The following is a 69,451-nucleotide window of genomic DNA, read 5'->3' as shown; positions in this document are numbered from 1 at the left end:
GGCGTTCCCATCCTCACTAAAGGTCACTTCCCCCAGCCCCGGCGCTCAAAGTATGTCACCAAATATCCCTTTTTGGCACATTTCTGATGGTTTGGAGGAAGGCGGGATGCTCACTGCCCTGCAAAGCGCAGCTGCGGGCTGCACAAGGGGTTTCATTTCCCATCCTAGTGAACCGTGTCCACAGTCCCTCTCCTCGGGGCGTGATGGCCACGGTGGGGTTCGTACAGCTGCAGAGCTGAAGATGGCACGTCCCAGTTCCTTCCTTCGCTGTGCGGAGGGCGTCTCGCTGGCCGGTGCCCGGCGCCCACGAAGCTTTTCATTTTCATTCTTTATTTTAAATTCTCATTCCCTTTGCTTGTTCATTTCTTTTCCCTCTACAAAGCTCGGCTGCTGTCTGAGACAAGGGCCAGGGCTCAGCAGCATGGCCTTGGTGGCTTGCGGGGGGAGACGGTGCAGGGCAGGGGACCAGATCCACTCCTGTGTTCATCATCACTCAGCACAGGCAGCCAATCTCCTAGGAAACTATGGGAAGGGCTCAGTGCAGTTACAAACCCCCAGTTTTCCCACCCTCCAGACCAGGGAATCAGCCTTAAAAAGAAATCGCCCTGTAAAAACCCAGCTTTGGTGAATGGGTTGGAGGGGACCAGTTCCTGGCACTGTGATATTGCGTGAGTCCTGCTTGGTAGGAGAAAGAAAAGGTGAAGTAGGTGTGAAGGAAAGAGGCAACACCCCAGTGCTGCTGGTTCAGCCCCTACCCTTCCCGTGGTGAACGGTGCATCTCTATGGAGAGCTGGAATCGCACGTTCTGCCCGGCAGAAACCACACATTTTTCCATTTTTGGTCTGTGGAGGGAAATTTTGCCCATAGTGAGAGGGCTGAAGTAACCACCTCGAGCATCAGCCCAGCCCCAGGTATGTGCAGGGCTTCCAGCCTGCTCAGCACTGCCTTGGAGCCTCTGGTTGTATTTGCTTTCCCTGTCTCCTGAACGCCAGTAAAAACGCCACAAAGGCAGGATTTTTTCCAGGAGGTGTTTTGTATCAGGGAAAAACCCATTGGAGTGTCGGAGCGGGTGTCACGGTGTTCCCCCTTCAATGGATATTAATGTACTTTCCGACCTTTGAAAGGGATTGAAATACAGCTTTAACAAAATTAATAATTGCCCAGTATAGGTCTGCATTCATAAACAGAGGCTCCTAAGTGTGCTGCTGCTGGCTGGGGAAAGGATGCCAGGGAGTTTGGAAATGTCCTGGAATTCTTGCTCAAATCCAGCCGGCAATCACTCCAGAAATTCCCTAGGTGGGGCATTGCATTTAGGAAACCCCATTCCCAGCTTAATTATAGACAGAGCCATGGAAGGAAAGGCAATCTCATCACACAGGCTTTATAGCTGCCACTGTAAATGTTGCCTGACACTGGGAATCCTATTCCTCGTAGCCATCTGTAGTGGGAGAAGAGCTGGAAAATAGGGCAACTGCCCTGTGCCTCCATCGCCTCCCAACAGCCTTGTCTGTATGGACCATTCCTCTGTGTATCCCCTAGCCATAACCTCTGCCTTCCTCGGAATCCTGTGCTGGTCAGGAATGTCCAGGCTGTCTGCATCCATGGCACCAGCTGGGCTCTGCAGAGCCAGGACTGCTGTGACTCTGTGCAAATCCACTTCATCCCCTGCATCCCAGTGGGAGTTATGGCATGGCTGCTGCTTCCCTGACACCTTCAGTGGCTGCGTTTATGCTCTGAGAAGCCAAATCCTGGTGGTAACCACACTCCTTACACCACCTCAAGGTGCACAGGGCAGCGTGTACAGGATACACAGCCGAGGGTGCATCATTCCAGCAAGGGTGCAAATCCTGGAGCTCCATCTCTGACTGTTGCAGAGCTGAAGATTGATGTTTCAGTGCTTTTTGGATCCAGCCCTTGGGGAGCAGGATTGGCCTGCAGCTGCTGGAAGTCCTGGCCTAGGGATTAAAAATAAACCCCTAAGCCTGGCTCTGAAAGGTCGCCCGGCGTGTAACATTTAGAAGAGCCTCAAAATGTTATTTCAAGGAGTTTTTTTATGTTTTTCTCCACAGGAAAAGCAAATATCTAAGCTGCCATGACAAAAAAGCCCATTCCTGACTCTCCCCTGTGCATGGGGATTCATGAACTGTGGGGATGCAGTGGGAGGAAGCATGGGAGCAGAATGGCAAATGGCAATGGCACTGTCGCCTTTCATTCATTAATGTCCCAGAGCCAGGGAGGATGCTGGAGCCACACGCGGGACAGCTGCACATAATCCTGGGATGCTTTATGAAGGTGAGAGCTGTTGACAGAAGAGATTCACACCTCCTTGTGCGGCATTACCCTCTCCATTTAGGATGGTTAACCCTGAATTCTCTCTCCTTAGACTCGCGGCTCCTCTCTCGGGAGCAACCCAAGGGGCACAGAGTGTGCAGCTGCAGGTGAGCTCAAGGGGTCGCAGTAGGATTCCCAAAATAGTGTTAAATGCATGTGCCAAGGGCTGGCTCCTGCATCCGTCACCACTCGTAACTCCCTTCTGAGTTAAGAGGTGCTTGACCTGAGTGACGATGGAAGAGTCGACTGGAAGCCCTGTACATTTTCCTCCATCCTTCAAGCCATAATAGCCACTGACAATACTTAAACCCGTTGTTAGCCTGTGCTCGGGCTCCATTAGCATGCGTTATCCATCACCAGAGCTGGAGCCTCTGAGCCAGTTACGAGCACGCAGGCTGCTCTCTGTCTTTCCAGCAAAGATAATTTATTCCCCAACTCTAAAGAGCAAAGTGGAGACAAAAGAAATGGGTAACTCCTGCTTCTTTGTTAATACTCCTGCTGCCCTTCTCTCACATCTCCTTCTTGACAGGCTGGAGAAACAGGCTGACAAGAACTACAAGGTTCAACAAGAGTAAGTGCAAGGAGCTGTACCTGGGAATGAAAACCTCCATGAACCAGGAAATGCTGGATAATAACTGTTTGGCAAGCAGCTTTGCAGAATAGAGTGTGAGGGTCCTGGTAGACACAAAACTGAAAGGAAGATGGCAATATGCCCTTGCCACCGAGAAGTTAAATGGGTTGAATATACCAAACCCACTGCACTTGCAAGAGGAGACCAGTGGCTCTGAAGACTCCTCTGCACCTGCCAAGAAGCTGCCCCACCAGTAATGCTCCAGGGTGCCACCAGCACTGGCCAAAGGCTCCTTGTGGCCAGCGTAGACAGAACCGCTGTAGGCACCCAGACAGAACCGATGAGAGGGGAGGCTGCAGTGCAGAGCTCGGAGTGTAGAGAGTGCCTGCACTGGTCTGGTGAGGGGAAGGTGCACAATGGGCAGGGCTGCACTCGGTGCTCCCTGGTGGAGGTCCTCCTGCAGCAGGGGCTGAGCTGCGGGATGCTCTTAATAGGCTGCAAGATGTCAGGGGAGCTGAGAGGAAGCAGGGCTGCTTGCTCCAAAAAAGAAAAAGCAACAAAAAAAAAAAAAAGGAGGAAAAGGACAATTAAAAGCAAGGGGCTTCCTCCTAAACCTGTTGTCCCCACCCAGAACCGCTTTGCTGTTCTGCAGGGGGCTGATGAGGGAACACACTCGCGCCATGAACAGCCGGCTGATGCACAGGTAAAGATCTCTACTGGTGCTGCGAGGAAAAAGCGGTGGGTCATGGTAGTAGGGGACTCTACTTTGAAAGGCACAGAGGCGCTCATCTGTCGGCCTGACCCGGTCTCAAGGGAGGTGTGTTGCCTACCAGAGGCACGGATCAGGGATGTTGCAGAGAGGCTGCCTGCTCTAGTCCCACTGACTGTTACCCACTTCTAGTGATCCATGTGGGTGCTAGGGATATAGACAGCAGTAGCCTGGAGAACATAAAGAAGGACTACAGAGCCCTGGGAGAAGTGGTTAGGGGCTCTGGAGCTCAGATTGTCTTTTCGTCAATTCTCCAGGATAAAGCAGAGGACCCTAAAAAGCCTAGGAGGATTGGCCAGGTTAATAGACGGTTATAAGGATGGTGCCACAGTCAGGGGTTTGGGTATCTAGAACATGGGACTCAATTTGGGAGGCCAGGTCTACTCGGGGCTGGTGGAGCTGGTCTGACAAGGGGAAGAGTGGTTTTGGTAGGAGGCTTGCCAGGCTGGTCAAGGATGCTTTAAACTAGATGTCTTGGGGGAGGGGGGCATCATTCCATCCCAACACACCCAGTCAGTTGCCAACACCTAGAATAAATGCTTGGAGCAATGTAAAGATATTCCAGCCGCTGCAGCCAACGAGCCGGCTTCATTTGGAGCTCGGCTCAGATGCCTCTATACAAACGCCCGTAGCATGGGGAACCAACAAGAGGAATTAGAGATGTGTGCACGTCTCCGGGGGTATGATATAATAGGCATCGCAGAAACATGGTGGGATGGCTCCTGTGACTGGAGTGTTGGGATGGAAGGTTACAGGCTCCTTAGAAAAGACAGGCCCGGCAGGCGGGGAGGGGGAGTTGCCCTTTATGTTGGGGATAGGCTGGAGAGTATGGAACTTTGTCTGGGGGCAGGCGAGCAGTTTACAGGGAGTTTGTGGGTCAGGGTTAAAGGGAAAACAGCCGTGGGAGACATTACTGTGGGGATCTGTTACAGACCGCCTGACCAAGGAGAACCTGTGGATGAAGCACTCTATAGACAGGAAAAGCCTCACGCTCGCAGGCCCTTGTTCTCATGGGGGACTTCAGCAACCCTGATATCTGTTGGAGCGATGGAACAGCCTGGCACAAGCAAGCCAGGAGGTTCCTCGATTGTGTGGAAGACAACTTCCTTCTGCAACTAATAGAGGAGCCAACAAGGAGAGGTGCCATGCTTGACCTTGTGCTCACCAACAGGGAAGGGCTTGTTGAAAATGTGATGCTACAGGGCTGCCTTGGGTGCAGTGATCATGAAATGGTCGAATTCAAGATCCCCAGGACAATGAGAAGAGCGTGCAGCAAGCTCACTGCCCTGGACTTCAGAAGAGCAGACTTTGGCCTCTTCAGGAGCCTGCTTAGTAAGGTTCCATGGGATATAGCCCTGGAGGGCAGGGGGGCCCAAGACTCTTGGTTGATATTCAAGGATCACCTGCTACAAGCTCAGGAGTGCTGCATCCCAACAAGAAGGAAGTGCAGCAGGAGGGCCAGGAGACCTCCTTGGGTGGATAAGGAGCTGCTGAGGAAAATTCGAAGGAAAAAAGAGGCTTATAAAAGGTGGAAGCAAGGACAGGCGGCCTGGGTAGAGTACAGGGATGTTGTCCGGGAAGCTAGGGACCAGGTTAGGAAAGCTAAGGCCCAGTTAGAATTAAACTTGGCTAGGGATGTTCAAGGATAACAGGAAGGGATTCTATAGGTATGTAGCGAATAAAAGACAGCAGGGACAACATAGGCCCCCTCCGGATGCTCTCAGGAGAACTGGCTATGCAGGATTTGGAGAAGGCTAAGGTTCTGAATGACTTCTTTGCCTCAGTCTTCACTGGCAAAGGCTCTGCCCACACCACCCAAGACTTGGAAGGCAGACGCAGGGACTGTGAGAATGAAGACCTTGGGCCCACTGTAGGAGATGATCTGGTTTGAGACCATCTTAAAAATCTGAACGTGCACAAGCCCATGGGACCTGATGGAATCCATCCGCGGGTCCTGAAGGAGCTGGCGAATGAAGTTGCTGAGCCACTGGCCATCATATGTGAAAAATCATGGCAGTCAGGTGAAGTTCCCGACGACTGGAAAAAGGGAAATATAACCCCCCCTTTCAAGAAGGGGAAAATGGAAGACCCGGGGAATTACAGAGCAGTCAGTCTCACCTCTGTGTGTGGCAAAATCCTGGAGCACATTCTCCTGGAAGGCATGCTAAGGCACATGAAAAACAACAAGGTGCCTGGTGACAGCCAGCATGGCTTCACTAAGGGGAAATCCTGCCTGACCAATTTGGTGGCCTTCTATGATGGGGCTGCCGAACTGATGGACAAGGGTAGAGCAGTTGATGTCATCTACCTGGACTTGAGCAAAGCGTTTGACACTGTCCCACAAGACATCCTTGTCTCTAAACTGGAGAGATACCAATTTGATGGATGGACCACTCGGTGGATAAAGAACTGGCTGGACAGCCGCACACAAGGAGTTGTGGTCAATGGCTCGATGTCCAGCTGGAGACCGGTAACGAGTGGTGTCCCTCAGGGATCGGTGTTGGGACCGGTCTTGTTTAACATCTTCGTCGCTGACATGGACAGTGGGATTGAGTGCGCCCTCAGCAAGTTTGCCGATGACACCAAGCTGTGTGGTCCGGTTGCTATGCTGGAGGGAAGGGATGCCATCCAGAGGGACCTTGACACGCTTGGGAGGTGGGCTGATGCCAACCTCATGAAGTTCAACCACGACAAGTGCAAGGTCCTACACCTGGGTCGGAGCAATCCCGGGCACAGCTACAGACTGGGCAAAGAAGAGATTCAGAGCGGTCCTGCAGAGAAGGACCTGGGGGTGCTGGTCGATGAGAAAATGAACATGAGCTGGCTGCAGCGTGTGCCCGCAGCCCAGAAAGCCAACCGTATCCTGGGCTGCATCAAAAGGAGCGTGACCAGCAGGTCGAAGGAGGTGATCCTGCCCCTCTACTCTGCTCTTGTGAGACCTCACCTGGAGCATTGTGTGCAGTTCTGGTGTCCTCAACATAAAAAGGACATGGAACTGCTGGAACAAGTCCAGAGGAGGCCACGAGGATGATCAGGGGCTGGAGCACCTCCCATATGAAGACAGGCTGAGAAAGTTGGGGCTGTTCAGCCTGGAGAAGAGAAGGCTGCGTGGGGACCTCATAGCAGCCTTCCAGTACCTGAAGGGGGCCTATAGGGATGCTGGGGAGGGACTCTTCGTCAGGGACTGTAGTGACAGGACAAGGGGTAATGGGTTAAAACTGAAACAGGGGAAGTTTAGATTGGATGTAAGGAGGAAATTCTTTCCTGTTAGGGTGGTGAGGCACTGGAATCGGTTGCCCAGGGAGGTTGTGAGTGCTCCATCCCTGGCAGTGTTCAAGGCCAGGTTGGACAAAGCCTTGGGCAAGATGGTTTAGTGTGAGGTGCCCCTGCCCATGGCAGGGGGGTTGGAACTGGATGATCTTGAGGTCCTTTCCAACCCAAACTGTTCTATGATTCTATTCTATTCTATGATTCTACTGTTCTATAAATGAATCTATATAGAAATAAAGAAGCTAGAGCTCCTCCCCAAGATGTCTGCTGCCACTTCCTCACGCTTGCTGCTGTACCCGAGCTCTGCTTTGGGTCCATTTCCGCAGAAGCTGGGTTTGTTACCCTGAGCTGTCTCGTGTCTCCACCTTCAGCTGTGGAGCAGTGCCCGTTGCCATCAGTCAGCAGTGAGTGCAGTGGGAAAACTGGAAGTACCTGAAAAGTCAGAAGCTGGTGTTCACGTGGGGACAGTCACTGGGAGTGGGTTTTACCTGGGTCACAGGAAAACTGCTCAAGTGAAGAGCTGGGTGAGGTGCACTACATGGATAAGTCCTGCAGACAGGGGGTAAGGCGGTTACTTAGCTGGGTTGTACCATGAATTTTGGGAACAACCCTTCTTTTCCAGATCAGGACAACTCCCCACGGTGCTCCTGGTCTCTGCTGTATGGTGGGGAGGGGGGGGGTCTGCTATAACCAGTCATTTTACTGCTATAAACAGTCATTTTCCCATTAGAAACAGTCATTTAAGTAGCCCGCTGCAAGCGGGTGTTGCGAAAGAGTGATGTAAAGCAAAAAGAGTGTTGTGTAACTGGGGCTCTGGCGCCCACTGAGCCAAGCAGAAAGGGGATGGGAGCCTGGTTAAATGGGGCAGTGAGAGGGGTCAAGGGCAGCCTTGCTGGGCTGAATCCTTGCAAACCCACAAGTGCCTCCAGAATGAACCCGTTTGCTGGAATATGGATGCACTGCCATGGGGACGAGGAGCACTAAGTGCTGTGAAGCTCGATTCCCTGGGATGTCTGAGATGCACTCAGTGAGACTGAAGCTTGGGTTTTACGATGAGCCTTGGCTTCTTCTTGCATCTCCCTGTGGTGACATTTTACACTTGATGTTTCAAAAGCTTAAGGCAGCTCAGCAGAGCTGCCTCCCTCTAGATACGGTGCATCAATGGGGACAGTGTCGACAATGGTTTTCACATGTGTCAGGCAGTGATTGGTAACTCCAGGGCTCTCACTGCCATCAGACACTGCCCCTGGATGTGGGCCTGCAAGAAGGGTGGGAGGAGCAGGAACAGGGTATGGCCCAATTCCAGCTGGATGAGGGGTGATGGAGGGCACCCCCCTCCTCACACAGGACACAGCACACGGAACTGAACGACCCCTTCCCAAGTGTCCCACCACCCGAAGGAGCAGCCACCGCCTGGGGCAGGATTGCCCTGGCCGCCAGCATCACTGCCGAGGGGGCTGGGAATAACTAAGAAAACTAAGGGTGAGGGTGAGGGTGCTGAGGCGCTGGCACAGGGTGCCCAGCGAAGCTGTGGCCGCCCCATCCCTGGCAGTGCTCAAGGCCAGGTTGGACACAGGGGCTTGGAGCAAGCTGCTCCAGTGAAGGTGCCCCTGCCCGTGGCAGGGCTTGGAGCTGGATGGGCTTTGAGGTCCCTTCCAACACAAACCCGCCTGTGATGAACACACGATGGGCACCGACCAGCCCCTCCGCTCTGCGCTGCCGGGGCGGAGGTGCCGGACACGGGCTGTCCCCGCTCCCCCCGGCTCGGTGCGGTGCGGGGCTGCCCGCGGGAGGCGGCGCTGGGCGCGGGGCGGGGCGGAGGCGGGCCCGGTGCGGGCGGAGAGGTGCCGAGGCAGCTCCGTGCGAGCGGCGCCGCGTGTGCCCCCGCCGAGCAGCCGCCGGGCCCGGGGCATGGAGGCGGCGCACAGCCTCCCGGTGCTCGACGTCCTCCGCCGCTTCGGCGTGAGCGAGAGCTGCGGGCTCAGCCCGGAGCAGGTCCGCCGCAGCCGGGAGAAGTACGGCCCCAATGGTCAGTGCGGGTCGGCGGGATGGGGCAGCCCTAACGGGACAAGGCGGCGGCGGGGACCTTCCGTCGGGACCGGGAAGAGCCGGGGTGAAGCTCGGGGCCGGCGGTGCGGGGTATCCCTCCGCTCCGCGGAGGACCCGTGGGGATTTGCTGTGGGATACCTGTTGATGAGGGGAATGTTTGCCAGCTTAATTCAGTTACCGACTTACCGGGGTATGGGCGGCCGCCGGTGCTGGAAATTAGCGGGCTCTGGCGGAATGGCGGAGGGACACGGATACGGGGCCGGGAAGAAGAGGGAGAGGTGCCCCCGTTGCCTGTGGGTGAAAGAGGGAAGCCCCAAAATCGAGGCAAGGGGTGTTGCGATGGGGGGATCCCCCTCCCAGCTCGCCATAGCCCTGGCTGGGCCATGGGTGCTCTGCGGAAGAGGAAGGGGTGGCAGGGGGAGATAGGATGATGAGATGTGCAGCGGGCTCGCTGCCTGCTCCTCTGACCCGGGGAGCCCTCCTTGAGCAGCTGGACATCTCCTAGGCTGGATAAGGGCAGTTTTTAACCTCGTGGTTTGCAAGTGCTCAGTGTGCACAGGAGGGACTTACGGGGGTGCCTGAACCTACCCAGTCCGATTGCCGTTGGTCCGGCTGGGGCAGGACGTAGGTCATTGACTGCGCATGGAAATGGGAGGTTTTTAGGGTGAGTTTGCTCCAGTGCTTTGGGGTAGCAGGTCCTGTCTCAAAGTTGTGCAAGGAGATAAGTGTGTAAACTCTCTCCTGACTTGGAGCTTGTTGCATCTGCTTTTTGTTTGATCCTTAAGGATGAGGCTGAGGAAACCCCAAGCAGCTGCTAGCAGGATTGCACTCTGCATACTTAATTCATTGGGAGGGCTGTGCGGACTCCAAACGAGCCCTGTGAGCATCGGTCCTGTGTGCTGGGCTGTGCTTGGGGCCCCCCTTTCTGCCAGCACTCCCCATATCAGGTAGCTTATGCTTTGCTCCCTGGGTTGGTGTGGTCAGGACTGCACTTGGAAGCTCTTACCATGGAGCACTCTGCGCAAGGTGTAAGCAATGGAGCATCTGTCCTATCTGCCCTTGTCTGACCTGGTTTTGGAGGAAGGCAGCTGGGGACCTATCTCATTAGTAGGGAGGGGAGGGATCAATGCATCGTTAACAAACAGGTGAGCGGCCTGATTTCAAGGTATAATTGCTCCCCACATTTTTGTGCCGTCCCTTGGCCCCATGAGAATGTGATGTGTGCTCTTGTGCCATGCTGCAGCATGTCACCTATGGGCATCACCATTGTGGGGCTCATGGTGGCTTCATCCTTCCATTTGTCCAAGTAAATCATCGTTGCTGAGTCAGGCACGTTGGCTGCTCGGTGACACTGGGCTCTCCTTGAGGAAGGTGCCTCGAATGTCTGATGTAGGTGCAGAGCAAAGGGTTAACAGTAGCAGTTAACTTTGTCTCTTTATTTGTCTTCCTTCCTCCATGAAGGCGAGCTCCGTGCTTGGCTCTCTGCAGTTTTGCTTCTCGTAAAGTTCAGTGTTGGGTTTCTTGCAGGCTGTTGATTTGCAAGAGCTTTTGGCTTTGGGATGTCCTGTGGCTTTTGCCTTCGAAGCAGAGGGCTGCATCTTCTGCACAGTACAGCTCACAGTGATGTGCGTGGACATTGAGAGCAATAACACGGGCAGCGTAACCAGCAGTGAAAATGTGGTTGAAGATTTTCTTTCAGAATTCTGAATTGTTGCAGTTTTTGTGCTGTATTTATATTTTTCTCATGGCACCGATGAGATTCGGGCACGTTAGCACAGCTTAAAATCACCCAGAATGGGACCCTTTGTGATTTGCTTGGTTTAGAACCTTGACGTTAAGCAAATAGCCTTTTTTTCCAGCGTGGTGAGAACTTGCAGGTTGTGTTGCAGCAGCAGGAGCCAGCCTCCTTGGCTGTGCTGGGGTACCTTTGCACGCCCCATGCGGGAGGACTGCTCCAGGGAGCAGTGTGGGGTGGTGAGCTGGGCTGCAAAGTGACCTGTGTTAAATTGCATTTTAATTTAGGCTTAATTAAACTCCAGCAGCGGAAGTGTGGGGCCGTTTGGTGACACGCTTGAGCTTGTGCAGAAGGGGGAAGAAGATGCAAAGCTTAGGTGGCTTGAAGGGCAGAGCAGCCCTTCGCCTCCAGCTAGTTTCATTTTCACAGCCTCCTGTCTTGCATTCATTCATTTCACCTGAAATCAAGCTGCCAGTGTGGTCATGAATCACAATCTAAAATACATCATCCTCCTTAAAATCTGCCTCCTGACATACTTCAGAGCTGCTCTCTGCTGCTTCTTTATTCTAGTGATGCATTTTAAATGCTGGAGCAATGAGCTCCAGCATTAAGTGAGAAGCAGCGGCCGCTGGTGTGTTTTATATTAAATATATATATATTTTAGGGGGTGAGTGTTCTTTTGGAGCCTACGATTGCTTTTCAGCTCCAGTGCTCGTATTTACATTTGCAGGAGGAAACGGAGAGCAATACTGATTATTTAATATCTCCAGTTCGTGGCTTGGCAGCCAAGCAGTGAGATGTAGATTGCTGGCCTGGAAGGAGATATTTCTCCTTTTAAGAAGAGCTCGTGTTCCAGTTTCAGCTCTGTCATGGCCGTTTTGTTTGCCAAGGAAGCTGGAGAAGCCACAGAACATTTAGGTCTCACGATGGCAGTTCTTAAAAGGCTTCTGAATCTCCAAAGTCAGTTTTAACTAATAAATGCTTTGGATGCTCCACGTGTGCCAGGCGGGTGCTTCCCTGTGCTTCCTCCCATCTGCCAGCACTGAGCTCCACAGGTTGCTTTTACACTACACCGCTTCAAACCCACTGAAATACAGAAGCAATAAATGCACATGTCTCTTAACACCTTGAGGGTGGGGGAGCACGGGGGGGGCAAACATTTTTCTTTCTAAACGTAAAACCAGGGGTACAATTTACCCTGAAATGGTTCCAGTTTTGCTGAGGAATGACAGATGTAAACAGGAGTTGCCCCATGGATGGTGAAGTGATTTTTCTGTTTTAAATATAGCTCTGATTTCTCTTGTAAATGGATTTCCATGTGTAAATGAGCATGCATGTCAGGCAGGATATTGCTAGCGTTAATGCATGTGCATAATTTTGTTTGCTTTATCAGTAACCTAAATGGACTGTGAATGTCAGTAGAGTCAAGTGCTCAGCTGTTAGCAGCATAGGGGCCTTTATCTCTTCTTGCATTTCATCTCTCTTTGGACTCCCAAGCAGAAGCCCTGCTCCTGTCTGGGGTTGGGAATGCCACCGGGCAGGATCAGCTCTCCTCCAGGTCTTGCCCATCCTCTGCCTCACCCTCGCTGCTCCTGGGGCTGACCCCAGTGTGGTACCTGATGCTCTTCAAAACCTCCTTTGCCTCTCTGCAAGGTGCAGTGGTAACAGGGTTTACGTGGTGACGTTTTAAGTGTTACTCAAGCCGGCTTCAACACGGTGAGCTCAAACCCCATGAGTAAATTGGCTTTTCTTTTATAACACACCTCTCCACATCTCCATAAGCTTTATTTCAGGATCTCAGAGCTCTTGTGTGTGTGTTTGCACATGTATGTGCCCAAGCCCACATGGGTGGGAGGAAGAGATATCCCCAAGCCCAAATCCAGCCTGTGATGTGTTGCCACTCTCCCGAAACCCACCGAGGCTCATTCCTGAGTTGCTTCTTGCTCTTTGACATGAGCAGAGGTCCAAGCCCCTGTTTCGTTAGAAGCAGCAGCAAACCCCACTGATAAATTGTTTATTCCCATCCTTATCCCAGCCTGTACCAGGGGCTGTGTGTGCATATGTATGTGCATCCATCAGCACATGTATGCAGGTGCCCCTGTGTGTACTCTAAGTGGGGTTTGCTGCCGGCGCTTGCTACCCAGCCAAGGTTACGCTCCAGCTCCCTCCTGACAATAAAAAAAGAAAGAAATACAATTTCTCTTCCACGCTGGAATAGTTGCGATGCCGGCGAGGAGAGGAAAAGCAGCATTTTGTGACTCATCTAACTCTGTTCCTCTGCGCATCGCCCACCTTTTCCACCCCCGAAACACACGCTTCGCAGGCTGATTCATAAACATGCTATGGGTTTTTTTCCCCCTTCTCCTCCTCCCAGTCCTCTCCCTTAGGAGAAATGCTGAGGCATTAAAACCTTGCGAGCGTCAAATTTAGGGAGAGACTACACCAAATTTTCCTAATTGGACAAGAGGGAAGTCGGGATGTTCATCCCTGTGGTGTCCTGTGAGGTTACCCGCTTCCCTGCCTACCTCCACAAATTGTGAATGAGCAGCAGTGTTCACAAAAGCTGATGCCTGCACTTAAAATGCTGCAGGAACCAGGGAGGGGAAATTTCCAGGGTGAGGAGAGGCTGGGGCTGTCCTGGTGGGAAAGGTTTTCACATCCATGTCTTGTGTTTTCCCCCTCTGGCACACGTGTTATTGCATTGATGCTTTTATTTCATGGCTGGTTTTTAAGCTGGGGGGTGCTGGAGCTGGTGCTACAAAACACTGATAAAGGAGGATGCACTGTGGGTGCCCAGAAACAGCTTAGGATGTGCCATTTCCATAAAGGGGCTGGAGTGGGTCCTCCAAAACCACCATGAGCAGCAAAATCCCCCTTTTCCCCCAGGCTAATCTTCTTCCCCAGCGTTTCAGGTGCTGATTTGGCCCTCCCTGCTCCAGCCGAGTGTTTTTGGCCAGTCTAGTGCAGCCCTTGCCCTCGCTGTGTAGCTGCACATCTGCTCTCTGCCTTTGCAGTGGCGTTGGTCTTTCTGCCTTTTCTAATCACCGGATCTGATTTGAAGCTATTGAGTCATGTTTCCATGGTCATCTTGCCCCAGGGTAGATCTCTGAAAAATACTGTTGGTGTTTATGTTGCAAGTAAGGGTTTGGGTTTTTTCCTTTTTAAAGCTTCCCCTAAAAACCATTTTTCTTGCCTTAAAAGCAGCACCCAACGCCTGGTGTTGCTTTGGCTTCCTTCCTACCAAGGGGAATTTTAATTTTTGAGAAGCGTCCAAGTCGCTGCCTTTTCACTTTGCGTTTGATCTCCTCCTGCAAAAGGGATGGTGTGAAAGCAGGAGGCTCCTGGCTGCTGCTGAATCACCCCTGTCCTGTGGATCTGGTCTGTCCTGGCACATCCACAGCCCAGCGAACGCTTTGGCACAGACCCTTGCGGGACATCCCTGCTGGATGCCCAAAGCTGTGGATGTTGGCATGAAGCAGGGCTGAGCGCATGCAGCTTCAGGCAACGTAAAGCAGGCGGTGGTTGTTTTCTGGTGGTGAGAGCTGCCCTGTGCAGCACTCGAGCTGGGGTGAGCACAGCTGACCCACACGATCCCCAATGCTGATTATCAAAAGGCATCAGCAGTGTTGTGGGACTGGTGGGGCTGTGCGCAACCCTGAGGTGCTCTTATTGTCATGGCTCTGAAGAATGAGGTGGTTGGATGCTTTTTCATCTGTTCAAATCTCTGGAGGAGCCAGTTTTGATTTTTCTTCTACATGCACCTTTTGTAGAGTCAGTTGGGATGTCGGTGAGCCTCCAAAGGTTATTCTTTGTAAGCCATGAACCACATACAGGGTGTTTGCACCCTGTGCATCTCACCCAGTTGGTCCAGCTCTGCTCCCAGGGAAGCAGCTCCTTGCTGAGAGATAGCGCATGTGTCCGGAGCAGCCACAAAATCCTCTTGGTACATCGAGTTCTTTGGTGTGTCAGTGGATGCCCCATCCCCGTTAATGTTTTCAGGCTATTAGAAGGAGCACTAAGAAGTTACGAGCAACACCTAACCCATACTGCATGGGGAATTAGGGCCTTAAAAGCAGAATAGCAAACCTCTCTCAGCAGGTAACATCAGTTGCTGACATTGCACAAGGATGCTCTAAGCCTCCTGTTTACTTTTCTTCCCTGGGAAAAGCCCATTCGGGCAGCTCTGGCACACAGGGCAGCGCTCCCTGCCCAAGCTGCTGTCTCACTCTGCTAATCACAGCCAGTGATGGTGTGAAGATGCGGGCATTGTCTCCTGGGCTGGCTGGTTTGATGTGGGTTAGTTCAGTAACCGGCTGCAGAGCGGTCCAGAGGCGCGTGGGAGTGGGATGGGGACTGGAAGCCGAGCTGCTGGGCTTATGTTTTCCAGGAGCATTGCTGGTTCTTGTGGTCTCAATTACAGGGTGGAAATATTAAGGCAGGTTGTGATTATCAGAAGACAGATTCGGTTTGCTGCTTGCTTTTCATTTTACCTGTTCTTTCTTTTCCCTCCCCTTCCCCTGGTTCTCATGTAGCAATCGTGGGTGACCTCCCACTGCATCTCAGGTGGGGTGAAGGCAGCAAAGGCAGCTCCTCCTGGCCACTTGGTGCACTTCAGGCAGGAGAAACAGCTGATGCTGGGGAGACTGGGAGCACTGGGAAAAGTGGAAGGAATGGACGGAGGAGAGGGGCCTACAGCTGCTGTGGGTGCGCAGGCAGCAGCAGGACAGGGCTGACTGGGGCTTAGTCCAACCTGGTGCAATACTAATACCCAGAAAGCACCAACCCCCCAGCCCACCTCCATTTATTGCTGTGCATCTGGTTATTGTTGGTTTTCCTTGTATTGTGAATCACAATCTGGTTTTGTATCTCAGTGTTGGCACTATTGGAGGTAGAAAGTATAACGGTAACCTGTGTTAAAAGCAGATCCCCACCTGCTCGCTCGAGCTGCTGTCTGTGTACCAGTTACCTCTCTGGGAAACAGGTAGCAGAGGTCTGGGCTGGAAGTGCAGAAGTGTTGAAGAACCAGAGCCAAAAAAGCAAGAGAGAAAATTGTGGTTACTTGAGTATTTCCATGACGTGAGTGTGCACCAGAGGCTCCTCAGTGGGTGGTTAACCCCTCACAGGCAGCTGCCTGCTCCGTTGGCATCCAGCAGTGACTGCAGAGGTGGTGATGAGCAATGCTGGGACAGGAGACTCATTATTCCTGTTAGGATTAATGCAGTTAATGCTAGTGGGTCTTTTCCAAGCCCCACTTGATGGGTGACTCGCACCAGTTGACCCAGTCATGTCGTGAAAGGAGGGTCAGATTTGAGTGCAAAGTGTTTCTCTTTTGAAGAGGTATTGAATTAATCCTTGCCAGCAGTGAACCTCATGTCTATAACTAGTATTTGCTGGTTTTCTGTGTGAATCTCCCAGGTTTTGAGGTTTGGCTGCTTGTTGTCACTCAGTAGAAGCTATTTCTCACCGCAGAGGTGCTGGGTCTGTGGTTTGGTAGTGATCCCATCTACCTCCCAGGACATGGTCCGTGCCCATGTGCCGGCTGGTCCAGCACATCCCAAGGCATCAGGCTTCTTCAGGCCATGCGGTGGCATCTCTTTGTGACACCCGTGGTGGCTGTAATCTGAAATGTTGTACATCTTTTTGAAGCCTAAACCTATAGGACCTTTAAATGTAGGTGTCTCAGCTCTGGTCATCAAAATCCTCCTAAAATTTACATCTTCAGCAACCTGGATATGCTGATGTAGGTCCTGGCTTTGTCACCTGTGCTCCCACATGAACCCATTTGGGATTTTTATTTATTTATATGTGTGTATATATACACACAATACATATATATATATATACAATACATATATATGTCCCATTTGAGATTATATATATATATATATGTGCATTTGTGGTTGGAACTAGATGGTCTTTAAGGTCCCTTCCAACCCAAGCCATTCTGTGATTATATGTATGTATGCCCATTTGAGATTAAGTATCTCTCTCATTTGAGATTACATATATAACTGTATGGGTTTTTTAACCCACACTGACATTTGCAAGTCACCATGAGCCATGTTTGAATGAAAGACCCCCTTATGGAAGAGAAGCAAAACAGACAACAAAAAGCTGGGGGTTTCCCCTCTTGAGAGCTGTCAGTCCCATGCTGACGGGTGAAGGCACTCGAGGACGAGGGACACAGCACTGATGGCCCAGCCCAGCCCGCGGCGGGGTCAGCGTCACCATCAGAGGTGCGATGTTTTGGGGAGGAAATCCGCTTCTTGCTCTTGCACGTCCCCTGTGCCCCTGGGTTCCTGTCCGTGGTATTTTTGCCTCGGGTGTTTCCTGCTATTTAGCCACGGTGTGTATTTTAAACCAATGTGGGGGGAGGCGGGGAAGGGATGTGAGTTAATTCAGACCCAAGGGCAGGGTTGTGTCGGGTGGCTGTGGGAGCAGTAGGGCAGCCCCAGCGCCGAGGGGTTTTCTCCATCCTGATGAAACCACCTCCAGCACAGCCGTGTGGTCCCCAAAGCTGCCAGCTGTGGCCGTACTGCTCCTGGGAGCTGGGTACAAAGCTGACCCTTGTGCTGGGTCTGTGTCCTCCTGGGGATAGGTGGCCAAAATGCCCTATTTTCCTCCTCATTTTATTGGATGCTATCCATGGAGTCCTTGCAGAGTCACCCCCCCCATGCAAATGCAAGGGCTGCTTTTTATGTTAAATATTTGCTTTGTTACATGGGGGGTTGTTGGTTTGGGTTTTTTTCTCCTCTGGTTTGAAAACAGTTGTTCTTGCGTTTGTTGCTGATAAGAATCAGTTGGGTTTTGGGAGGGGTGTGTGGGTGGGGGAGACTCTCTTCTGCTTCCTTCACCGTGGGGAGTGAAAGCACAGAGATCCTCGAGCGGAACTCAATTAGCTGAGCAGTGACTCGACGGCCGAATCCCCAGGGATTTGCCCTGTAACACATCTGTCAGCTCAGCTGGAGTTTGCCGAGCGCCTGTCCCCAGGCGCCGGGCAGCCGAGGTCAGGACAACCCTCCCCTTACCTGCCTGTTTGCACTGTTCTGTTTCCATTCTGCAACTTCCAAGTCAACAGAAGGGCTAAAATAAGAAAAATGTGGGGAGTGAGTGGAAAACCAAAAATAAAGCAGGGCGGCCGAGCCGCGCGGGGTCGGAGACGGGAAGCGATGGAGCTGTGTCCATGGTCTTCTCGCTCCGGGCACTGCTGAGGTTCCCCTCCAGGCACTGTGTCCTTTGGGGTTTGGCAGGTTTACTGGGCTTTTGCGTGCTTCAGAGGTCAGGGACCTTCTGCTGCCAGCAGGTGAATGAGACCCATTGGAGGAGCAGTAGTGTTTTGATGTGTTCCTCTTTGGAGGATAGTCCTGCAGTGACCTGGGGCTGCTCTGCGCCATGGCTCAGGCCTCTTCTGGGGCTCCTTTTGGTTTGTAAAAGCCTAATTCAAATGATTCTTCCCTTTTTCACCCTTTTTTGACATAAATGTATGCAGGTATCTATGTATATATATACGCACATGTATATAAAAGGTTTGATTCTTAAACGCAATGTATATAGGTATTGTGTATGTATACACATATATACAATATTTCATCCTTAGACACACACACAGGTATCATACCTAGTTGGAAGGGGATAATGGAAAAAGCCTAGATGAGACTCAGGGATCTCCATGTATCTCGCTCCAGGAAAGGAGCTACTTCAGCTGCACAGACATGTGGGATCCCCAGGGAGCTCATCCATGAAAAGTATTAATTGTCCAGCTCGCCCCTTTTTCCTCCCGAAGAACAGATCTGTTCTATCCTACAGAAATTTTTCTCTTCTGATCTAATCTAAACCCAGGGCAGTGTCGCCTTCATTTTCCATGAAAACCCATCCAAGAGGCCTGCTGAAAATAGACTGTGCTCTGAGAACAGATACCAGAAAAAGCAAATGTGTGTGTGTGGGGGGAGCCAGGTCAGCCGGGGCATGGAGTTCTGCACAGAAATTAGTAGTATTAATCTCAGTCTGAGCTCATTGAGTGGAAAAGCAGCTCATTGGCCCCCATTGGAGGCTGCACTGCCCTATGGATATGCTGGCTGCGTTTTATCAGCCTGATTTTCTTTACCAGCAGATGGGAGATGGGTTGAGATCTCGTATTCAAACTTTAAATTTCACAAAGGCTTGCTGTGGTGGAGGCATCTCCTCCACAAAACAAACACACGGGGGAAGAAAGTGCAGCCCACCTCCTCTAGAGCTCTGGGCTTTTAGGATGGAGTTGGCTCCCTGCCGCCCTGAGCTTGGGGTAGGGTCTTCTTCCAACTCCGCATGCAAAGTTTGGGCTTTCCTGGTCTGTAAATACACAGCAGGTTGTATGCATAGCTTGGCTACAGGTGGCAGCAGGATCAATTAAAACGTCTCAGTTAAACATATTGATCAAAACATCAGCTTCTGGAGGGGTGAGAATGGCAGGGAAGGAGTGAAAATGTTGCTTGGATTTAAAGGCAATATGTTGTAGTTCTCTTTTTTCTCTTTTTACATTGATGTTACTGGTTTGGGGCTTTGCTTTTGAGGGGTTTCATCTGGCAAACCCCCATAGGCTGGCTCTTGCAAGTGTCTCAAGAGTTGGGTTCGCACCAGTTGCAGTTCAGTCCAAAACCTGCCAAATTGCAAGATGTTGAGCAAAAAGAGTAACAAAGCCAAAAGTTTGCTGGGCTATGCCAGGGGTGCTGCAGTGAGCCCTTGTTTGGGGAAAAGGAAGGAAGTTTTATGCAGTTTAAGACACTGGGGCTACAGCAGGGGGAAGGTAACCCCTTTCCTCCCTGCTTGTCTTCTCCTGGGGTGGTGGGTACTGGGTGTTCTAATGCTGAGAGCCCCTGGACCAGCTGGTCCCTGTGCGGTGATGGAAGAAGTGTCCTCTAGGCAGAGATAGTGCCAGCATCTGGGCTGCTGGATGCAGCAACTAGGAGCCTCCCGCACTTTCCATAGCACTTTGCTAGTGGAATAGAATCACAGAATGAACCAGGTTGGAAAAGACCTTCAAGATCATCAAGTCCAACCATTCCCCAGCACTGCCAAGGCCACCACTAAACCAGGCTTACAACCTTATCAAAGATGCTTGGCTCAGTGTAAACACTCACCAGATCCTCAGGGAAGCAGTTTTGGGGGGATGCTGTTTGCCACACTGAGCCATAACAGCCCTTTGCTGCATGCTGAGCATCATCTCTCCTCCATCCAGGTACAAATGTCTCTGATGTTGGAAGTGCATCGTGGTCTCATTTTCTTACCTGCCTTTTCAGTCCTAGTATTCCCAGTGTGCTGGGTTGGAAGAGTTTTGGCTCAGGGTGGTATCTGGGCATCTCACTTGGGATGGGGGAGCAGGCTGCCGCAGAGCCCAAAAGGGTGAAAAAGCATTGCTGGGCATCGCTTGCCACTGGGGCATCAATGGGAAATGAGCTGAAGAAAATAGTTTTAGAGCAATAAAGGAGGAAATAAAATGCTATTTGTGGGGTGAAGGAAGAAGATACACTGAAATTGCAGCGTGTGTCTTGGTCGGGGTTGTGGCAGTTCTGGCAGAAGGCTCACAAATAGAGCAGAGTCATCCTGTGCCTTTCCTTGGAGTTATGGAAAGGGTCTGCTCGAAGCAGCGATAAGGAGAAGCTAAACCAAAAACCTGAAATAACCCCAAACCTAAAAAAAACCCACCCCGGCTTAAGCTTTATTTTATTCAAGCTCCTGTAGTGGTTTTACTTTTTTTTTTTTTTTCCTTTTTTCCGAAACCTGTTACTATTTAAATGCAGATTTTTAGCTTTTCCACCCGGGAGCCGGAGCTGGAAATTCTTTCCACTGCGTTGGTGCAGGAGGGAACAAACCGCTGCTTTTAGCTTGCTCAAGTAATCCATCCCAGCCTGGAGCCATGGGTTTCCTCTGCCCGGCTCCCTCCCACTCCCAAAATGATCCTGGGGATCTGCTGGGTGCCCATGAGGACAGGGATAGGGGGGTGGGGAAAGACCACAATTCCATCGGGATTTCCCCCAAATTTTCCCAATACTTTATTCTTGCAAACACCACATAGGCACTGGAGCTGCTTGAGGGGTGGCTTCATCTAGGGGGGCAAAATGGGCAAAATCTCCCATTATTTTCATAGAATCATAGAATAGTTAGGGTTAGAAAGGACCTTAAGATCACCTAGTTCCAACCGCCCTGCCATGGGCAGGGGCGCGTCACACTAAACCATCTCACCCAAGGCTTCGTCCAACCTGGCCTTCCTAGCATTAAGAAAAGGAGGTGGGTTATTGCAGGGAACATGCTTTTCACGATGGCACGAGAGGAAGATGCTTCATGGCTCCATGCTAGGACCCCCTGCACCAGGGAACCTTGTGCTATCCAATGTTTTGGAGATGAACCATTTCCGAGAGTAAGGGAGGGGAAGTTCGGGTGGGGTGGGCAAGGTTATCCTTACTTACTTCATGCAGCTTCTTGGACCATCAGTCTGATGCCACATTCCCACCTCCATCCCTGTTTCTTTCTACCTGGAGACAGCGGGATGTGGTGGTGGTGGCTTATCCATCAGCATGGGGATGTGCAGATTTTCCAGAGAGAAACAGGTAGCACAGGGCTGGATTTGCTGGGGGGGCACATCCAGGATAACTGTGTTTCCTAGTCCCTGACCTGCTGAGGTAAGTTTTGCTGGCCAGAAAAGGTGCAAATGAGCTTTCCAGCTTCTCCCTTCTGACCATAGCTGTGGGTTGGGTGCTTGAATGTGCCTGTTCTCTCCTTGGGCCCTGTCACCATCCTGGAAGGACTGATGGTGCTAGGCTCTGCTCAGTACTGGTGGGTTTGGAAGAGCAGGGTGAGGGTAGGAGAGGCAGTCGGACTGGAGCCTTTTCTGCCACAGGAAGCTTTGAGACCCAAACCAGAAATGTTTGGGGCTGATTTTTTTGCCAGCCATTCGCAGCATCTGGGTGCCAGCCAGAAAACGAGTTGGATCATTTCACCCTAAAGCGTTGCCTGGAAAACAGCAAGGACATTCCTATCCCTTAAACCTCTGCCAAGCATCCTCCTGCGCTGCCCTGCGAGCCGTTGCCCACCCCAGGCTGCTGCCATCCCCAGCACTTCCTCCTGCCTCAAATCTGCTCATTCTGGGGGCTGTGGGTCCCCCAGCCAGGAGGGGGCACTGGGGTTTTGCAGTGCACAGGGCAGGGTTCATTCAGGGACAAGCGCTGGGGAGTTGGAAGAACAGCAAACTGCTGGTGTTTGCTATGGGAGGGGGGTTGTATCTCGTTCCTTTTCTCTTCCTGCTGCCTTCTGAAGCAGCTCTGAGCAGCCAGTGTGTAACCAGAGCTCGCCCGTGTGCAGGAAAAAGCAGCTGTGAGCAGTACGCAAATAGGGTGCTGGGGCTGGAGGTGCTTCCCCAGCTCACAGCACAGCCAGGGCCACCACTGCCTTCGCTCTGGAAGGAGAGACACTGGAGGGAGAGCACCCGTGGCTTTGGAACCAGCTCCTCGGGGTGATGGAGGACACAGGAAAGAGCCAGATCCTCCTGGCGTAGGTTGTGGTGCAAAGCAGAGCTTGTCCACGGCCACCTGGCGCAAGGATGTGCTCAGCTCCCCATCTCGGTGCAACAGCACATGGTGTCTGTGGGTCCAGCAAGGGTGGGCTCCAGGGTGTCGGGGTAGGCAGAGGGTAAGAACACCTCAGCCATGCAGAAGCTGAAGCAAGCTCTGAAAGTCCTTTAGCTGCATCCCAAAGGTCCCACTCTTCCTGAGTGGAGCAGAGTGCTGCGTGCTTGGAGCTTGGGTGAGATGCGAGGTGCAGGGCAGGCTCCAGGGATGTAGCGGTGTTTTGGAAGCTCAGGTGTGAAGCTCTTCACAGAAGCAGAGCCGTGTGGATTAATTTGAGTCATACACAGCTGAGGCACTTAGATAACTGTGGTTTGTCCTCTGTGACCATCAGGGAGCATTAGCACCATTAGGCTTTGAGTGTTTGTCATCCCAGATCACACTAAAACACCCAGGATTAGTTTGCAAACGCTGGTTCTTTACAGTTCTGCAGCTCAGTGGCAAGGTGATGAGCAGCTTCATGCCTCCATCCCCAGGCAGGATTTACACCCAGCAGGTGACGGGCTGAGCTTGTGTTAAAACAACCTGGAAAAGCCTTTCCCATTGTGCAATCTGGCCGTTGTGCGGGGCGCCGGTGATGTGGAGCGGTGCTGGCTGTCAGCGGGGATGAAGCAGAGCAGATATCCCTGCGGGATGGGATCCTTCCAGTGCAGCCGGCCCTGGGAAAGGCAGCCAGTTAAAATAACAGTTTATTCTGCCTGGTGTCGTGTAGGATGATGGAAGGATCGCAGAGCGGCCCTGCCGGGGTTCCTGCTTTATGTCATGGGAGGGGGGCTGCGCTCTCAGCTGGGGATGTTCTGGGTTTTTCTTACCCTTTTCACTACTTACTTGGGCCCTTTTCCCTTCCTGTCGCCAGAGTCCAGGAATTGGCTGTGTCCCTTGTTTTGCGTATCCATTTCCCTTTACCTGCATATGGAAAAAGAAATTAAAGGCAGGGGGAAAAAAGTAAAATTAGTTTACAACATAAGAAATATGGCTCGAAGGAAGTTATTTGGAGCAGAAAGCTGGGCCCAGGTGTGATGCTCATCATTCTACCCCGCAGTGGGCACCATGCCATTATCCTTCCCGCATCACTTGGTGGCAGAAGTGTCTCCCATAAGGGAAATCTGATTTTATCCTAGGGAAGCTCCTGAAATGCTGGGCAAAACAGCGTTTCAGTGTTCACCCTGCAAGATGTTTGCTGTTGTGGGTCACACACTGGCTCTGAGCAGGAGAGTGTCGCCTCGTGCCTCAGTTTCCCCAAAGCAGAGCGGAATGTGATACCTTACTGGAGACACACCGGCTGGCGTAGGGCTGTGCTGATCTGGGAATTTCTGACCCTGGTTCAGCTGGAGAAGCCCAAACGTTTCCTTAAAGTGACCCCAGTGCTACCCTGTTGCATGCGATGTGTTTGCTTTGGCCTCCAGCACACGGTCTCCTTGGGGACATGAAGGCTGCATGGAGCGCAGGGGCAGCAGCCTGCACCTCACTCCTGGGTGGCACCCGTGTTTATTTACCTTTTCATCACCTGATTCCCATGCCCTGCCATGCTGCAGGCGCCAGCGCACGGGCTGCCAGCCCTGTTTGAGTTGGCAGGAGCTGGAGATCAACCTCCAGCTAAAATAGCCCGACGCCAGCCCTGCGTCTCCCTGGGCTTGTTGCGTGCCCTTAGGGTATCTTGTGTCTGGTGGTTTGCAGCCCAGCTTGGGCCACAGTCACTGGGACGTGATGGCACAGTGGGGAAAGAGGTCATGATGTGACAAGCTCTGAACGAGTTGCAAATCCTCAGCGGTTCCAGGAGCCTGCTGTGTTTTGTGTCCCTGTGGATCAGCAGAGCCAGGGCTGTCTGCGCCTCTCCGCTCAGTAATCCAGAGGAGATCGCCCCTGGGATCACTCTGGTGGGAGTGGTCCTGTGACATCCAGACACCCATCACCCTGCTGTGGCACCTCTGCCCTCTTGGCTCTGCTCTCCGAAGCTGTGATGCAGAAGAGCAGGAGCAGAGGAACTGCAGATGTGTGCCCGCAAGCTGCAGGTCCCACAGTGGGGGTCTGCTCACTTGGGAAGCTGAAAACTTAAGGTGCAAGAGGGTGGCCCCTTCTGGGGATGCTCTGAGCAACCAGTGTCACTTTCTGCCCTTGGTGGTGTTACTGCCTCTGTCTTCTGGCCGTGCTGGGGAGCTTGGGCACGGAGCAGCATGTCTGTGCTGAGCTCTGAGCCATCAACCAAAGAAAGGGGCTATTCAGGTGCCAGCCAGGAGCTTGTATTTCAGCCTGACTGCTCACCGTGTTATCCCAAAGGAGCTGCAGATCGGGGATCGTGCTGATTCCCTGTTGCGATGGCACATGGCAGTGCTGCAGCTCGGCAGCACCACCTCTGCTGCCCTCCTCAGTGCCACGGGCCTGACTCGCATAAAACGTGGGTTTTGGTGGGTACTAAACCATTTCATTTCTAGTGAGATTTTGGAAGGGAGAGGGAGAGGTTTCAGCCCCAAACGCTCCTGTTTTCTGGTGAGTTTTGATTGATTCAGATCCAAAAATGTGGGCTTACTGTGACTTTCTGCCTTTTTTTTGCCTGGGTATTTGGTGCAGAATGGGCACTAAGCTGCCATGTGGAGGGCAGTGGAAGGAGCCACTGATGGCAGGGGAGGTGCCTGGTTCTCAGTATACTCAGAACTGGTGTTTTGGGAGGCGCCTGCAGCAGCATTGGTGATGGTTGAGGTTTGGTGACAGCGATGGCAGTGTCACTGCGCCACCGGTGGTATTTCATCTGGCTGCCCCGGTGCACGTGTTTCCTCCTGAGCTCACAGAAACCTGTTTTCCCTGCTCTGCAGACAGCATCTCTGTAGCTCTTCATGCAAACCCCATGGGGGAGAAGCACTAACAGGACCACGGCATTTCGGGTGGCTGTTGGGGTGGAAAGTCACCCCTGGGCACCCCAAGAGCCAAAGCCTGCAGGAGCCCCATCCACCTCCCTTGTGGGCCCCGTCTGCCTCCAGTCCTCTCACCTCACGTGTTCGCACCCTCAGAGCGGAGTCTGGATGGAAATAGCTGCAGCACATCTCTTCTGCTCTTAATTGTGGTGGCTCTCTGGGCTGGGGAGAGGAAGCTGGGGGTGGAGAGGAGCCGGCTGCAAAAGGGGGAAGAGCCACTTTCCTTCTGACACGCTCTGTGGGGTGATCTTAATGTTGAAGCTGCTCCAGGATTACACTCGCAGTTCTCTGCCGTAAGAATAATTATAGGTGTTACACACTGGACTGTTTCTCATGATGCAGGGCATCAGTATCCTTATCTAAGAGGTACCTGGGTTTAAAACCACTTGTAGTGAGCGTGTCTGAGCACTGAGAAGCTGGCGCAGTTTGCAGCATGAACACGTTCAGGCTTCTTGTTTTCACCGGTTTGTTCAGTGAAGGTGGGTTTGGGTTTGGGTTTGGTTGTTGGTTGGGGTTTTCTTATTGCTCTGAATGAAAATAGATGATGGAAAACAGCCGAGCAGGTTTCACTTCCTGCCCTTGCTCAGGGCTATGTGCTGGGGGTGCCTGGGGACAACCCCACATTTGGTCTACTGGTGGGGCATCAAGTGCGTCTGCCTTGGGCCAGTTCCTCTTGGACTTCAGCTGGCCCCTTATTCCCCCCCAGAAACTCAAGGATTTAGAAGAATATCTTGTTATATTATCACCCCATGGGGTGTAGAAGTAGGTGGCTGACAGCAGCGGCTTTGGGACAGCTCTTTGGGAAGGTCTGCTTGGAGTTTGCTCTGCTGGGAGGTTTGCTACCCAGACTCACTGGTGCTGGTACCTTGTCACCTCAGTGCTGGTACCCTGCTGTACCCTCTGTGTGCTCTGTGATGCCTTTGAGCCAGAAGCACAGCGCTCCGGAGGGTTTGCTGCTGCATGGCTATGGCTTGAGTTTCTCCAGCAAGCTCTGCTGTGCTCAGCAAATCCTGGATTTCCTTTTCTGTCTGCATTTCCCCACCTTGGGCAGTTGGCAGAGGGTTTGGTCTGACCGTGCTCTGTGGGCAGCCAAAGGATTCACCCTGAATGCAGGAGCAGTGAGTGGGAATGAAGATGAGCACCCATCAGCAGCCAAAACCAGGGGGGTCACTCCTGAGTCCTTCATAGGTGCAGGACTTTGCAGTCCTTGGCCAAACCTTGCCCATGGCAGAGCCAGCAGCTCTGTACTGTGTGGGTGAGGATGCAGGAGCGATGCCCTAGGTGGGTACTGGGGTTTGTTCATTGCTCGGTGGCCTTGGGACCCTTCAGTGCATGTGGCATATGAAGGTAGCGGTCATCCATGGGGATGTGGCAGGAAGAGACAGTGGTGGTGGTCTGGAGCTCTTGGGGGTTTTTCAGGTTGTGCAGGTGGTTGGGAGCAGTGTGGATGGAGGCTCTGCACCCACCAGGCTGGATTCAGGAGGATGGCTTGGACCAGCTAAGCATTAGCTTTGGATTTCTTTCCAGGAGCATTGCAGGCTGTAAAGTACAACTGATGAATGGGGAATGTGGTCTGAAAGTTACAGTCCCCAGGGGGTCCCTATTGGCTCTGTGGCAGGCCATTTTGCAGGATGGTTTGACCTCTGTGTCCTGGATTTGGAGAGGGCAGCTCCTGAGGAGTATGTTTTAGGCAGGCTGAGTGCCGCAGTAAATGCTACAGGAGCTGCTTGCAGCAGGGAAATGATGTGTGGGTGGTGTCGGGAGCGTCCAGTGCTGCTTGCTTGGTGTCAGACAGAGAAGTTTGAAGACGAGCCGTTTTGATGCGGGAATATGCGTGGAACAAACTGCATTTTGGGGTCCTGAATGGACTGCTGGGGCGTGAGGGTTGCTGGTCTGGGCCCAAATCACTAATTTATCTTTTTATCATTTTCTACTTTGTTTTGCTCGCTGGGCTGTCAATGAAAATGCACAGAGCTCCCTGCAGAAGAAGGTAAGTTGTGGGCTAGAGGTGAAGGTGGGTACATGCTTCGAGTCTGGGTGGAAGGACAACGAGGAGGGGGTCTCTGGGGTCTTTTGATGTTGGTTTTAATCCCAGAGTAAGCTGGGCTGACAGAGCAGTAGCTTTCTGTGGTGACAAAGCTGCCAGCTGTGTGTGGAAGCACAGAGGATTTAGTTTCTGTAGTTAAAACTAGACCCAGTTTACATTGCCAGGGCAGTGCCAGAAATGAAGGTGTTCAACAGGAGAGAGAAAAGCTCCCCACTGCAGCACTCAACATCCTTACTAGTGCCCGCGGCCAGTGGGCACTGGAGAAGCTCTGCTGCAACCAAGGGATGGGCTCCTGTTGGTCTGAGTGGCCTTAGTGGCATAAACCCGTGTGGCCTTGGGTTATTTTGAGCACTGACTGTGCTTGGCTTCATGTTTTCCCACCAGGAAAGTCCCTCTGGGAGTTGGTGTTGGAGCAATTTGAAGATCTCCTCGTCCGCATCCTTTTGATGGCAGCTTTTCTGTCCTTCGTAAGTACCCTGGGCTCGGGGTGGGCACCTTCCAGGGCACATATGGACCCAGGTGGCAGCCAAAGAGCAAAGGAGCTGGTGGATGAAGGAGATGTAGCAGCAGTGGTGCAGAGTGTTTCAGTGTTGGTGCTTGTTTCAGTCACATTGTGGTCCTTCTCTTCTCGTGCCCACCAGATCCTGGCCTGGTTTGAAGAAGGAGAAGAGACCACGACAGCATTTGTGGAGCCTGTTGTCATTATTATGATCCTGATCGCCAATGCTGTGGTGGGTGTGTGGCAGGTAAGTTGTAGCTCCCCTCACCTGCCCTGCTGGTCTCTGCTGCACATGGCTGAGACACTTCATTTGAAGGTCTGGTTGCTTCTTGCCATTAGAAACTCATTTCTTAAAGGTTCAGTTCAGCCAGTGATGCTCCTCTTCTTGTACCTATTCAACTTAAGGACATTTATTTATCTGCAGCTTGAGATGGGTTTGCTGGATGGGGAAAAACATACAGGTGAATGAAAAACATTCAAACCAAGAATGAGAACATCGGTGCCCAAGACCTGGTGTGATTTAAGCCAGTGGGGACCATTTCAGAGCAACTGAAGAAGACGTGGCATTTGCCCCATCCATGGTGCAAATGGGTACCAAGGCCAGGGCCATGGTTTGAGGGCTCTGTCTTAGCATCAGGTGGGGAAGGAGCCTGGTGCCACCACTGACAGCTCTGCTTCTCCTCCACTTGCAGGAGAGAAACGCCGAGAGTGCCATCGAAGCCTTGAAAGAGTATGAGCCGGAGATGGGGAAGGTGATCCGCGCTGACCGCAGTGGGGTACAGCGGATCCGCGCCCGGGACATTGTCCCTGGGGACATCGTGGAGGTGGCAGGTAGGGTTCCATCATCTTAGGGCACAGGGTGGGATGGGGAGGTGGTGCTGAGCAGGAGGGCTTTGGTGATGGGCACCCTGCGGTCCTTGTGGCAGTGCCATACTGTCCATGTGCGTCTCTTCCAGAGGCATGGCTGTCTTGTTGGTATACACTTGAGATCTTAGATCTTCACATGCGGAGAGGTGAAATGGTCTGGGACAAAGCTGGGGCTCATCAGCCTGCTGAGGCTTCGCCCTGAGCATGAGGCAGTAGAGAACAGCAGGAAAGGAAAAAAAGCAGTGTGTATTTCTGGCAGAGGTTTTGCATCTCGGGGGGGTTTCCCCATGTTCTAGGAGAACTGGAAGAACATTCAGTGTTCCGCCAAGATTCCCTGTCTCTGGAAGCAGCTCTCCCACGTGCGTCCCCCGGACAGGGCTGGTGCTGGGTGCTGCGCGGTGGTGCCAGGCGAGCTCGGAGGGCTTTCAGTGCTGCAGGCAGCAGCGCTGGTCCCGCCTGTGTGGGCAGGATTTCTTGGGAATGGGAATTTGTTATTTGGGAAGGGCGAGAGGCAGAGGGGACCAGCTGCAGGGTGCTTTTTCTTGCATGTTCCTTTCTAATGGGGTTTTGCATTCAGCAAAGGATGTCTGGGGTCTCCTGCCTGCCCTGCAAGACCTAAAGAAGATGCATTTTGCTTATCCCATTTTGTTTGTTCATTAAATGATGCTGTAAGCCCCCAGAGCCGCAAAACTAATCCTCTCCTTTCCTCCTTGTGGCCTTGCTAGTGGAAACATGCTGCAATCCCTCCTGCGCCCAGCCAGCTCGCTGTTATTTATGTCTTCCATTTGGGTTTCAGCTGGAAGATGAACATAAGAATAATGCAGGGAGGATCAAGCAGAGGAGCACCGGCCAGAGCCTCAGCTGGGTGAGCTGGCAGTGCTCCCAAGCCAGCTCTGGAAATACACTCCAGCTGCAGACCTGGCCTTTAATTAAATTAATTAATTAATAATTGATTAAATTCTCCCATCTTCCCCCAAATTGAGTGCTTGCTGCCTGCCCGCTAGCGGCTGAATACTGCTTTGTAATGGCACAGTCAGCATCACGACTGGGAGGGAAAGAGCTGAGCTCCCTGGAGGGGCTTGCAAATGATTAGCAAGTTAACCGGGTTTAGGAGGTTCTAGCAAGTGGTGAGGATGCAATCAGGCTGCCTGATAGGAAAGTGCACCAGGAGCAATAGCTCTGAACATGCAGTGGACATCTGGGTGACATCCTGGGGATGGCAGGGACAGTGCTCGCAGGAGGGAATGGCTTCCACTTGTGCAAAGGCAGTAAATTGGGCAGCAGGGAGCAGAAAACCTGCTGCACTAAGGGGGATGATAGAGCCTTGGCTGACATGGTCTAGGGTGAGGCATCCCTGCCCGTGGCAGGGGTTTGGAACTAGATGATCATAAGATCCATTAATCTATGATTCTATGATGGTTGCACGTTGGCGAGCTGTTTAAATCCAGCTCCCTGCTGATTTTTGCTCTTTCGTGACAAGGCAGTCGAGGTGAGCCCTTGTGCAGGCATCTGTATATGGATTAAACTCGGCTGCAGCACCAGCTTTTTGCCTTACCCCAAAAGAGCAGGCAGGGCATTGCTGAGGGCACACCATCAGGTGCTGCATCACCTGCCTGCTCCTGCTTTGCTCCAGCAGTATCTGGTTCCTCTCCTTCCCTTGGCTTCTGGCACATGGGAGACTTGCCGTGCTCAGGTGATGTGTTCAATGGCTGGCTAATGGCAGCCTCCAGGTCTGTCCTGTGCCATGCAAGCCTTCTGGGATGATATCCACTACCCACCCTGGAGCAGAAGGCACTGGGGCCCGATGTTGCAAATCTCCCCTCTGTCAGTTTAAAGCCATCCCCCCTTGTCTGGTCACTATATTCCTTTGTAAAAAGTCCCTCTCCAGATTTCTGGTATGTATTGAACCTCACAAAGGACCAGCCTCCCTCCTCATCTGCCCATGAGTTGTATTCAGAAGGAGGGGACAAGGAGACCTGGCTTTGCCATCCCACTGCCAAGCTCCCTGAGTAGTGGAGCTCTTTGCCCCCATTTAAGATGCTCCAAAGTCTGAGTGCATGAAGTGTACATTTTGGGGAGTCTGTGGGTCCCTGTGTTTAACCACTCCCCCCAAAACCAACTGCAGTGTGGATCAGGGAGGTCTGTCCTGACGGCAGATGTTTCACGCCGCATCCCAGAGCGTCGGGATGTGCAGCTGGAATAAGTGGTTGGTGATGGAGCGATGCCAGCCCCATCCTGCTGTGCTCAGGGGTGGTTTTACGAGCCCCGGGAGGAAATGCTTGTTAAAGTCTGGGATCTGAGATGCTCCTTAGCGGCCAAGCCGGCAGTGTTGTGTAAGGGATGTTAAGTGCTCGGAGCCAGGGCTCGCTCTGCATCAGTGTTTCCGAAGCACCGGAGTGCAGTTGTGTCCAGCCGATAAGGGAGCAGGAGGAAGAAACCCAGCGGGGAAAGGAGCTTTAAATGGTTTTTTTAAGGAAGCACAGGCGTCTGAGAGGGTGGTGATTGGTGGCTGTGAGTTGATGGGGCTGCTTTCACCCGTAACCACCCTACTGTGCCAGGAGACCCGTGGATGGCTGTTTGTCTCAGCCAGGAAAAGGTCATCCAGTGTCAACAGCTTCCAGTCAGCCCACGGAGCCCTGAAACGGAGCTAAGAGTGATGTCAGGAGGCTCAGGCTGCTCTAAAACTGGGATGTTTGGGTGTTTTTGCAGGGAAGGGGCAAGATGGAGGGTGCTGTAGGGGTTTTGCAGGGAAGAGGAGGGACTGGGATGTGGTGGGGCAGGTAGTGCAGGGCAGGGGGCAGGGCTATGCCTTGGTTTGGCTGCCCCGTGTGGAGCTCCTCCTTTGCTACATGTCCCAGCAAACCTGGCTCAAACCACATCAAGTTTCATTCAGGTGGCAGCTGGGGAAGGTGATGGGCATGGCTGGGGGCACCTGATGGAGCTGCTCTTCTCTTGTCCTTGTAGTGGGTGACAAGGTGCCTGCGGACATCCGGATCATCGAAATCCGCTCCACCACCCTGCGGGTTGACCAGTCCATCCTCACGGGTACGTGCAGGTTTGATGGGGCAGAGGCGGCTGCTGAACGCAGAGCATTCCCTCTGGAGCCAGATTTGGGGACTGAGACTGGGCTGAGTGCTTTGCTAGGGTGGGAAATGGGTGGGAGAACAAAATGGGGAGGTCCCAGCGTCATGTAAAAACCATGGCATAGGCGAGATGAGCCTGGTGCTTGGGCATCCCTCCTGCAAAGCACAAAGGATGGAGCTTTCCTGTGCAACACAAGGCAGGAGGTGCTCAGTTCCTGCCCATTCTCCCCCAGTTCAGCTGTTGCATGATGACCACTGGTGCACGAGGCCTCATGACTTCAGGGAGAGGTGACAATATTTGGGGCTTTCTTTTTTAATCAAAAAACCCCTCTGGAGACGCCTGATAATCTGTGATATCTCAGGAATAATCTCTCTCTGCTGTCAAGGAAGGCTAGGAGGTTTGGACTAGATGATCTTTAAGGTCCTTTCCAACTCAAACCATTCTGTGATTTTGATGAATGACTAGATGACAAAAAGGGCTTTCCAGTGTTTCAGCCCTTTTGTATGATTTTGTAAATGCATCAAGTTAGGAGATGACAGCAGGGAAGGAAATCAGAAAAATTGTTAAAAATATAAAGAAAGGAGCCCGGTGTCCTCAAAACATGGCTTTGCATTAACATAGTTCTCCAGGGGCAAAAGGAAGTGCAGAAAAGGGCAAATCTGCAAAGAACAAAATAACCTTCAGTAGAATGGCTTGCATAGCATCCCAGACTGGTTTGGTTGGAAAGGACCTTAAAGCTCATCCAGTTCCAAACCCCTGCCATGGTCAGGGACACCTTCCACTACAGCAGGTTGCTCCAGGCCCCATCCAACCTGCCTTTGGGCACCTTTCCCGTTGTGCTGCCCTACAATCCCCATCTGACCTGCGGGCTTCCTGGCACAGGGATTTGGCACATTCTCATTGGGCTGTGTAGGAGCTTCTGTCTCCTAGTGCTGTGCACAGCTTGTTTCTCTGCAGCCCTCATCTTCAGAGCGCCTTGGCCCAGCTCTGACATCCTCATGATGGATGGTTTGATGGCCAAATGCTGCTTTAGAAAGGCTCAGAGCAAAGGCTGGAGAGGAAACGTGTGGTTCATCTCCCCCTTCTTGTCTTGGCAGGGGAGTCTGTGTCAGTGATCAAGCATGCTGACCCCATCCCTGACCCCCGAGCTGTCAACCAGGACAAGAAGAACATGCTTTTCTCTGTAAGTCCTTTACGCCTGACCCCACCTCGCCTGTGGTTTTCCAAAGAGCCACCAAGTGAAGAGGGTGATGGAGGTGGGAGATCTCTGAGCAGAGGAAGGGAGTGCATGCATGAGAAAGACCCAAATCCGTAAGAGCAGCCCCAGGTACATAAAAATAAGAACTTGCTTCATTTGGGCTATGACACCCTTAAATGCCTTGGGCAACCACTGTGGGTTTTCCATCAGGTAGGATGCATTATGGGTGGGGAAAAGGTTTGTGGTTGAGCCTGGAGCTATTGCATTTGGGCTTCCTCCTTGCTCATGCTCCTCTCAGACAGCAGTCAGGTCCTCGGGGGGTGAGAGAGCTCTCAGGAGGGATGTCCAGCTGCTTTCAGGTGGGTTTATGTAAGACCCCAGAATGTCTCATTTCCCCTTAACCAAGATCTTATGTTCTCCTTTCACAACAAGCACCCCATTTCCCTGCTCAGGCTGAAAGGTTTCATTCCCACCTACCCACTCTGTCCCCTTTCTTCCCTACTAGGGCACCAACATCGCCGCTGGGAAGGCCGTAGGGGTTGTCATTGCAACAGGAGTGTACACCGAGATCGGGAAGATCCGAAACCAGATGGTGGAGACCGAGCCTGAGAAGACGCCCTTGCAGCAGAAGCTGGATGAGTTCAGCCAGCAGCTCTCCAAAGTGATCTTCCTGGTGTGCATCGCCGTCTGGGTCATCAACGTCAGCCACTTCAGCGACCCGGTCCACGGCGGCTCCTGGTTTCGGGGGGCCATCTACTACTTCAAGATCTCAGTGGCACTGGCGGTGGCTGCCATCCCTGAGGGCCTCCCGGCTGTCATCACCACCTGCCTGGCACTGGGCACACGGCGCATGGCCAAGAAGAATGCCATCGTCCGGAGCCTGCCCTCTGTGGAGACCCTGGGCTGCACCTCCGTCATCTGCTCCGACAAGACCGGCACCCTCACCACCAACCAGATGTCCGTCTGCCGGGTGAGTGCTGGGTGCTCAAGGGTTTGAGGTGCAGGGGGAATGCTCTGTAAGCCCCCAAGCACTCTGCATTGCTCCATCCCCATCATGGGGTGTTGGGCTTTGTTGTCCTCACCAGACTTGTTTCGTATCAGGACTGTGAAGGTGAGAATGGAAGATGGTTTGTAGGAAGCTCTGAGCTTCCTCTCTGCCTGAGCAGGGTTGGTAAGGCTGATGGCTTCTCTTGGCATGGTTGTTATTTGAAAAGTCGTTTTTATGAGCACACCAGGTTGGAGATGCCGTGTTGCAGATTTACTTCAGGGCTACCTCTCAGAGAGCATTTCTTCCTGCTGGGATGTGGAGTTGAGACAGAGCTCCTGGAGATGCCAGCACAATTGGCCTCCTCTGCCCTCTTGCCCATTTTCCCCCTGTTTTTGACCAAACCAGGAAGAAACTACAAAACCTGGACCCATAAGATCAAAACTTGTAGGGTCACTGCAATGTGTGAGTTTGTGACAAAGCTTGTGTAGAAATCCATGGGTTAAGAGAAGATGTGCATGACCTGGTGAAAAGGTGCTTTGGTTACTTGTCCTCTGCTGGTGGAAGGTCTACCATCAGCAGATGTGTGCAGCTGGGCTTGGACTGGAAAACTCTTCTGGCGGAGGGAGCACTGGGGTGGTTTGGCAAAGAGATTGAAGGCTCCTGGTCTACCAGAGAGCTTTGCTGCTGCCTGCCTGGCTGCGTGGAGAGGTGACTTGTTAGGAAAGCCTGGACCATCCAAGTACTTCTCAGTTTCCCCATTAATGCTCAAGTCTCAGGAAAGCTTTTCTTCATGGCCTTGGCATGTCAGTTTTATAGGAGAACCTTGGAAAATGTGTTGCTGTGGGGAAAAATGGACCTGGCCACCATTCCTCCTCTCTGACTCTTTGGTAGCGTGGTGGGAAGCTGTGATCGTGCTGCAAGCTGGCCATGGGCTTTGGCCACTGGTTTGCTCAGCACAAAATACGGATGACTGGAAACATCTGATATTCCTCTTCTGTAAATGATTTAAAACGAGACACTGCTGGGATGAGGCAGTGGCCAAGTTGCCCACGTGTTCCTACCAGTCCATTTTCTGCCCCAGTGATGCAGGGAAGCAAGTAAAGGGTGACCCCGGTACTTGGGCTCTCTTCAGCTCTGCAGACTGCAGAAGGAGAGGTGGGAGTGACCATGCCTTCTCCACAACACTTCCTACTGGAGGATCTGCTCCTTGAACTCAGGAAGAAGTGCCACCATCTCTTGCAGTGTGGCACGATCGGGAGAGGCAAGATTAGGAATGCTGAGACAGGGAGAAGGCGGGAGGGGGATGGAGTGGGGCAGTGGCATGCATGAGGGGCTTTAGCATCAGCATCATTTGCAGAACGAACTTCAATGAAATTAAAAATTCAGTGTATCATCCACCCCATCTCCCCACAGCCCCCTTCCAGTATCCGTGTTATTCACTTGGCTGATTCCTGATTCATTCCTGATAGCAAGAGCCGGGCTGGCCGCAGGACACACGAATGTGGCTGTTAATGTTTAACGGAGAGGGATTCCCATGTTGATACCGGCGGCACAGGGACTGCTGATGGCTCTGTTGAGCAGTGGGTGGGTAAATATTTGTGCTGTGCTGCTGTTGTGTCCTGGATGCGCTCCTGCCCCAGCAGCTGCTCAGCCACAGGGGGTGAAAAGCCACAAAAGCCCATTGATAACCTGTGAAAATGCATTAATTGAGTGTGATTTCATTAACTCGCACATTAAATTTGACAGAGCGCAGCTGCTCAGCCAGGGTATGGTGCCAAGCAGTGCTTGCCCTCTACATCTCACTGCTGGCGTCAGGTCTGTAGAGCTGTAAAGTGACTCTTAAAAGGCTTTAGGTCTGTTTTTAAACCCTCAGCTCTGTTGCTGGCTCTGAGTCACGTTTGGTGTCTGGATTTCATAGCCGGGATGCAGCAGAGCCAGCTCAGCAGGGTGCATGTGGATGCCAGGTAGTCAGCAGGGGTGAAGCCGTGCCCCCCAAACGCCCATGGGCATTATGTGCCCACTGAAGTGCCTTATGCCAGGGCCTTGTCCACTTGGGATGGCCAAAATCTTGGTGCTTTTGCTCTGATCTCAAGTCCACCAGAGGTTACAGCTGTGCAATATCACAGTAAAGCCAAAACCCCAAAACTTACTAAATCAGATTGAACCTATGGTTTGTGTCACCTTATAGACAGCTGCAGTCTCCGAGACCACCATCTCACCCAGCCTATGGCGTGGAGTATCCAGGAACAGCCTTCTCCCAACTATTAAATAACTATGTGATTGGGAGTGATGGGAGTCTGGCAGGGGGAAAAGGGGCAGAGAAACATTGCAGCTTTGCTCTTGCACATTTAAATCACTCTCCTAAAACTTTCAGCACCTTTTATGCATCATGGCTTCATTTTCCAGGAGCTCGAGGGTGGTGTTTGAAAGTCAGGACCTGAAGCAGGGATGTGAGTGTGGCTGTGGAGGCTTGGGGCTGTTGCGGTGTAGGGCAGAGCAGGACAGCGTTGGAGAGGAGCCTAATGTCTGGGAGAGGGAGGTGATGTTTGGATGCCTCTGAGATGGTGTTTTGGGGAACAAGAGCAGAAAGGGGTTTGTCCTCAATAAACCTTGTAGCAGAGCCTGTATGTGCAAACTCCTGTTCCCAGTGCAGCCAGTCGGGGGCTGTGTGGGCACTATTTGCTTTTAAATCTCCAGGACACTGCCTTGATTCAGCAGTGCTGTCTGTCTAAACCAGTCCTAATTAATGGGAGACCCTGCTGGGGGTTTCCTAGGGGCTCTGGCAGTTACGGATGGGTGCCGGGGCTGCTTCCAGCGCAGGAGGAAGATGATGCTGGTCTGTGGGCTGGTTGATGGATAAATGACTGCTGATTGCAGCCTCTTACTATTCCAGACAGCAATCCTCTCGTCTGCCTTTTGATGAGTACTTCTTTTGAAGGTACTGCAGAAATGTGCAGATGTATCCTTCACATCTCCTTCCCCGCAAGCCTGCAGACAGTGCATCCATGGGTGCCCTTTGCTATCTAAAAATACACCCAGCAGTGTCTGGCTGTATGATACAGCACCAGAGCCAGACAAGACTTGTCAGGTGCAATGGTTGAAACCCTTCTGGAGCAGGGTGTGCTCGTAACGGTTTCCTTCCCATCTCCCTGTTGTGTTAACCCCCCAAACCATCAGCGTGGTTTTAAAAGGGTTATGGGGGTGAGCAGAGGGAAGCCGTGGGGTGGTGCTGGCTGGATGCTGGAGCTGGTGTTCACCATGGCAATGCAAAAGGTCTCTGTGAGCATCTCTTGTCAGCCCCCACAAACCAAGCTGCAGCGTGCAGCTTTGCCACCTCCTCCTATTGCTCCTGTTGCTATTTATATTATTTCTGTGATGGAAACCTTACCTGCCCTCTTCACAGATTAAGACACAGCTATTTCCTCTGGACTGCTTCCCCTGCCTGCAAACCTGACCCCTTTTCAGTGCAAAAACACCACTCAAACCCCTGCCAACACCTCTGCAGTGCCTTGGCTGCCTGTCCCCTGCCAGTCACACAAGCTGGGAGCAGGCAGGAAAAGTGCTGTAACCTCTGGTTGCTGTGGGTTACACAGCACCTCTTTTAAAGAGGCATGGAAAAATAAAGGGCCTGGAGTGACTTTTACATTTTTTCCTTTTCCTTTTTTTTTTTTTTTTTTTTTTTTTTTTAATAAGAAAGCTGCTATTGTAAAAGTAGGAATTGTTTTGTAGCTATGAGCGGCTGGAAGCAAACAGGCCCCTATCAGGCAAAACCACCAGTGCCTGGGGTGGATGCTTCCAGGTTTTTCAGTGAATGAGCCTGGGTGGCATTTCTGAGCACAGGAGTCTGTTTTCTGAACAAACCAGAAGGTTTTGGCTGTCTGGAAGGCCTATGGCATTGGATGTCTCGAAAAGAGATGAAGGATGCTCAGCCTTGGAAGATCCTTTTTGGTGCTGGCTCAGAGTAGGTGCCACACTTCACCTCGGTTTCTGGAATAGTCATCTTAGGGAGGTTTCTGTTGAGGTTCTTCATGCATTTTAGTGGTTGCACCTCCTGCCAGAGGAGCTCGCTGCCTCAACAGAGGACCTGGGACATCTGTTAAGCTCTTGATTTCCTTTGAAACCCTTCAGGAACACTGAGGGGTCTCCAGGATGGGCTCTGAGGGCAATAGCCTAGCAAATGTGGTATCCGCAATTATCTGTGCAGCTGTGGGGCCACGGGGAGGTTGCTTCAGGCTCTGAAGTATTCATGCAGGAGGTGTTTGCTTTGAACCTTCTGCTTTGATTTGCCCAAACCTGTTGAATGTGGAGGTGAGAAAACCCACCGAGGTGTCCTGGAGCTAAACCTGCTGTAAACGTGCTTCACTAAGCTTGACCTTTCTGGCTTGGCTCTAAGCTTGCATGTGGGGATACTGGGCTGCGTGGGGATGTCTCTGTGGTGGGGTGCCCTTTTATAGTTAACAATAATTAATAATAACAGTCAATTAAATAAAACACTAATAAGACTAAAACTCACCGTGTTAAGGAAATGGCTGGTACCCAGATCTGTGGCATCTCTGGTGCTGAGTGATGCCACCCAATTTCTCCAGCATCTGTTGCTTCCCTCTCCTGGGGAACATCTCAAACAACCAGAGGAAATCAGGCTCCCTGCTGGCTGCTCCCGACAGGCAATTGCAGCCGGGAAAACGCATTCACCACACCAGTTTTATTTAGTATTATGTTACTTTTTGGCCTCAACCTGGGTCATAAATAACGATTAAGCAGAAACAAGCGTTGCCAAAGTGTCGCCTTGGCTGGGGTCAGGCACCGCTCTTGCTCCAGCTGGAGGCTGCCCCAAAGGATGGGCTGTGCTAGGAGGGGGCAACAGGGTCTGGGACAGCTTGGGGAGAGCGGGATTTGTGTTGTGGTTTAGGGTTTGGGGGGTTGTTGCTTTCACTGTAGCAGTAAGAGAGAAACTGGAAGGAAGTTTGAAAGGCAAAACTCACTAAAAATGGGGCATGTGGGACTTGTACTGCTCCCAGGGGCTTTATTACTGAGCTGCCACACTGCCAGTGCCTGGAGCAGAGCTGAGAGCCCGGTAGCATACATGGCAAGCTGGTGGCCAAGAGCTGGGAAGGGGTGGCAGGGGCAGCTGGATGGATCCTGCCCTGCAGAGGCTTTCCAGGGCAGCCAGGGCAGGAGTGGAAAGCTGGACCTGGCTCCTTCTCTGCTCCAACAAAAACACAGCTACCTTCTTAGGAACTGGCTCGGCATCGCTCCTCTCCAGTGGAAAAAAAGAGCTGGAGGAGGTGAACATGTAAAAGGCAGGAGAGAGGCAGAAGGATTTGGGAACAGCCAGGAGCTGGGGCTGACCAGGGAGGGGGCTGAGCCCAGTGCACTGCTGGGATGGTACGGGCTGGTGGGTCTCCATGCTGGGCACATGGGTTCTACCAAGAAATCGCTGCCTAATGCTCTGTCTCCACCTTTCCCTCTCGCAGATGTTCATTATGGAGAAGGTGGAGGGCACCCAGTGCAGCTTGCACGAGTTCAGCATCACCGGCTCCACCTATGCCCCTGAAGGACAGATGTGAGTGTGGGTCCCCTCTGCTTCACGGGTAACACAGGGTAGCCCTGGGTTGGCAGCAGCGTCAGGGGGGAGACAGAAGGGTCAAGCTTGTGCCTATGGCTGGGGAACCCCAGGTTTGCAGTTGCTGGGTGATTGCCCTTTTCTATGGTGAAAGCCAGGGCAACCGCTTCCCCATCCCTCATGGTTAGTCCCTGCCCAACACAATGTGGAGGGCATACACCCCATTTCTGTCTGCTGCCCTCCTGCTGCTCAGCAGAGGGGCTCCCACATGCTTGTCTCTCCCTTTGTTAGCAATCCTGATATAACAAGCCTGATTCTGAAACAGGGAAGATGGCAAGTGTGGGAATAGCGATGAACGAGGCTTTTCACAGTGCGTGCTCATTCTCCAAGTTTCTGAAGCCTGCATGTTTTCAGTATTGGCTGGCAAGCGTTGCCCCTGCTTCAAGCAGGACCCAGGGCCAGCTTCTCTGGGAGCCAGTGATGTGTGGAGGGACTTGCAAATGGCTGCAAACCCTGGCAGAAAAGCACTCCCCAAGCCCCATGTGCTCAGCAGGGATGGCTGAGATGGCCGCTGTGCCCAGGCACCATCCTACTCGTGTCAGGATGAGTTTTTGAGGGAGATGGGGGCTTTTCCCTGGTGTGTTATTGCACACATGCGGTTTTCTGCCATTGGGTTTATTTGTTCCCCTCCTTTGAAAGGAGGTGATGCTCCCCAGTGTGGGGAAGGAGGAAGCTCAGCCAGTGGTTGAAGCACTCTTTGCTCCCTTTGCTGTGCGATCCCAGACACGTTCTTCACTATGGTCCCTTCTGCTCTGTGGAGCAATGACCCAGGCTCAGACTCAATTTCATGAATATTTATAGAGCCAATTTGTTGCTTGGCTGGGAATCTTCATTACGAAGCGAGGCAGGACATGAGCTGGTATCAGTCTGCGTTTCAGTTCAATGAGGACTGAGGGACTGAACTCTGAAGCTCAGTGTCCCTTTCCTCTGAGACTGCCTGCAGGGAGGCTCCACGTTGTCTGCAGCAATTCCTGTTGCTTTTGAGTTTTGCTTCAGCCCTGTGCTTGTATCATGCATTGAGGGTGACGTGAGGGCTCACTTAGGTGTCACAGAGAGAACCCCCCCCATTCCCCTAAGGCTGGTGGGACTGAAAGGATTCATTTTGCTTTAGCCTGTCCTCAGGATGGCACGTGCTTGACCTAGGTTTTGCTCACATGCACAGCACCCAGCCAGCAGCACCTTTGCTGATGCTTTTCCCAGCTCGGTGCAGGCACGGCCGATAATCAGGACATATTCCCCCATCCCTCACCAGCAATACTCAGGGGATCACACACAGCAAAAGCCATCCTTGGAATTTCCACCACCCAAAACATGACAACCTTGGCCAGAGGATCTGCAGGCTCTTCCTTCCACCCCCTGCCTTTCCCATACCCATGGCCAGGGCTGGGCAGCATCCTTTGGGCTGGAGGCAGTGGCTCTCCCCTGCCCATTGTCAGCCCATTGCAGCTTCTTGTCCCTCAGCAAACAGGGTTTTCAGATTTCCTTGGCCGCTCCCTGTTTTCCGCTCCTGAGCTCTTACAAGGGCTCCAAAATGTTCTTTCCATTGGGAACCAGCAGTGGAATAAACTGATCCTAATAAATGCCTGACAAATTATTTTTCCAGCAAGCAGATGACCTGGCTGGGTTTATGCAGCTTTAACCTGCAGTTACCTCTCCTGGAACTGGGATCATTTGTTGTTTCCCCTGAAAAGCACCGCTCCTATTTCTGCCACTGGGCAAGCGGCAGCATCCAGCTTTGCCTGGTGTGTTCAGGGCTGCTCCTTTCCAGCCATGTTTGTGCTCCTTTACATAGCAAAGAGCTGCTATTTAGGAAGCAAAGGCCACAGTTTGCCACTCGCTTGGAAGCAGCCGCAGCAATGCAGCAGTTGTTAAATTTGTCTGCTGCTCTTAAATGCTCCCTTGGGTGCCCTTCAGCTCACCAGAGCACAAAGCAGCATCAAGGGGAGGAGAAGGGCCTTGCTGCCGGTTCTACAGCTCGCCTGGATCCCCAGCAACTGGAAATCCCCAGGGGAGTGGACATTAACATGAAATTTGAATTCCTTTGTCCCTTTTCTGTCCATCATCTTCATCATCAGCCTTTTGGCAGCCCCTGCTTTCAGGTCTAATGCTGTTTTGGGCTCTTCAGCAGCCCTTGTTATTCTGGGGCCAATTTTAGAGTTTATTTGCCTCCTATGATACTTTATTTGCAATTTAGTCCTGCCGTGTTTCAGTAAAGCACAAAATATGAACCCAAGCGTTTATTGCCATGCCTGGGGCTTCAACTGAGCTCTTTCTCCCACTTATCCGAAAACATTACAAGGGATATAGAGGAGACAAGAGGCCACAGAGATGCTGTGAGGGCTGGAGCAGCTCTGCTCTGGAGCCAGGCTGAGAGAGCTGGGCTGGGGCAGCCTGTAGAAGAGAAGGCTCCTGAAGGGGAGACCTGAGAGCAGCTCCAGTGCCTAAAGGGGCTGCAGGGAACCTGGAGAGGGGCTTGGGACAAGGGCCTGTAGGGACAGGCCAAGGGGAATGGCTTGAACCTGCCCGAGGGGAGACTGAGATGAGCTCTTAGGCAGAAGCTCTTCCCTGTGAGGGTGCTGAGGCGCTGGCACAGGGTGCCCAGAGAAGCTGTGGCTGCCCCATCCCTGGCAGTGCTCAAGGCCCGGTTGGACACAGGGGCTTGGAGCAAGCTGCTCCAGTGGAAGGGGTCCCTGCCCGTGGCAGGGGGTTGACACTGGGTGAGCTATCAGGCCCCTTCCAGCCCAAACCAGGCTGTGATTCTATGCTGATTTGACCATGCGAGCTGGTGTGAGGTTTGGGTGTTGTTTCCTCCCCGCAGCCTGAAGGACGAGCAGCCTGTGCAGTGCGGGCAGTACGACGGGCTGGTGGAGCTGGCCACCATCTGCGCCCTCTGCAACGACTCCTCACTGGACTACAACGAGGTGCGGGGGCACCGGGGCAGTGTGGGGGACAGGGGTTGCTTTTCCTTGAGCTTTGGGCCACTTTAGGGCAAAGCCAGTGGAGGCTTGTCCTTTGGGATGCCCATCCTTGGCTTCAACTCATCGCAGGGCGATGCTCTGGGAGCCCCGGGGTGGTGCAGTGGGTGGCAGTGTCCTTGGTCAGTGCAGCAGGTAGAGGATGTGCTCTAATGCTTAAGTTTTGGGGTTTTTTTAATGCTTTCTAGTCAAAAAAAGTCTATGAGAAGGTGGGGGAAGCCACTGAAACAGCCCTGACGTGCCTGGTGGAGAAGATGAATGTCTTCAACACTGACATCAGCAAACTGTCCAAGGTGGAGCGAGCCAACGCCTGCAATTCGGTGAGTGGGGTGCAGCCCCTGTGAGCCCCAGTGCTGGAGGATGAGAGGGAGAGGAAGGCTTCGGGACGACTGTTCTTTGAGCAGTAACCACTGCAATGGTCTAAGGACTGACCTGCCACAGGGTGAAATTCCCTGGCTCACAGGGGGCCTGAGCTGGTTTTGTAGCAGGTAGGGAAATGACCCTGGGAGGTGATGCCAGGGCTGGGGGAACAAATCTGGGTCCACATGGAGCTTTGGACCAGGTGATTCCTGAGGCTCAAACCCAGTCTAGTCCCTACTCATCTGGGAGAGACCTCTCAACAATGGCCAGGGCTCTGCATGCAGAGTTCGGACTTACATAGCTCCATGGCAAATCTTTAGGTGCCCAGTTTGCACTGAGCAGTTGTCCTCCACAGCATGAACCAAACCCCTGTCTGAACAAGGCTTGCTCTTTGGAAACACCTATTTCTGATGTGAAAATACCCCGTGCTGGCTTCTCCTGGGTTCAGCTTAAACCGCAACGTGGCTGTTCCCTTACTCCAGCTCTCCAGTATCTCCCTGTCCTCCTGGGGAAAACACACTTTATTTCACGTCTGGATTTACTCACCTTTGGTATCATGCTGTTAGATCTCATAATGTCTTTGCTTGCTCGAAGGAAGGGCTCCCTGTTCTGGCATTTCCTCCCCAGATAGGCCAGAGCAAGTCATAATAAATCCCCTGCCTCGTTTCTGATAAGGGAGATGGAATTTCCTAACCATATATCAGTCCAGCAGCTGCTCGGTTACGTGTACCCATCACTGCACTGCCTCTCAGGCTGGGGTTGGTCACTGGAGCTTCTCTCCTTACTCTTGTGTTATGCAGGGACAGAACCCCCTTCTTTGGAGTTTCCTGGCAGCAGCTCTTCACTGCTTCTTGCTTGTGCTCGCAGCGTCTCTGTGGTTTGAAATCTCCAATGGGATTTTGGGGTTTGCATAGCAGCTGCTCCCAGGTGTCCTTGCTGCTGTGCTGATTGTGCAGTACAGTGGGGACAGCACTGCTTTTATGGGCACAGCACCCACTGTAGTCACTGCACTCATGCCTTGTGCTGGGTTTGGCCTTTGGGGGCCGCTTGGTGTTTGCCTGGAACATCCACAGACAGTGCTGGCATTTTGCGTGGACAAATTCACTTTACACATCTACCTCCCCAGCTCCTGCTCACAGCCTCGCTGCAGTAGGAGCATCCTTTTAACTTTGAACTTGCAAGGTTTTACTCCAAAAGGAGGAGGTTTTTTTGCCCTTTCACCGATGCATTTACATTTACGTTGCTGTAAAAGTCCTGTTCAAGAAGCTGGTTGTGTCCCTGTCACAAGCAAAACCTTCCTGGCAACAAAACGTAATTGTGTAAGCAGTAAGGAAGGCATCAACGTCCTCACTGTCCTCTCCAGAAAATACTGTGGATCAGACCCAGATGTCCTGCTTATTCAATGGCTTTTTTGGGACAAGAAGTGTCCATCCAGGAGGGGAACTGTGATGCCATCATGGATGAGAGAAGGGGTCTGGTTGAGGAGGATTGGCTGTTACTGTGCTGAGCATTTGGCTCCTGAAGTATTTAATGAGTAGTGATAGTAGAGCCTGGTTTGTGGTGGGGGTTTGGGAGTGTTGAGGTGCAGGAGCCTGTCTGTGGGCACTGCCTGCGCCCATGGGTCCATGTGCTGGGGCAGCCCCTGCTCTGCCATCACCCTGCAAACCTGTAGGTACCATTTGAGGGAATGATTGTTACTACTTAGCTGGAAATTAGCATGTCCTGAAATGAGCTTGATTAGAGCCTCAGCTGCTGTTAATGTGACGGGTTGTTATAGGGATGCTGGGGAGGGACTCTTCGTCAGGGACTGTAGTGATAGGACAAGGGGTAGCGCGTTAAAACTTAAACAGGGGAAGTTTAGATTGGATATAACGAGGAAATTCTTTCCTGTTAGGGTGGTGAGGCACTGGAATGGGTTGCCCAGGGAGGTTGTGAGTGCTCCATCCCTGGTGGTGTTCAAGGCCAGGTTGGATGAAGCCTTGTGTGGGATGGTTTAGTGTGGGGTGTCCCTGCCCATGGCAGGGGGGTTGGAACTGGATGATCTTGAGGTCCTTTCGAACCTGAACTATTCTATGATTCTATGGAGAGCACTGGCTGCCCTGTCCCTGTCACATCCCAGCTCAGCCCTGTGCTGTCCCCGCAGGTGATCAAGCAGCTCATGAAGAAGGAATGCACCCTGGAGTTCTCCCGTGACCGCAAGTCCATGTCTGTGTACTGCACACCCACCGGCCCCGGCCACAACTCCACAGGCAGCAAGATGTTTGTCAAGGTAGGCGAGCACCCTCAGCACCCTGCAGGATCCTCCTTCCCCATGCACACCCCAGCAGGATTTACTGCAATGGGCAGCGATGCTTTGCAGTTTGTCTCCTCCCTTAGCTGTCTGGGGTCCAGGCAGGCTGGTGTGGGCAGGGAGAGGGTGAGTCTTTGCAGTGGGAGGAATAAAAAGGAAACAAAATGATTTAGAGGGAGAAAAAGACGCTGAGTGTGCTGGTGCTGGGGCCAGGGGAGAGCTGCCCCAGTGCAAAACTTGCCTTTATTAAAGGCTTGGACCCTTTGGACACCAGAAATGCCCAAAGGGTGATGTCCAGCTTTCCACTGTAACCAGAAATAAAATAGTGTTGTAAAGGGCATTTTCTTCCCAAGAAGAGATGCAGCAGGAATTTCCCCTGGCTGACTCTGAGAAGATTTGTATATTGTTGTTCCCACTGACAGATCTTCTGGGTGGGTGAACTCTCCTCCAGGTCAGGTCAGGACCCTCCCAAGCCACAGCATCTGTGCCCTGGCAGTCCTGGATGAGCTTTTTTAAGAGGAGCAATAGAAGGATTTCAAGTTTTCAATTAGAAAGAAACTTGAGGAGGTCCTTTGTAAGGTCAGAAGGGATGGGGTGAGAAGCTGTGATGCTAGAGGACAGCCTTTCTTGGATCACAAAGGCATTGCAAGCATCCTTTAAGCATTCTGCAGGCAGCAGAGATGCTGTTTTGTCAGCAGAGATTTATCACCCTGATCCCATCCCGCTCTGAGAGGGGATCTGTGGTGTGGGAGCATCCCGGGAAGACATGTAGGTTTTGCGGGATCCCCTGCAGAGCAGATCCTGTTGCGTGGGGACCTGATGCAGTGTGCTCGGTCGGAGGCTGCCATCTAGTGCACTGAGCCGCAGCGCCAGGATCTGCATGCTGGACTTTGGGACCAGAGATTTCCTTCCCCTTTGCCCAAACTTGGTGCCTTCCCTCCCTCCCTCCCGCACTCCCTTCGGTGCTGGCAAAAGATGCTCATCCTCTTGGTTCGCTCCTAAGCCCTCCTCTGCTCCCCAGGGTGCCCCGGAGAGCGTGATCGAGCGCTGCACCCATGTCCGTGTGGGCACCACCAAGGTCCCGTTGACAGCCCCGGTGCGGGAGAAGATCCTGGGCAGGATCCGGGACTGGGGCATGGGCATTGACACGCTGCGCTGCCTGGCCCTGGCCACGCACGACTCGCCTGTCCGCAGGGAGACCATGCAGCTGCACGACTCTGCTGCCTTCATCCACTACGAGGTACGGCACTGGGGGCTTTCTCCAGGAGATTTTTCCCTTATTCCCAAAGATTTCCCACCTACTTCCGGCTGCCCCAGCGGTGTTTTCTGTCTGGTTTCCCTGGGCAGCAGGCAGTGCAGTGGCTCAGCTCTGCTAACTGGTTCAGAGCTCTGTTGCGGTGGTCCCTGAGCCCTGTGCCAGTGGGAATGCGTCCCAGGGGGTGACTGCTGAGAGAGGCATGGGGACCACCAAGAGGGACAGGGAGGAGGGGAGTGAAGCAAAACAGTGCGAGGAGTGGCAGCGTGGCTGGGGTCATCCCATTGCCTTGGGTTATAGGGTGCATCCATGCAGCTGTTGTTAGAAACCTCATGGAAGTTTCCTCCTGGGGAAATCCCCATGCCTGGGGTGGTTTCACAGTGGAGAGGGAAGCGGCTGCGTCCTGGGAGGGTTAATGTGGATCTAGGGCTGTTTTCCCCCACCCAGAACAACCTGACCTTCGTGGGCTGCGTGGGGATGCTGGACCCTCCCCGCAAGGAGGTCACCTCCTCCATCGAGATGTGCCGCAAGGCCGGCATCCGCGTCATCATGATCACCGGTGACAACAAGGGCACGGCGGTGGCCATCTGCCGCAGGATCAGCATCTTCTCCGAGACCGAGGACGTGGCTGGCAAAGCCTACACAGGCCGGGAGTTCGATGAGCTGTCTCCCGAGGCGCAGCGGCAGGCGTGTCGAGATGCCCGCTGCTTCGCCCGTGTGGAACCAGCGCACAAGTCCCGCATCGTCGAGTACCTCCAGTCCTTCCATGAGATCACCGCCATGGTGAGTCCTCCAGGGGCACCCCACCACTTCCTGGGCCCTTCCTCTCTGCCCGGTGCAGTCCTTTGCACCCCATTAATCATGGCTTCATGCAGACGGGCGATGGTGTCAACGATGCTCCAGCCCTGAAGAAAGCAGAGATTGGCATTGCCATGGGGTCGGGCACGGCCGTTGCCAAGTCAGCCGCCGAGATGGTGCTCTCTGATGACAACTTCTCCACCATTGTGTCAGCCGTCGAGGAGGGCCGGGCCATTTACAACAACATGAAGCAGTTCATCCGCTATCTCATCTCCTCCAACGTCGGGGAAGTCGTTTGGTGAGAGTCCCCCACACTGGGCACCGCACCAGGGGGAAAAGCAGCTGGAACAAATGACCTGCAGTCCTGTGCATATCCCCTACTCCTGCCATCGTGTGGTGCCCAGAACTAACCCTGGGTACCAAATGGAGCAGCCATGCCTTGTCTCATTCCCCCTGGGCAAGGGGACTTTTCTTTTGTAGTTTTATAGTCATGCCACCTCCCAGGAACTGGTTAGTTAATCCGTTGCCTTTTTAAGCCCAGTATCTGCAGTAGGTGCAGATATTTGTGCACAGGCTGTTGCCACCAGGTCACACCACTGCACTTTGCATCAGGTCTTGTGTAGCTGCCCCATCCCTGCCCATCCCTCCCAGTAAACCAGTGCCATCCTCAGCAACATGGGCACAGCCTTGGTTTCACTTGGGCATCCGTCACCCTTTTGTTTCAGGAGGGGTGTTCATGCTGGGAACTGGAACCCACGTGGCCATGGGGATATAAGTGGTTGGGTTTTAACTGCAAAGCAAACTTTAATAGCAGCAGGAACAGCTTTTAGCTGCAAAATTCAGTCCTGGACTTCAGGTTCCTGACTCGGGGGCTGCGGGTTCATCTGCAGGGCTTTGGGTGAATATTGAGTTTGGGGTATTTGGATCCAGTGTACCTGCTTGCTCTCCCCTTGCACAACACAGACACTTTCTCTGGCTCGTCTAATCTGGCATCTCTGGTTTTCACCCTGCAGCATCTTCCTTACAGCCATCCTGGGCCTCCCCGAGGCCCTCATCCCCGTGCAGCTGCTGTGGGTGAACCTGGTGACGGACGGGCTGCCGGCCACCGCACTGGGCTTCAACCCCCCCGACCTGGACATCATGGACAAGCAGCCCCGCAACCCCAAGGAGCCCCTCATCAGCGGCTGGCTCTTCTTCCGCTACCTGGCTGTCGGAGGTGAGCCCCTGTGGGCGCCATGAGCAGAGGATGAGGATGGGCATGGGCTGCCATGGGGCAGGGGGCCCCTTTCTGGGTGCTGGGGGTAAGGGTGTCTCTCTTGGCTGCAGTGTACGTGGGCCTGGCCACAGTGGGCGCAGCGACTTGGTGGTTCCTGTATGACGCTGAGGGACCGCAGGTCTCCTTCCATCAGCTGGTGAGTTGGGAGGGGAATGGGCTGACGTGTTGAGCAGATGGGTGAGGGCGTGGATTGAGGCATTGGGATATTTCCTCCACCTTTCTTCCGTGGTTGCACAACGTTCCCAAATTCCTGTTGGGAAAGACAAACAATAAAAGCAAGTTCTCTCCCTCAGGCTCAATTCCAGCCTTGCTCTTGCCAGTGACCAGCATGGTGGGGAAAACAATTCAAACAAGCTGAAAATAGCTCCTGTACCTGATCCCACATTGGAAAGGATCGATTCTTCATTACTGTAGGTCCAAACAAGGCAGTGGGAAAGCAGGTGCCATCACAACAACATGCAATGGAAGGTGTATTTTTGATGGAGACGCATGTGCTCAAACACCTTATTAACTGCACATGAAAATCTCTAAGCTCCTTTCTAGCCATAACCATAAAGCCCCAACCACAGCAGAAGCTGGGTCACTTTAGGCAGTTCTATCAGTTGCTCTGCACTGTGGGATATTTAACAGCAACCCTCATAATGAAGGTTCATCATGTGCCCCCCAACCAGTCGACCTGTTCCTTCTCTTTCCTGCCTTTCCTATGCTGCTGCTCTGCAGTGTATTTACCAGCTGTTTCCTATGCCGACAGAGGAACTTCATGAGGTGCACTGAGGACAACCCCATCTTTGAAGGAATTGACTGTGAGATCTTTGAGTCCCGATACCCGACCACAATGGCTCTGTCTGTGCTGGTGACAATCGAAATGTGCAATGCTCTGAACAGGTAGTGTGGCCACAGGGTTGCTCTGAACATGCTGTGCATGACCCATTTTGTGCAGGTCCTCTTTGAGCAGCTGTTGGTAAACTGGGGGCTTTGCTGTGACTCAAAAGAGCCACTTGGAGCATCCTCACAGGGGTACCCTGGGTTTGCTGTAGATAAACTCCAAGCCAGTGTGCTGTTGCTGACAATGGTGGAGAAAGGACTGGATCCACATCTCTTAGTGGTTTGAGTCTGTTAATGACCGGTCCTAACCCCTGAGTGGCTGGCCGTGTTGGGATTTGTGTCCAGATCCAGTTCACAGAAAAGCCTGAAAAGGGACAGTCTGGAAGAGAAGGGCTATAGTGTACAGCCTTGCACCTTGGAGAGCAATGGGAACACCCAGCTTGGGCAGGAGCAGGAGGTTGCTGGGGCTAACCCTGTCCTCTCACTTTCACAGTGTCTCTGAGAACCAGTCACTGCTGCGGATGCCACCATGGCTCAACATCTGGCTGCTGGGAGCCATCGTCATGTCCATGGCTCTGCACTTCCTCATCCTGTACGTCAAGCCCATGCCTGTGAGTGTCTTCTGCAACCTTTGTGCACAGCCCAGAGGCTCCTGCTGTGGGCTAGGACAGCTCTGGAGCAGTCTCTGGGGCTGGAAGCTTCTGGGATGGTTGTCCCCAGCACACACCCTCAGGATCAGGTCATGAACCAACATGAGGAGTGGGAATCATCCTGCCCCAGAGAGCCTTTACCCTAAGTCAGAAGCTCTCTGTGTAGGTAATGTAAAGGGGTGTAAGTATCTCCAGAAGGTTGTTCAGCCCCTTCCAGAGGCATCACCCCCCTTTGCAGCCCAAGGCTGGTGGTGCCTTGGTTGATGCCTAAGGGTGCTTAAGATGACGCATGTCACTGTGCCCAGGAGGTTGCATTGTCCGTTATGCCCTGCTGAGCTGCTGTGAGCACATGAACATACGGTCCTAGCTTGTTCCTCACTTTACCCATCTGCAGGAGAGGCCATTTTTCATTCATCTTGGCCAAGAGCCACGTTGGGATCGTGACAGACCTTGAAGAAATCCTGCTTTTTGGGTTATCTGGATCCTCTGTCCTTGTACATCCCTCCTGGAGAGGAATGACCCCCTCTCAGCCTGTGCCGTACAACAACCTGACCCTTAAATAAAACCTCCCACCTCCTTCCCTACTGACATGTGCAATCCTTTCCATCTTGCAGCTCATCTTCCAGGTAACCCCTCTGAGCTGGCCGCAGTGGGTGATTGTAATGAAAATCTCCCTGCCTGTTATCCTGCTGGATGAAGGACTCAAGTACCTTTCCCGCAACCACCTGGATGGTGAGCATGGGCTGCAGCACACTGGGTTATGCTTTGCTTGGGGTTCGTGGTGACTTCATGCTTACCTCCTCTGCTCATGTGGTGTCTGCAACTGCATGTTCATCTCCCTTTGCTATGAAAAAGGAACTTTTTCTCTTACCCCCTTCCTGCCTGGCAGAGCAGTTGGTACTTACATCAGCTTGAAATACTCCCTTAGGAGCTGGAGCACTAGATAAATCTGCCATGTGTGTTTATTCAGCTCCTCTTGAAACTGGGAACTGATCCCTTCAAACAACAAATCAAACATGGGTTTCTAACAGGAATCCCTCCTTCCCCCACACCTCAGCCTTCCGCCATCCTTATCTTGTGTTTGCTACTTCTGTGTTAAGATCAGTTGAGAGCTTAACACCTTATAAACTGGTTTTAATGGAGTTGCCCTTTGCCAGCACCTCAGGATTCAGCTCATGGCATGCACAGAGGAGAAGCAGCTCCTGTGACACGGGGGCAGCGATTCCTGTGTGCTCCCGGGCTCCGCGCTGTAAATCACAGCATGTGCTTGGGCAGCCCTCCAAAGAGATGGTATCATCTCTCATCCCTTGCAAAAGATGTTGCTGTGGGTGATATCTTGGTGCTCTTTCCCCTCTCCAGAGGGGAATAAAACAGGTTTTATTCATTCTTAAGGCTATGCTTACCCTGGCAGTGATAGCAGGGGGAAGAGAAACACTGCCCTTGCATGGGGAAGATGTGGTGGCTCTGGAGAGCAGATGAATAACCTGATGGACTGGATGTCCATCCACAGCATCACCTTGCTCAAACCTTTTTCACCCCCTAGCAAACCTCTTTTTTTACCTTCACCCTTTAATAATAAGCCAGGAAAACTGTGCAAAGCCACTCTTGCCTTTCAGGGCTGAAGGCAGGTCCCTCCAGCCCTGGCAGGGAGGGATTTGGGGCATTGTAACAGCTCTGTTTGGTGGTTCATGGAGCAGAACCATGCAAAAAGTTGGAAATACGAGATATGGAATTACTGCAAGAAGGAGATGATCATAAACTGGCCACCCTCCCCATCGGTGGGTCACAGCTCACATCAGCCTTCCTTTCTGTGGCAACCTGGTGCATAACTGCAGTGATTGCTCAGAGGAGCCTTCGCTGAGACATGGAGGTGCAACTCTCACGGGCTGAGGTGTTTTACATCACCCAGGTCTGGTTTATCATGTGATTTCCAGCCTGTAGCAACAACTTCATGGCACTGCTCTGGGCTGGGATGTAGGAGAACTGGTGAATTCCTGGCTGTTGCATCCCATGCATGCCCTTGGTGTTTGCTTCACCATCTGTGATCTGGGGATGAGTCTTTCTCCCACACTTTGGATTTGTCTATAAAAACTCAGTGCTGTTGGAGGAAGGGCTTTTCTTTGGCTCTGCCAGCACAGCTTGAGCACAGCGGGGTTTCTGGCAGACAGATGATCCTTTCTGGTCCCGTAATACCGCTCAGTGTTTCCTCCTGCGATACCATGCTCCCAGCATGAGCTGCCCTCATCCCCACGGCCATGATGCCGCTGCTGCTCACAGATCGCTCTGTATCTCATCCAGCAAGGGTTTCCCGTGCCGCTATTCAATCATGGCTAAGGGAAATATCACATTTAAAACACCACATTTGAAAGAAATAATTGAAATCTGCATCTGCCAAATTCCTCTGGGCTGTGAAAAGCGAACAAAAAAGAAGGTCCAAAAGCCACTTGTAAGTGTGGTGTTGTGATTCTTTTTTTGCCAGGCATTCTCAGGACAGTAAGACACAAGTGGAGCGGGGAGCACCAGTTGAAAACCTGCAGGACTCCAGAGCAAGGGTTGGCTTTCTTATGTGTCTCATCCCTGAGTGCTGTATCTCTGTGCTTCCTCCAAAGTCTTGCTTATGTGTGGTGGGAATCTGCTTGGAATGTGGGTGAATGTGGCTTGGAAAACCAGCAAATAACAGAACCCAGGGACCCTGTACCCAGACAGGATCTCCTTTCCCTCCATGGTTTGCCTCAAAATAAGGTCTAAAAAGCCCATAAAGCAGCTGATCCTATGGCAGTTTTGCCCAGGGTCCAGGCAACCACTTGGTCTCTGCAAGGCAATGCTTGGGGGTGATCTTCAACGTGGGACCTTCTGAGGGGTGGCCAAGGGTGTTCAGTTGAGGGATGCAAAAGTATAGCTGTGGGTTGTGCTGATTCAGGTTTTGCATGGAAAAGTTTCCCCTTTGATCAGATTTAGATAAGTTGTGTTTCCATCGTGCTGGATTTTCATTGTCCTTGAAGTGGCAGAAAGCTGCGGCTCTTCAGTTTTCTCACTGGTCTCAGTGCTTTACATTCCTCTCCCCATCACCCCAGTCATTTCCAGCCTCTCATCTTGCATACTTTGCACATATTGCTGCCTTCATCCATCTCTGGCCACTCTGAGGTTTCTGCTGTCTTAGTTTTGGGAGACAACGTGAGTGTGAAACAGCAGTTGAAAGGGCATGGCTGAACTAGGTTGGCTCAGTGCAAGCCACAGATGTTCTGGTCAGGAGCATGGAGATGTTCTCCAGGGGTCTGTCACACATGCTGGCAGGCTCAGAAGGGCTGACCCCCCGCAAGCACCTCTTGCACTAATACTTTCAACATTTGGCATGCTCTGTGCATTGACATGCATTGTTCTTTCTGAGCCCCATGGTGTGCCGAAGGGAGGTTTCCAGGCATCGGTGCCAGGACCTTGCATGAGTCTTTTTTCTGAGTGGTTCTCAAAAGGTGCCCAACCCACACAAGACACCGAGCTAACGGCGGTGCTTGTGTATCTACATGCACCATCAGCCTGCTGCCATGGCCACCCCGCTCCCCTCCTTCCTTCCTGCACCATCCCTGCTCCTCCTCATCTTCCCCATCTCAGAGCAAACCCATCACAGGCATCAGTGTTGGCACTCTGGTATCTTCACTTGTTTTCAGCACGTTATAAGCAACCGGCCCTGCATGGCTGCTTGGACTTCACCGTCCTTACCTGTACCATGGGAAAAGCAGGGGCACGACAAGAAGCAGATGCTTCCGGCAACACAACTGCCCGGGCAGCAGCAGCGTCCCTGAAAATGGGAAGTTTTGATGCAGTCCTTGTCAGCTTTATGCTGTAACCTCCTCCCAGAGGACAGCAGCTGGCAGCGGTGGCTGTGTGGTGACAACTGCATCCCGCTCCCTGCCAAGGCCAGCTGGGACTCCGCATCCCCCCCACAGTCTGCAGGGACCACAGTCTCTGTGTCCCATCACAAAACCCCTCCAGCACATAGCGAAGAGGAGCTGCTCGCCCTCATCTCCGCCATGCCCCACACCTGAGGATGAGGGCACCCCCCAGAACTCCCATGGGAGTGCAGTGCTGCAGCCGCCCGCTTTCCCTGCGCCGGAGGCAGGCACATCCCTCTTCCCGGAGTGGCAGAGAGCCGGAGCCTGTGGCCATGGCCTGCCCTTGTAGGGTAATCTCTGCGTGGAGCTACCTTGGCTGGCTGCTGGCGCCAGGGGAGGAATGCGTCCCCATGGGCCAAGTCGTTTGCTTGAGCTATGGGATGCTCGGAAGGAGAGTGACAACTGCACCTTTCAGTGCTGGAATCTCCCCAGGCAGGATCATGCAGCTCTGCTGCCTTGCTTTTTATTACTCTTCGTGGTTTTCCCTCTCTCCTGTGTTCTGTGTGTGTGTGCCACGCTTTAGAAATGGAAGAGGAGAGGGAAGGTATTGGAGTTTCTGCCCTGGTATTGCGAAGGGATGGCAGGAGGATTTCCCTTTTGGTCCTCTCCCAGGGTCTGGGCTGAAGCTTGGCGTGCCCTGGTGCAGTGGGGCAGACATGCAGTTCTCAGAGCTATGAGGGCTGCAGCATTTCCTTTGGAGGGGAGTGATCCAGGCTGGTGGCTGGAGCCTGAATCCCTTCAGCATCACTTTCTAGAGGAACCTGTTAGGAGTGTCAAAGGCAATAAGGGAAAACCTCCCCCAAAGCCTTGTCTGTCCTGGTGGGGAGAAGATTCTGTAGCACATGAGCTTGTGTTGTTTGGTTGCAAGTTTTCAGGAGCTGAAGGGCCGTGACACCCCTGAGGATTTGGTGTGAGGGAGGATCCAGGTGGATCACAACCATCTGCAAACAGGTCGCCGCATCCCCTGTGCTCTCGTCACCAGTGTGTGGAGACGAGAGCCACACTGGCATGTAGGGACCCACATCCTATTAAAGCTCCAGGGGTGCCAGTTCTCATGGAAAGACCCAACTCACTCTGTGCCAGGGGGTGCTTAGAGGCCTGAGAGTGACATTCTGAAGAGCGTCTACTGTGGTTAAAGGCTCGCTGTTGGTGCTGGAGCTGTGTCCCCATCTGCCCCTGCCCACCACACAGCACAGCACAGTGTGAGCTCTCAGGGAAGCAAATAACCACCTGCCTGTCACCAGGTGGGGACTGTTCAGCTCCTGGAGTTGCTAAAGAGACACCCTGCAACACAGAGGAGATTAATTTTGATGACTGCAGGGAGGTTTAATACACTGTGGTCGCCAGCATCCCTGTGACCAAATAGCAGCCAGAGGGATGCCGCCATTGCAGCAATCAGTTTTGTCTCAGGACACGAGGGCTGTGCTCTCCAGCCAGCGCTGGAAGGAAACTTTGGCTGAAGCTGCACAAAAGCTGTTTTCCCCTTCTCTCTGCCCTGTTATTTATTAATTCCCCTGGAAGCCTGTTGGCATCAGGCTTGGCAGCAGGCGTGGAGCCTCGCTGGTAACCCCAGGCAGGACCCCTATTTATCAAGAGCACAGTAAAGGCGCTGCTCTGCGAGATGTGTTTGGTGATGTGTGCAGTGATGAAAGGCAGAGAAATATGGTCGAAAGATTCATGATAAGTGATTTTTTTCCGAACTCTTCTCAGAAAGTGCTGCCTTGTGGGTACTTTTTAAAGGAAAAAAAAGACTGTTCCGGGCAGACGGAGCTGCCCGCAGGGTCTTTCCCAGTCCTGGGTGGAAGAGTAGCCACTGCCTGGGCGCAGGGGACACTGCTGTCAACTGCTTGAAAACTGGGGATCTAATTGGTGCGAGTCAAGCCCTGGCAGGGATTTCAGAGCTGCTCACACTGAGTTCAAGCTGAACGCTGTAGCTTTCAGTCAGGCCGTGTGTTGGTTGTTACCTTCTATCTATCGGTTGGGTGGGAGAAGAGAGGAGGGCAGCCCTGGGGCTGGGACAGTGAGTGACACGAGAAGATTGGTCCTTGCTAGTTGTTCTGCAGATATATATGGAGGTAAATACATCTAGAATATATCTAGTGGGTGTAAGTGGTGTTAGCTCGTGAAACAATGTACATCTATCCGGCTGCAGCGGGGATTGGTGGTGGGATGCAGTGAGCTTCCTCCTCTCTGCACTGCTGCCTTTCCCTGGATGCTGCCTGATGCTCTTGTTAGGAGCAGTACGAGGGATCCCTGCCTGCTCCCCTTCCCACTGTTACTCCCTGCCTCGCTCTGACCCATCCGTTTTCCTGCCTTCCTAAGTGTGCCAAGCCCTGGGGACTGGCATCCTCCTCCTTGTGCAGTTGGGGCAGCTCATACAGATGGGATCCCAGCTCCCTTCTGGGACCAACCTTAATAACAAAACAAGGGAGCTAGTTTGGTTTTTGAACTCTTACCGATACTTCTTCTCCTTTTCTTGTCTCCCTTCACTTTAGGAGAAGAGCACAAGGAATGAATGACACAAAGGAAACGCTCCTCACTAAAGGATCCCTTGCTTGTAACTCGGACTGAAGCCTTGCATGTGTGCCCCTCGCTAGAGACCAGCAGGACATGCATGTGTCCGACTACCAGACAAATGCGGGTGAATCGTCGAAAAGAAAAATCCTGATTTTGTTTTGTTCTGTAGCTTTCTTTTTCCTGTACATAGGAGTGCAATTGCTGGGCAGCTGGTGTAGGGTTTGGGGACGGAGCTGTGCAGACCTGGGTCATCGTAACACGGTTCCTGGGGAGTTTGTTCCTGCAGAATTTGAGGCCCTCTTTCCAATTCTCACCCTGTTGGGGTGAGCTCAGGCCAAGGTGCCCTTCATGGGAGATTGAGGGGGGAACCTGGGGTTTTAGGTGATACACCGAGTGTGGATGGGAGGCTGCATCCCCCATCAGGGTGGGATGCAGAGGGGCAGCTCCTGGGGTTGGGAAGGGGAGGGGAGGGAGGCGAGACGGCCATGGGTTGGGATCACTGCCCTTCGATGATGTCTGTGGTGTTGGTGGGTGCTGTGTTCTGCTCCAGTGGCCACAGTGCCTGCAGGCTGCAGCAGGTCCACATCACTTCGCAGTGTGACCAGTGGTGGTGTGGATCTCACGGACGTGTGTTTCTATGTCGAGATAGGGTGCATGTCTTGGAAGGTGAAGTTTTCCCTGTTTATCACGCTGTCCTGTTTGATCCCTGTGTTGTAGAAAGCCCCACACCTTCTCAGGCTTATCTGACACCAAAGCATGATGTAGTCTTGTCTATTCTCCCCTGTCCAGCATCTTGTGAGATCCCAACTGCACTGTTTAAACTGTAGCCCTCTGCCTCGTAGGGGCAACCATTTAAAACAAGGCATGTTGCATCCCTGGAAGTGTTCAAGGCGAGGCTGGACAGGGCCTTGAGCTACCTAGTCTAGTATGAGGTGTCCCTGCCCATGGCAGGGGTTGGAACTGGATGATCTTAAGGTCCTTTCCAACCCAAACCATTCTATGATGCTATGGGGATCACTGACTGTGCATTCCTCATGTCTACTGCTCCCTCCTGGTCATATTTTCTTTCCTCAGATGATTTTTAGCTGTTTCCTTAGCAGGAGTAGAGCTTAAATCCTTAGAGCACATCTATGAGTTCTTGTTCTCTGCTTTTGGAAAGCATCCCTGTCTTGCACAGGGCATCCTTGACACCAGTGATCCGCCTTCGAGACAGGAATGAATGTATGCTTGTACATAATGTAGTTGTTCTCTGTGAGCAGTGTTTGTCATGGCATCCCTTTTTATAAGGCATCAACTATATCCTCTCGGGGCTTCTCTGCAGCAGAACTGGCACAGGCTGCAGTGAGAGTTTGTGGATCAGGAATGGATTTTGGGATCCAGTAAACTGATCTTTCTCCATTGAGCTGGAGAAGGAGATAGTGGGGAGCTGATAGCTGGGAAGCTGATAGTGGGTGATTTCTTCTCCAGATCTCCAAATCTTCCCTCCTGTTTTCCTCATGTTCCCTTGTGATCTGTCCTGATGATATTTAGTTAGCCAGACCCTTTCCTTTCTCTTAATTCCAGCAGCAGCACTGGAGCCAGGGTTTTACATAGCATTTGGCTCCTTTGCTGTTGGCTTTTTTCTTTCACTTTTTGCCTCTTGAGAGCTTCCAGTGCTTTGCTGTTCCTCTTTGACTTGGGCAAGAGCTACTTTTCCTCTGTACAGTAGGTGCCAAATACCATCCCTCCTTTCCTTTCTCCATCACCAGCATTGAAGATGAGCAGAGCCCCCAGACCAATGGGAATGTACAGAATTGTTATACTACTGAGCTGATTTTATTGTACAGAAAACCTTGCATGAAATGTCGTTACTGTATTTAATATATAATGTACTCAAGGAATTTTAATATGGAGCTCTTTAAAAAGATCTTTATAGATACTCTGTGGTTAGAAGATTGTTGCTGATTTTTAATATTATTATACTTTGTCTTGAAGAAAGTTTTATTTTTCAAATGTGTTCTGTCTAATGGATTTAATTGGTGATCCCATGGGGCTACCACTTCCTCCTTAAAGATTTCCACCGTGGATGAGACTCACCCTGGTGCAGAGAACCAGGGCATGACCCAGGTACTGATTAAGCCTTCAAAACAAGGCTTTAGTAAGACTAAGGCTGTAGATGTGTGATTTGCCCTTCCCCACAAGGGTAGATTTCACCTTTTTAGAACATATCTGATCTCTGCAGGGAAAGAACCAGTGGGTATTTAAACCAGTACCGACTCAGTGACTTCAGAAGAAATTGCTTCTGTGTTTCCCTGAGGCTGGTAACCAGTTTGGGAATGGCTGGACTGGATTGAGAGCATCCCAGCCCCATTCATAGGGTTCTGCAGGGCTTTCAGCTGCCCATTGGCATCTCCCTGGGATATGGTGGCCTCAGTCCATCATGCCTGCAGGGACCTGCTTGGTCCATCCATTCTGTGTTGCACCTCCTGAGTTACACTGGTTTCCCTGGGCCTAAGGTCTTGTGTAGGATTATTAATTTTACCCAAACATGTATGTGTGTGGAGGAGTTTCTTGTGTAAAGGTCCCACTAATAAATACTGAATAATGGATGGGAGTCTCTAATATAAAGAAACCTGAAAGGGGAAACAAAAGTGAAACAAGAGCTCTGCTTCAGAGCAGAGGTGAAATAGTGAAATCCTAACTTGCTTACACATTCCTGCTGGTAACTTTTGTGTGTTCTCACCTGATAGCAGAGAGCTGGAGGAATCAGGCATCCTTCTGAACCCACTAACAGAGCAGCCGTTTGAAGAGATGCTGGGTTTGTTACCTTGTTGTTGGCAGAGATGCCAAGCTGCTGCTGTTTTGTCGTTGATGGAGATGCCAGGCTGCTGCAAGCCTGGGCAGCGTCAGTCTCTTTGTGCAGCCGTTGGGTTCCAATGGTGAGTTCCCAAACCCCAAGCCATCGCTGGCAAGAAACCAGAGCTGTGTTCCAGCCAAAGGCTTGTTCTTTCCAGCAGCAAACTGCATTTGCCTGTGTATTGTAAACTTCTAGAACATACCTGGAGAATAGTGCAGGAAACCTCTGCTAAGGCTCAGGAGGCATCCCCCTTGCTAATTTTGACACATCCCCATTTCCCATTCGGAATGGTTGACCACATCTCTCTCTTCCCCCCCTCTCCTTTAATTACTTGGAATACAGTTTCACTCCATGCTTTTTGATTACAGAGGCTTATAGTTCAAGTATTTTAACGAAATAGGAAAATATCCATAGATCTAATTGTTTTCCCTTTGTGCTTCAATGAAGGGTCAGGATAAATCACGGAGTAGTTATTTATTGCATGTGTGCCACCAGCAGCGTGCTGGGCGATTTTACAGGCTGGAGTGTGTTCTTGTGCAGACTTGGAGATCCCAGAGCTGAGGCTATTGCTTTGGGATCAGGTCTTGTGTCTTACCAAGGCATCTGACTGTGTGCAATACAAGGGGCATAAACACTGGGTGGCTGTTTTGCCCAAGAGCTAGTTAAAGCAGCTTAGAGACAAAGCCTCCAGGACCCTTGCTTTTTTTACACCAGAGTTTAGGAATTACTTCCTTTTTAGTCTTATTTTGATAGTGCTGCCTGGAATATTCAAAGCTTTTAAATAAAACTTAGGGTTTTCCAACAAGACCTTTAGCATTGGTGAGCTGCTGTGACAGATCCTCCACATGCAAGAAGCAGCAATGTAAGATGCATGGTGGAGGACACACCATGATGGCAGCATGTGGTTGTCCATGAGCACTTTAAACTCCTTTCTCAGGGGCTAGGCACTGTGCTGGGTTGCAGCCAAGGCAGGAAGCAATGGTCCCATGTCCCTGGGTCAGCTTTGGACAGCAGCAATGGAAAGTCTTTTGTGCTGTTTTGGGACATCATGTTATTGTGGCCAGTCACTGGATGAGCTTTTCTCCCTGCGTGATCCCATCAGGAGGCACACTGGGAAAGGGAAAAAAGAGATGCTCTTCAGAGCAAAAAAGTGTTGCATCCTGTTTTGTTTCTCTCATGTGGCCACTGTACAGCTCAGGGTCTGGATGAGGTTTTTATGTGTATGTTTCAGACTTTGGCACTGTGAAGTTGTTGTATGTGTGTTTCTGATGTCCTGCTCAGCCAAGGCTGGATGGTACCACCAGGCACTGGAGAAGTCAGGAGTAGGAGGGGTTGGGGGACTTCATTCCTGTAAGAGGATCAAATCTGGCATTGAGCCGGAGTCTCTGCTCACAGTGTGGATGGCAGAAGTAGCCAGAGGAGCAACAGGAAAGCTCAGCAGCATCTTTGGGTCCCTCTTTTGTAGGTCACGTTGATAGTGCAATTCCCAGGCGAGTCCTGCTCCACCAAAACTCATCAAAGAATTGCTGTGCAAGGGCTCAGGCTAACACTGTCCCAGCTGGTGGAGATGTTCCTGAGGTTCAGTGACCAGGGCATCACATCAAACACACAGGAGTCCCCAGTACCAGCTCCTAAGGCTTGTGATTTTTGGTCCATACCTTGTATAAATGATGCCAGAGATTCAGTTCTCCCTGTTCAGTCCTACCTGGGCTTTTCCCCCCACGCTTCTGAAGTGGCAATTTCTGGCAGGGCTTCTCCCTGGAGAGGAGACAGCCCATTCTTTTGGGATGAAGGAGAAAGGCTTCACCCTGTGCAGAGCCTGCGTGGCACAGTTTGGGTTAGGGTTTGCAGGGCTGCAGTGAGGAAGGTAATTTGTGCTCCACGCACCTGTCCTGTTGGTGTCATTCAGCTTTCGGTATGAGAGGTGCATTAAATGAACCTGAATCTGTGTGTGCCTGGAGTGATGAGGACATGGGTACCGCTGGCTGGTGTCCGATGTGGGTCGATTTGGGCGCTTGGGACCAAGAAGAGGTCCTTAACTGCCAGTGGCTTTGGTCTGGGAGTATGCTGAGTTTATATATGTGAGATGCCTGGACAGCCAAATCTAGAAATCTCTGTGCTTCGAAGTGAAAGGTAAATCATTGGGGATGGGGTGGGAGGGTGTTATTTGAGGGGTAAAACGGAAAGAAACAGGTTTCCTATTTTATTACATGAGAGATATTTTTCCACTAAATTACCACTTCCTAAACTGTGTCCTATGTCTGACTGTAAATACCTGGGTGTGCCATGAAGACGTGGGAAGGTTCCTCGTGGTCACATCCGTACGATCCACTCTGTTCACACAATATTGGGCTGATTTGTTTTATACTTATGAAATTGCAGAAATAAAAGCAATTTTGCTGGATGTCTCTGGGGGTTTCTGTTGGGTTTTCTTTGTTGCTTTATGAATTATTTGGGTTTTGCCTTTCTTCCTCTCTTTGTGGCCGATTTGGGGGACGTTTGGGAGCCCATGGAGCTGTACGGGAGTGCCTGAGGGCATTCTTCAGCCGTAAAAGGAGTTGTGCTCACCAGAACAGGATTTCTTGTGGCTTTTCAGAGCAGCCAAACTAGAAATGGAGCTGAGCTTGTCTCTGGCATGGGACAAAGGCGAGATGGAAGGAGTGGCATGATATGACTGTTGGGAATTCTTTAAAGTACCAGCTACTTTGCTCTCAGGGCACAAGAATACAAATAACAGTGCTCATTTTGACTGGACCCAGAATAGTCCTCACCTTATCTCCCCCAGCTGAGAGAGGTTTAAATAAGCCCTGCAATGACCTCCATAAGAAATAATTATGAAATAAGTAATAATTAAATAACTTGGCCTCCTCTGAGGGTGGCACTGGGCCTCCAGGCTGTGTGTTTCCATCTCCACATCGCCCAGAGCTCTGCCCATGGTCACGTTCTGAGTGGAAAATCCTGATGCAACAGCAGGTTGTGTTTTGGAGCAAATCTGGGTTCATGGCAACATATGCTGCTCATGGTGTGCTTTTGCTAGGAGGTAGCCCTATGTGCCCCTTCCCAGTGGTACAAGCAGGAGAAAGGTGCTGCATAGGGTAACCCAAAACCTTTGTAACCCAAAGGGAGTTACAAAAAGGGATGTGGGACACCCAGGCAAGTGTGAGTATTGGTAAAAAGCCATTGCTTGGCCTCCTCTTGAGCTGGGCTCCAGTGCAGGCGCATGGTGGTTACCACAGCCATGGCAATGGTGATCCTCTACCAGTCCCTCCTGAGGATGCAGCGCTGTCTCAGCACATAGCAGTGAAGGTAAAAACCCATCCACATTCCCCATCTGATGATTCATTGCTCCCTGGACCACTGGGCACCATCACCACTGGGGCTATGCATTCAGAAAACAGATGTTACCCCCAAAACCCCACCCCAGTGCTCCCTGTACCCCATGGCACTGTTCAGCTGCCCCACAGGATGTGCCTGCCGTGCTCCCAGCAGATGCAATGGCCAGCCCCAGCATCGCGGGTTCATGTGTTTGCTTTGGCGTTGGCTAAACCACGGCCGAGGTATTTCCAGGGTGATGTGTTGCTGCAGCAACAAGGGATGGAAATGCTGCTGCTGTGGGGTGAGTACCACCAAAAACATCTGCCTGCGCCGGGCTGTCGCAGCGCGGGCCGGGCACAGAGCGGAGCCAGCGCTGCTGGGAAGGAGCGAAGAGAGGTCAAGGACAAGTTAAAATTGGAAAGAAAACTGAACATGCTGTTTTGTAGGACCTTGCTTGCTCTCATCTGCCAATGTTTTTCCACACTCCCCATCGCCAGCAGGGCAGCGTGAGCATCTCCTTTGGCTTACGGGGGCTGTGGTGGCCAAAGAGCCACATAACGTTCGGGGCTCTTTTTGGCAACCTCAACAACAGCAGGTCCCCTTCGCACCCATCCTCATATTTTAAGTCTCCTTGCCACCGTGGTATTCCTCCCACCCGCAGCTTTGCAGCGTGCTGCACATTTTTGTGCTGAAATTCAGAGCTCGGTGCTGGAAGCTGCCAAGCATGAGTCTGGGTTGTGTAATGACCTTCATCTATTATAGTTGCAATTTCCCCCTCCCCGAAGGAGGTTTTGGAGCCATCTCTGAGAGCCTGGAAAGACCTGGGAGCTTTTATACTTACCACAGCTTTGCTTTCCTGGGTGCAGGAGGGCTCAAGCCCCAAGCAGAGGCTTTCAGACCACCCTCTTTGTGCTCCTTCATCCTCTGGGTCTGTGTCCCAGCAAGGATGCCCTCGCATTTCTAAACGCCTCATTTAAAAATGCCATTTTTTGCATTTTTCTCTTGACAGCCCCAAGCAGAGGTTGAGTTTGTTGCAGGGGCAGGGGGAGGAGCTGCTTTTGCAGCCGTGGATGGAGTCCTGTGCTAACCCTGCATAGCGCTGCCAAGGATGCCCTCGGTGGGTCACAAGACCTTTATGCCCTTGGGTCTGACCCAGCTGGAGCTGAAGGAGATGCCGGATGAGGCCAGCCCGGTGCTGGGGACCAGGCAGTGCCAGTTGACTCAGGAGAGCATTTGGGCAAACAGGTCCTGGGGCTTTGCAACCCCGGACACTGACACAGAGGCTTTAGGGCCTCATTTGCTGTTGCTGCTTCCACTTTCCCATAGACAGCAGAGCAAGATGGGCTGATTTCCCTTATCTCTACCTGGTTTTGCCCTCTGTGCCCCCATGTTGTCTCGCTCCCACCCTGCTTGGTCCCACATTTGCATGCTGCTCGGGTCCAGCCCAGCTCAGTGCTGTCTGTGCCCAGGACCTGCTGCAGCCGAGCTCAAGCTGCTGCTGCTGCTCTTCCAGCAGCATCCTCAGCGTTTGCACTGAGAGCACCCCCAGGGGGCTTGAAAGTGACCAAGAGATGCAAAGTTGTTAGAGGAAACGACTGTGGGTGTATCGACAGCATCCTACAAGCTTGTATCTGCAGGACCCCAGCAGCCCCAAGGTCACAGTTGCTGTGCAGGGGTTTACACCTGACACAGTACAAAAATGCTGATTAAAGCATCTTTCCACTAATTCTATTTTTCATTTACGTGTTACAATAATACATTTATTATCACCACAGGCGATTGCAAGCAGAAAGAGCTGGCATCAGGACAGCCCAGTGCCTGAGCTGCAGCCGCATCACACCCTCATGAACTCAGCATCTCCTGGCAGGTAATGTCACAGTTTAAGAGCCCAAGCAGAGCGCTTCCCCACAGTAACCGCATGGTAGCATGTGGTTACTGCTGCCATGTGGTAGCGTGGTAGCATGTGAAGCCACTATGATTTTTTCTCAACATTTGGGTGCCACGGCCAAGAGAGTGCCCACGTTAGGTGCTGATAGCAGCCCAAGAGAAGACCTAGGCCCTGTGGGTGCTCCTGTGCTGGGGTCTCCTGCTCCCCACATCACCACAGACACATCCATGGGGTCCGGCCCCACTCACCAGCTGCGACGTGGCTCCAAGAGATACTATAATGGGAGATGCATATTATCTCCCAATGGAAAGTATTTTAGCTAAATCCATGCTATAACCATTTTATTGACTCCAAGTACCAGAGTGAAGGTTAGAAGTGACTCTTTTACAAGTCATTTTGCTGTTAAATTTAGCTGTCCTATTTTCATTATCCCCATGGCTTTGGCAAGGGTGAGCAGCCTTCCCTAAAAGGCCTCGTTTCATACAGTAAGTTATTTGCTTCTCTCCTGACAGATATCTAAGCTTATAAGGTTTGTCTGCTCTGCTCAATAGCAGTATCAGCCTTCAATCTTACATGATTAGCATCAGCATTTCATATTTGCATTTGGCTCCCTGTTTGACAGCTTTCCACGTTGCTGAGGCCTGGGGCGTTGGGATGTCACGTCACTTGCAACGTGGGATCATCTGATTTTGATTCCCAAGCTTCATGGTACGCCCAAAAGACTCAGATAAATGGTTCATCAGCTTTTCCCCCTATTTTCCCTATTGCCCAGCAAAGATAATCAATTTGTTCCGCTCATTTTGTGGTTGTCAAGTCCGTAAAATACTGAGTTGAAAGGTCAATATGATGCTCAGTGATGGGCAATTGAACATGCGAGGTGGTGATGTTAAATATTCCAGAAGGGACATTTATCCCAGCAGGTTAAACTTTTCCATATTTCCAATAACATTTCCCCCTGCAGAGAGGGACCTTGTCCCAGACTCGATGGCTGCAGACACCAGTGCATCCTTCGAAGTCAGGGGAAGCAGCAGATGAACTGGGACTCATGGGATGGACTCTTGTCCTTCTGGGGAGTGCTGAAGCTTCTGGGCTCTGGGCTTTTGGGGCAAAACATCCTCTGTTTCCTCCAGAAACAGCCCTCCTCAGCCCCGTGCTCCACAGCAAAGAGCGCATCCCTGTGGGGCTACCTGGTGGGATGCAGTGCCTCTATGGGATCCCCCATCCACAGCCTGTGTTTTCCCCAGCAATAAGCCAACCCACCCCCCCACCCCAAAGCTTCCCAATGACGTTGCCCCCCAAATTTCAGTCTGGCACATAGAAATACAGCTCCTTTCTCAGTGAGATCCCCTTGAAGCAGTGCCGGCACCGCCCTGCTGAGCATCTCTCGCTGTGACCCGGCCCTGCTCACGGCTCAGGAAATGCTGGGAATACTGAAAATGCTTCCAAACGTGCCCAGCCCAGCCCCTGGGATCCAGCCAAGCCCCAGCCAGGGAGCCCCACTGCGGGAAGGGGCTTTGGCTCCGCATTGCTGGGCTGGGGCTTCTGTGCCCACTCCCTCCCCTTTCCCAACCCTTTTAGTGGGGCAGCCCTTGGGGGCCGGAGGAGGACCTGGGTTAGGGACATAAACAGGAGACCCACAGCCTGAGGTGGCTGCTGCCGCAGGAAAGGCCATACCCTCTCCCAGGACCTCCTCCACCTCCACCATCCCAAGGTTGCCTTGTGGTCCCTGCTTCCTTGAGCCCTGCCTGCAGCCCCTCCATCCCTAGGGAGGGACCCTGGTGCATCCCCCATGGGCGGATAGCTCTGTCCCTGTGGCATGTGGTGGCCCTGCACCCTCCCGCACCCTGTCCCACCCCCAGGCCATGTAGGGCACCCAGCCCCGAGCTTATAGGAAGAGGAAACCCCATCCATGCGCAGAGGAGGAAACCCGACAGCCCAGATGTGCACAGAGCACCACAGATAGCGTTTTGTCTGCTGCCTTTTCCCTCCTGCCTGCAAGCACAGGAGTCGCTCCAGTGGCAGCAGGCACGGCCTGCCCCACGGCACAGTGAACAGCGGGGCTGGCACGAGGCTGCAGCACAGCCCTGGCACAACCATGGGGCAGAAGTGCATGGAGAAGGTGTCCTCCTTCCTCTTCGAGTATGACACCCCCCGGATGGTGCTGGTGAGGAACAAGAAGGTGGGACTGACCTTCCGGCTGATCCAGCTCATCGTCCTGGCGTACATCATCGGGTAAGGCTCCCCCGTGCCTGCTTTCCCCCCAAGTTAATGCTTTGCTACCGGGTTAAAAAGCAACAGAGACAAAGAGGCTCCTCTATCCCCTCTAGCCCAATGCAGGGGGAGTTACTGCTGATGGCAACACATCCCTCTGGCCGCAGCCACTCCTGCTCATCCCAGTGTCCCACCGGGGGTCTTCCAGATGGCTGCTTGGTCCCCACATACTCTCCAGAAGCTGCTGCGTGTGCAGGCTGGAGGTTCAATCCGTTCCCAGCCTTGCTCCGCGCTCCGGGGCCCCGTCTCCTCGCTGAGGCACATCCAAACCCCGCTCGAGCAGCTGGACAGTGGCCTGAGAATCTGTTGTTATTTTTATTTTCATCCCTACGAAGTGAGAGGCCGCTGGGGCCAGCGCAGTGATTTGTGAGACCCAAGCGGCTGCAGACAGCACCATAAATCTCCCTGTCCACCGCCCGGCCGGGGAGGCAGGGCCAGCACAGCGGCTGGGGCCGGGATGGAGCCTCGCTCCACATGCATGGGCTGGTTTGCTTGTGGGAGGCAGCTCCGAGAGCAGCCACGGTGCAAGAGCAGCTGCTTAAAGCAGGCAGAGTGGAGCAAGCAGGGCCAGAGCCCTGTGGGGATGTGTATCCTTGGGTGCCCTGGGGCTGCTGCTCCTGCCACAGCAGCTCGGTCCTTGTTCCCTCAGGGTTGGGCAATGCAGCGTGCTGTGGTTAGTAACGGTCTTTGCTGTGCCTCCACGGCTGCGGTGGGCTCAGAACCCTTCCATCAGGAAGGGCCTCAAAGCAGGAGGCTATGAACTGGTCAAATTGAGTATTTTAAGGGTGGAGGGTGCCTAGTCAGCCCAGAGGAGAGGCAGCAGCTCCCAGGGCTCAGTGCAAGTAGGTAGCTATAAGGAGTAGTGGTGCCTATTCCTGCTTTTAGTACAGATCCCCTGGAAAGGGGGAAATCTTCCCATTGCAGGACTTCTGTGTCGTTCTGACCCTGCTCACCGGTGCTTTGACTCACAAGGGTAATCCTCATCCTAAACTGCTGCCGAGCCAAGATCTTGAGGATGTTCCATTGTAAAGGGTTTTGCACTGGCCCAGACTGGTGTTACCAGGAGCAGCGCTGGCTCTCCTAAATCCAGCAAACCTGGCCAGGGGGGCTGCTCCTGCGGGTGGGGAACCAGCAGAGACTGTTACTCAAAGCACAACTTCCCAAGGAAATGCAGCTTAAGCAACCCAACTGAAAGGAGACGGGAGAGAAAAGAAAGGGAACCAGCCTGGGGGAGACAGCCAGGGGCAGAGGGGAGGAGATTGGCATAAAGCTGCTATAATCTGGGGGGGTCTGGCTCTGCTAGAAAGGAGCTGTCTGTGCGTGTGGCTGCCCACAGCCCCACCAGCCATCGGCATCCCCTCACTGCTCAAAGCCCTGCTCTGGTTCCCTGCCTGCACTGAGCCACCATGCTGGAGATTTTATCTTTGCAAGCAGGTTTGGCAGCAGCCACTGATTTATTTACACTTCCCCCAGCTCTGGTCCCCCTCGGTAGGGGATGCTGGTAGGGATGCATGCCAATGGCTGTGCTGGAGGGATGGGTGGCAGTGCCAGCAGTGCACAGGGGGGACATGGGGCTGATCCTGCTGAAGCCTGGTGTTATCCTTGGGGAGCAGCTCTTGTTTCTGCTGACAGGCTGAGATAAGGTGGCATCGCTGCTGGGCTGGATGTCACTTTCTGGCTCTGGTTGCATGAAAACCTCACACGCAAGGAGGCTGCGGGCTGAGCCACAGGATGGGGCCAGTGAAGGAAGAGAGCTTGGTCACTGCCACAGCAGGGGGTGACACCAGGGGACTTCCACTCTCTGGGCAGGGCTGGATGTGGCATTTACATCATGGTGGGGAAATGACACCTGGTTTGCTGTAACCACAGCTGGGGGGTGCTGCGTCCTGCCCTGCAATGGGGAAGCTGTGCTGCAGTGCGGTGCCCAGCTCTGCGTGCCCACCTCTGCCAGGGTAGGATGAGGTGGCAATGGCAGAGGAGAGGAGGCAGATTTAGGGAAACACTCCACCATGGTGCTGCCCAGCTCACAGCCCCGAGGGCATCAGGGAAGTTGCCCAGTGTAACCAGTATAACCCAGTATGACACTGCAAGGCAGAGGAGGACATTGGAGCTGCGGGTCCCAGCTGGGGTGGCAGCAGTGCTGAATTTCTGCTCCCATTCCCAGGTACTGGGGCAGATGCAATCCCTGAGGTCCTTTTGAACCCTGTCTCGGGATGCCGATGGGGTTGCAAGCCAAAACCCACCATCACTAGGAGGTCCCCATAACGTCCAGCACTCATAGGGCACACTTCTGGGCATCACCTAGGGTTATTTTCCTCCATGCCCATTGCTCGGGTGCCTGAGGACAGGGGGCTGGCACCATGGGCTGTCCCACGGGCAGTGGGACCGGTGCCCGCGGTGATGGGACAAAACCCAGATCGCTCCTTTTTTAGTGCCGGGAGCGCTCCCCGGAATGGTTGCTTGCCCATGTTTATAGTCTCCCTGAGTCAGAGTTAATCCAGCAGCAGCTTGTTTATGTCACAGGTTAAATAGTGTCAGGAGCCTGCCCTAATTGCTTCGTGATGGGTTGGGAAATGCAGGGAGAGCCCTGTGCTCGCCACAGCAGTGTCCCCAACCCTGCTCCTGCAGCCCTCTTGTACTCCATGGTTCCCTTTGTTGTATGGGGAATGGTGGCCCTAGATGTAAGCCATATCCTGGCTTACCCCTGTCTTGGCCCTGGAGCACTGATTTTTGGAGAGTGCCTATGAAGTGGATCGGGAGGGTCGAGG

At 52.5% G+C, this 69,451-nt stretch overlaps 2 protein-coding genes across 3 annotated transcripts in view; both read left to right on the top strand.

Annotated features, from left to right (window-relative positions):
* Positions 1 to 8,772: 8,772 nt before the first annotated feature.
* Positions 8,773 to 56,819, top strand: ATP2A3 (ATPase sarcoplasmic/endoplasmic reticulum Ca2+ transporting 3). Of its 2 annotated transcripts, XM_065694229.1 has the most exons (22): positions 8,773 to 8,970; positions 27,204 to 27,221; positions 27,663 to 27,745; positions 27,920 to 28,024; positions 28,470 to 28,608; positions 31,609 to 31,689; positions 32,826 to 32,911; positions 33,432 to 33,896; positions 39,389 to 39,477; positions 42,356 to 42,458; positions 42,701 to 42,832; positions 45,016 to 45,141; positions 46,184 to 46,402; positions 46,865 to 47,200; positions 47,293 to 47,513; positions 48,229 to 48,431; positions 48,542 to 48,627; positions 49,243 to 49,376; positions 49,810 to 49,927; positions 50,581 to 50,698; positions 52,446 to 52,518; positions 56,352 to 56,819. In XM_065694229.1, the coding sequence occupies exons 1-22, from the start codon at positions 8,853 to 8,855 to the stop codon at positions 56,425 to 56,427; spliced, it is 3,129 nt and encodes a 1,042-aa protein (XP_065550301.1). In that variant the 5' UTR covers positions 8,773 to 8,852; the 3' UTR covers positions 56,428 to 56,819. The 2 variants fall into 2 exon arrangements, with proteins under 2 accessions (XP_065550301.1, XP_065550303.1); XM_065694231.1 differs by lacking the exon at positions 52,446 to 52,518.
* A 9,474-nt stretch (positions 56,820 to 66,293) lies between these two features.
* P2RX1 (purinergic receptor P2X 1) overlaps positions 66,294 to 69,451 on the top strand; it is an 11,531-nt gene continuing 8,373 nt past the window's right edge. The window contains exon 1 of the mRNA XM_065694232.1: positions 66,294 to 66,644. Within this exon, the coding sequence (XP_065550304.1) occupies positions 66,508 to 66,644 (137 nt within the window). The 5' untranslated portion in view covers positions 66,294 to 66,507. The remainder of the gene's footprint in view (positions 66,645 to 69,451) is intronic.

Source organism: Lathamus discolor, chromosome 14 (genome assembly GCF_037157495.1).
Source record: "Lathamus discolor isolate bLatDis1 chromosome 14, bLatDis1.hap1, whole genome shotgun sequence".
Classification (NCBI taxonomy): domain Eukaryota; kingdom Metazoa; phylum Chordata; class Aves; order Psittaciformes; family Psittacidae; genus Lathamus; species Lathamus discolor.
This window is presented reverse-complemented; position numbering and strand designations above follow the sequence as displayed.

Coding starts and splice junctions, on each gene's coding strand:
- ATP2A3 (XM_065694229.1), top strand. CDS start 8,853: ATGGAGGCGGCGCACAGCCTCCCGGTGCTCGACGTCCTCCGCCGCTTC. Junction 28,609..31,608: donor GGACATCGTGGAGGTGGCAG/GTAGGGTTCCAT, acceptor TTGTCCTTGTAG/TGGGTGACAAGGTGCCTGCG. Junction 48,432..48,541: donor CCGCTACCTGGCTGTCGGAG/GTGAGCCCCTGT, acceptor TCTTGGCTGCAG/TGTACGTGGGCCTGGCCACA.